Source organism: Somniosus microcephalus, chromosome 29 (genome assembly GCF_052327205.1).
Source record: "Somniosus microcephalus isolate GS21.2 chromosome 29, FLI_Smic_1.0, whole genome shotgun sequence".
Classification (NCBI taxonomy): domain Eukaryota; kingdom Metazoa; phylum Chordata; class Chondrichthyes; order Squaliformes; family Somniosidae; genus Somniosus; species Somniosus microcephalus.
Genome location: NC_141015.1, coordinates 33,882,376 through 33,954,067, shown reverse-complemented (window position 1 = coordinate 33,954,067; position 71,692 = coordinate 33,882,376). Strand labels below are relative to the sequence as shown.

The 71,692-nt window shown below is 47.9% G+C and overlaps 2 protein-coding genes and 1 long non-coding RNA gene across 3 annotated transcripts in view; all 3 read right to left on the bottom strand.

Moving 5' to 3' along the window:
• The window catches only part of LOC147098626 (uncharacterized), a 20,203-nt gene extending 4,641 nt beyond the window's left edge, over positions 1-15,562 (bottom strand). Inside the window, exon 1 of the long non-coding RNA XR_015074207.1 lies at positions 15,377-15,562. This is a non-coding gene — a long non-coding RNA (uncharacterized LOC147098626). The remainder of the gene's footprint in view (positions 1-15,376) is intronic.
• A 5,186-nt stretch (positions 15,563-20,748) lies between these two features.
• On the bottom strand, positions 20,749-42,147 carry LOC147098625 (peptidyl-prolyl cis-trans isomerase-like). The gene is made up of 6 exons (XM_085970565.1): positions 41,945-42,147; positions 27,748-27,778; positions 27,573-27,661; positions 27,382-27,478; positions 21,020-21,095; positions 20,749-20,933 (listed from the first exon to the last, which is right to left on the bottom strand). The coding sequence occupies exons 1-6, from the start codon at positions 42,017-42,019 to the stop codon at positions 20,798-20,800; spliced, it is 504 nt and encodes a 167-aa protein (XP_085826691.1). The 5' UTR covers positions 42,020-42,147; the 3' UTR covers positions 20,749-20,797.
• A 4,582-nt stretch (positions 42,148-46,729) lies between these two features.
• Positions 46,730-54,325, bottom strand: LOC147098624 (peptidyl-prolyl cis-trans isomerase-like). The gene is made up of 6 exons (XM_085970564.1): positions 54,135-54,325; positions 49,434-49,464; positions 49,259-49,347; positions 49,068-49,164; positions 47,011-47,086; positions 46,730-46,925 (listed from the first exon to the last, which is right to left on the bottom strand). Exons 1-6 carry the CDS (start codon positions 54,207-54,209, stop codon positions 46,790-46,792), a joined length of 504 nt encoding a protein of 167 aa, XP_085826690.1. The 5' UTR covers positions 54,210-54,325; the 3' UTR covers positions 46,730-46,789.
• Between the last annotated feature and the right edge of the window lie 17,367 nt (positions 54,326-71,692).

Here is a 71,692-nt window from a genome sequence, read left to right as displayed (position 1 = left end):
TGTTTGTCTTGCCTGTATTCGTTCTTGCCTGTATTCGTTCTTGCCTGTATTCGTTTTGCACTCATGTATATTACCCTCCCCCACACGGTGTATAGTTTCACTTCCTCTTTCCTGACTAACCTGGAAGGTTCCAGGTCTTGGCTCTTGGCTCCGCCCCTGACTTCTCTTACATAAAGATCCCAGGATCTGTATGACTCATTCCTGCGAGCCAGTCAGTGTGTTGAGATGTTAGCTCTGATCTTAGTGATTAAAAGCCAACTTGTTAAAGTCTATAACTACTAGTTTTGTGGTTATTGAAGGCACATCAAACTTAAAACAAACCTGCTCGACTCACTCCAAAATTGGCAGCTCTCCAGTTTACAGAAGTGCTCCTTTTAAAATTGAAAACCATTCTCCAAAAGAACACCAATACTTCAAGGCCTGCTTGGAATTTTAGACATAATCTCTCAGTACTGCAGTTACAGAATTAAGGCTCTTTATTCTTAGCTTAGCACACGCACGTACCTGACCCTGGGGCATTCTAGGTTCTCTGTGCACAGTACGGTTATTATCAGGTGCAGCGAGCTAACTCCACTGGCTCATGGGTATCGGAACCTTGATCAACACCTGGCCTGCTGGGGGCTTAGACCATGTGACTTGCCAAGGTGCTGCTAATTCAAATAAAATTGCAGTGCCGTGATCTGAAACCATTGGGCCCGACTGGCCCGTGCCGGTGTTTATGCTCCACATGAGCCTCCTCCCACCCTACTTCATCTCACCCTATCAACATATCCTTCAATCCATTTCTCCCTCATGTGTTTAACTAGCTTCCCCTTAAATGGAACAGGCCCCTCGAGCCTGTTCCGCCATTCAGTTCGATCTTGGCTGATCTGTATCTTATCTCCATTTACCTGCCTCGATCCCTTAATGCCCTTGCCGAACAAAACTCAGTTTTGAAATTTTTAATTGACCTCCCTGTAGTGTATGTAACCTGAAGAAGGAACTATATTCTGCAGCCCCTGTATACTGCAGTACCAGTAGTGACCACCCCTGTATATAAGCCTGTGTAGTAACCTTGCATAGTAGTTCCAGTTTTTGTCTCCGTTCAGTAAACACCTGTTATCACCAACTCCTGCAGTCCGTGTCTCAATTACACACGGACGTTACACTGGCGACGAACAGATCCGAACTTACCTACAGTTCTGCACCACCTCACGGGGATCCATCCCTGAAGCTAAGTTATTGGAGGTCGAGGCCAGAAGGAAGAAATCCAAAAAGAAAAAAAAAACAAACAGCAGAAACGGGCGTCGACCGTGGGCAACCGCCCTCTGATTCATCGAATTAGAAGATTTGCAGGAGAGGCTGTCGAGAGCGGGGCTTGGTTATCCAGTCTATGGTGTTCCAGCTAATCGGGCTGGTGGCAGGTAGTACACTGATCCTTCCTGGGCTGCGGCGGGCTAGAGCTCGATCGGGTGGCTTTTCAACGGGGCCGAGCAGCGTTGTCAGGAAGAGGAGAGAGAGAGAGAGAGGGTGGAGCACACAGGGCGCGGCCGGTGCTACGAAGCCGGGCAGCGTACAGACCCGAGAAGAGGGAGGGAAGTGTCCCATAGGGTCTGCTCTGACAACGGGAACAGTAATTAAAATTAAAGAAATTAGAAGCGCAGAAAGCCGCGAGGAGCTGCCGTTTGCCACGGGGACCGCGGAGAGCGGCGTTGGCAGCAGCGCGGGGGAAAGCGCGCGAAGACCATAGGGCATCGCCATCAAGGCATAAAAACACCAGCAACAGCGCTAGCAGCAGCGGGAAGGCAGAAAGCGCGGGAGGCGCCATCTTAATCCGGCGAGGAAGAAGGCAAAGCGCGGGAGGCGCCATTTTGTTCAATCGGGGAAGAAGGCAAAGCGTGGGAGGCGCCATATTAGATCTCCAAGATGTCAAAGACTGGCAACATCACTGCCTTCGATAATGCAATAGAAGACTGGACCACGTATGTGGAAAGAGTCGAAGTATATTGCGAGGCAAATGAAGTAGCCGATGAGAAAAAGGCATCGGTACTACTAAACTTAATGGGCGCAAGAACGTACGGCCTATTGCGGAACCTGATCACTCCAGTCAAACCGATGGCGAAGAGTTTTAACGAAATTGTTGATATCCTACAGGAACACCTAAATCCTACACCGCTGCTGATAGCAGAAAGATTTAAATTCCACAAGAGAAATCAGCATAAAGATGAGAGCAATGCTGATTACCTTACGGAACTACGCGGGCTATCGAAGCACTGCCAGTTCGGAGCAGGACTGGCAGATACCCTACGGGACAAATTTGTCTGTGGACTCCTGAGTGAAGGAACCCAGAAGAGGTTACTCTCAGAGAAAGAGCTGACGCTAGATAAGGCTTTCAGCGTGGCAGTATCGTACGATGCAGCAGCAAGGGGAGCTACGGAAATACAGCAAAAGCCACAGGAATACGGCACCCATGAAATGACACGGGGATTTGAAAAATGTTATCGCTGCGGGAGAACAACCCATGACCAGAAGGACTGCTGGTCCAAGGATAAAACATGCAGGCAATGCGGAAAGATGGGACACATTGCACGAGTTTGCAGGTCCGGGAAGAAGACTAACGACAACAAAAATGCTACTAAGGAACAGTACAGGAAAGTACAAAAGATGACGGACAGTAGTTCCGAAGACCAGAAGAGCGATAGTGAGTCTGGGAACAAGAGACTAAGCTGTCTCAAACTACACAACGTAATCGCAAAAGTGGATCACCGAACCATTTGGGTCACCCTCACGATAGCAGGGTCCCAAGTCAAAATGGAATTGGATACAGGATCAGCCCTGACCGTCATGAATCGACGAGACTACGAGCGGCTATTCTCACACATACCCTTGAAAGACACATCCATTGTCTTGAAGACGTATACGGGGCAGAAAGTATACCCCAGAGGGAAAATAAGGGTGCCTGTCGAATACAACGGCAAGGAAATACAGAAATTGTATCTGTACATACTGCAAGATGGTGGACCACCGTTATTGGGACGTGAATGGATCAGAAAGATAAGTTTAGACTGGCACTCCATTCAGGCACTGACTGTGGCTGGTAAAAAGGATGACGACGTCACACCTGGACGATTGTCAAAAATCTTAGCTAACGCTAAAGAGGTATTTCAACAAGGACTGGGAACTCTTAAAGGCGTAACCGCCTTGATAAAAATAGAAGAGAATGCAATTCCCAAGTTTTTCAAAGCAAGACCGGTACCGTATGCAATTCGCCCAGCCGTCGAAGCAGAGCTGGAGAATCTGGAGAATGCAGGCGTGTTATCTAAGGTTGACTGGAGCGAGTGGGCGACACCCATCGTTCCTGTCATGAAGAAAACGTTAAACAATAAGTCTGAGGAGCCAAGGAAGGTTCGCATCTGTGGGGACTTCAAGGTGACTGTGAACCCAGTCCTTCACAGTACAGTATCCTCTTCCGAGGATAGAAGATATTTTCGCCTCACTATCTGGAGGGAAGCGTTTTACAAAAATTGACCTAGCACAAGCATATTTGCAGATGGAGGTTGAAGAATCCTCCAGGAAATATCTCACGATAAACACTCACAAAGGTCTTTACCAGTATAATCGACTGGTATTCGGAGTAGCATCAGCTCCAGCGATATGGCAAAGAGCGATGGAACAAGTCCTGCAAGGGATTCCGAGGACTCAGTGTTACTTGGACGACATCCTAGTGACAGGTCAAAATGACAGTGAACACCTTGCCAACCTAGAGCAGGTGCTCACTAGACTAAGAGAACATGGGCTACGAGCCAATCACCCCAAGTGCGAGTTTTTTAAGAAACAGATATCGTATTGTGGCCACGTGATTGATGAAGAGGGGTTACATAAGTCCCCTGACAAAATTGAAGCGGTAGTTAAGGCTCCAGCGCCTGAAAATGTGTCGCAACTGAGGTCATTCCTCGGATTGGTGAATTACTACCATAAGTTTTTGCCGAATTTGTCCACAATTCTGCATCCACTGAACGCCCTACTACAAACTGGAGTAGCATGGAAATGGAGCGATGAATGTAAGCGGGCCTTTCAGAAGTGTAAAGACCTGATCACTTCAAGAGAAGTATTGGCTCACTACCACCCATCACTACCGATAAGACTGGCGTGTGATGCGTCTCCCTACGGCATTGGAGCGGTACTGTCACATAAATTCCTTGATGGTTCAGAGAGGCCGATAGCTTTTGCGTCACACTCGTTAACTTTAGCCGAGCGTAACTACGCCCAGATTGACAGAGAGGCCCTCAGCCTGGTGTGGGGGGTGAAGAAGTTCAATCACTACCTGCACGGACAGAAATTTACTATACTAACTGATCATCAACCTCTTGTCTCCATTTTCAACCCTCAGAAGGGCGTCCCGATAATGACAGCACAACGGCTATAGAGGTGGTCCCTTTTCCTAGGGGCACACCAATATGACATCGAGTACAAAGGAACTAAACAGCATGGGAATGCTGATGGATTGTCGCACCTACCGTTGCCGACGGTGGACGAAGCACCTGCAGTGGATCCTGTGGAGATATTCCACTCGACCATAGTCGAATGTCTACCTGTGACGAATGCAAACATAGAAAAGGAAACACGAAATGACCCGACACTCTCCAGGGTCTATGAATTAACGGTGAAGGGATGGCCAGCACATGGCGAACCACTGTTGCCAGCATTCTCGGCGAGAAGAGAACAGCTGTCAGTGTGCCGAGGAACATTGATGTGTGGATCCAGAGTAGTAATTCCACCCAAATTGAAGGATAGAGTGCTCAATGAGCTTCATGAGGGTCATCTGGGAGGGGTAAAAATGAAGAACTTAGCCAGAGCGTTTGTGTGGTGGCCGGGAATCGATAGAGAAATCGAAGAGATGACCAAGAGCTGTACAGGATGCCAGAAGGTCCAAAACGCCCCACCACAAGCCCCTCTACATCCATGGGAGTGGCCCTCATCTCCATGGCAAAGGGTGCACATTGATTTTGCTGGTCCATTTATGGACTCGATGTTTTTAATTGCGGTGGATGCACATTCAAAGTGGCCAGAGGTAATAAAAATGTCCTCAACCACCACAGAAAAAACTATCACAGTCTTACGAACCATATTCGCCAGAAATGGGCTGCCTGAACAGATTTGCTCCGACAATGGGCCACAGTTTGTGTCTGAAGAGTTCCAGAGGTTCTTAAAGAACAATGGTGTTAAGCATTACACATCCGCCCCATATCATCCAGCCACCAATGGATCGGCTGAGAGGTTCGTTCAAACATTCAAGAAGGCTATCAAGGCAATGTGTAATGAAGACATACCCCTACAACACAAGGTGGATAACTTCTTGTTTGACACATGCGGTTACCAACCAAACTCCAGCCATGATGTTCTTCAATCGAAGACTAAGATGTCACTTGGGTTTGGTTAAGCCAAGCATCAGAAGAGATGTGGAGAATAGGCCGTTTCAGAATATGAATGAAAGGCCAACCAGGAGTTTCAAGATAGGTCAACCAGTTTTGGCCCGGGACTACCGCACAGAGAAATGGCAGCCAGGAACGATCTGCACACGGCAAGGACCTCTAATGTATACCGTGGACGTTGGAGAGAGCATTGTAAGACGCCATGCTGACCAGATTCTAGAGTCACTGGAAAACGTCAAATCTACACCGCGATCCTATACACCTGGTGATGAAACCAAAGTACCAATTGCATCTACCTCAGAATTGGTGATATTGGAAGCAGACGAACCAAACAACGACGTTGATCCCGAATCAACTTTGCCAGAAGAACCTGATACCCCAAAGAGGCGTTATCCGGACAGAATCAGGAAGCCTCCTCAAAGACTGAATTTATAATTGATTACCTTCAGCTAATGTATATGGCAACTGTAATTGTAAATATGTTATTTAATTATTAATCGAATGTTATGTACTGTTTAGCTAAAAGGGGAGGAATTGTAGTGTATGTAACCTGAAGAAGGAACTATATTCTGCAGCCCCTGTACACTGCAGTACCAGTAGTGACCACCCCTGTATATAAGCCTGTGTAGTAACCTTGCATAGTAGTTCCAGTTTTTGTCTCCGTTCAGTAAACACCTGTTATCACCAACTCCTGCAGTCCGTGTCTCAATTACACACGGACGTTACACTCCCCAGTCTTAACAGCTTTTTTTGGGGGGGGCGGAGGAAGTTCCACAGGTGAGCACGATGAATAAAGCCCACTCACCCAAGGGAAATCTGCCAGCACGATCAACCCTTAGGGAAGAAGAGAACCAGACAGTGCTGCCAGCTATCTCAGTGGACACCTGCCTTTGCTTCCAGTAGCAGTGTACAGAAGCAGGCTTTTCTGAGAGGGGCATTTGTCATAGTAACACTCGCCTCCCAACGATTCCGACCCCCCCCCAATCAATCAGGAGGTCCTGCGCAGGCCAGTCATCAGCTGTTGCCGCATGCTGCAAATTTAAAGGGGCCGTGCATGCTCGCCTGCTGCAAATTTAAAGGGACTGTGCATGGAAAAAAAATAATGAGAGGGAACATTGCTCACCTCTCTCATATGTCGCTCCGTCCTTGTGTGATCTGGCAGCACCACCCCCCTCCCCCCCTCCCCCCGTCTGCTTGTTTTTCTGAGGTTCAAACATTTTATTTATTTTCTTAAAGTAGCATCCAAAACTGAAAAACGCTGTGGAACATCTGTCTTGAATAATTACGGTTTGTGTGCCCAGGTGAGCAATTTGGGCTACTCAGCATTCAGACTGTGCGTAATCTGAACAAGTTAAATTGAAGGAGGTGATAATTAATTTTCAATTTAATATGAACTAAGAAAAGATTTAATTTGGAACATTACATAGAATTTACAGCACAGAAACAGGCCATTCAGCCCAACTGGTCCATGCTGCTGTTTATGCTCCACACGAGCCTCCTCCCACCCCTCTTCATCTCACCCCATCAACACAACCCTCTGTTCCTTTCTCCCTCATGCGCTTATCTAGCTTCCCCTTAAATGCATCTATGCTACTTGCCTCAGCTAAAAAGAAAAGACGTACATTTCTACAGCGCCTTTCACGACCACCGGACGTCTCAAAGCGCTTGACAGCCAATGAAGTACTATTTTGGAGTGTAGTCACGGTTGTAATGTGGGAAACCACTCCTTGTGGTAGTGGGTTCCGCATTCTCACCACTCTCTGGCTTTTCCTGAATTCCCTATCTACTTGTTAGTGACAATCTTATAGCATAGTGGTTAGCACTGTTGCCTCACAGCGCCAGGGACCTGGGTTCGAATCCAGCCTCGGGTGACTGTCTGTGTGGAGTTTGCACATTCTCCCCGTGTTTGCGTGGGTTTCCTCCGGGTGCTCCGGTTTCCTCCCACAGTCCAAAGATGTGCGGGTTAGGTTGATTGGCTATGATAAATTGACCCTTAGTGTTAGGGGGATTAAATACGTGGGGTTACCGGGATAGGGTGGGATATGTGTCGGTGCAGGCTCGATGGGCCGAAATGGCCTCTATCTGCACTGTGGGGTATCTGTGATTTATGGCCCCTAGTTTTCGACTTCCCCACAAGTGGAAACATCTTCTCTACGTTTACCCTATCAAACCATTTCATGACCTTAAAGCCCTCTATCGGGTCACCCCACGGCCTTCTCTTTCCTAGAGAAAGGAGCCCCAGCCTGTTCAGTCTTTCCTGATACTAACTGATCGACAATGGCATTGCTCACAATAGGGCACTGGATTTGCTGTTAGATAAGGATAGATAAGATATAACTCACAATGTGTTATTCTGTTGCTAAAATGCAGCTGTGTGTGACTGGGGGTGATTTTAACCTCAGTCACCGATAGAATTTAGGCAGGTGGGCAGTCAAAATGCCCCGGATTCCCGTCAGGCAATTCTTAGTTAGGCTTCTGGACAGGCGGCTCTCTTAAATACAACTGTACAGGGCGCTGGTGAGACCACACCTAGAGGACTGCGAGCAGGTTTGGTCTCCTTATTTAAGGAGGGATATACCTGCATTGGAGGCAGTTCAGAGAAGGTTCACTGGGTTGATTCCGGAGATGAAGGGGTTGTCTTATGAAGAAAGGTTGAGCAAGTTGGGCCTATACTCATTGGAGTTTAGAAGAATGAGAGGTGATCTTATTGAAATATAAGATTCTGAGGGGGCTTGACAGGGATGTTTCCCCTCGTGGGGGAATCTAGAACTAGGGGGCACAGTTTCAGAATAAGAGGGCACCCATTTAAGACGGAGATGAGGAGGAATTTCTTCTCTCAGAGGGTCGTGAATCTTTGGAATTCTCTACCCCAGAGAGCTGTGGAGGCTGGGTCAGTGAATATATTCAAGGCTGAGATAGACAGACATTTGAGCTACAGGGGAGTCGAGGGTTATGGGGAGCGGGCGAGAAAGTGGAGTTGAGGCTAAGATCAGATCAGCCATGATCTTATTGAATGGCGGAGCAGACTCAAGGGGCCCAATGGCCTACTCCTGCTCCTAATTCTTATGTTCTTATAGTCATCTCATGGTTAAATTTACTTGATTCAGCCTGTGACACAAGATGTAAACATTCATCTGCAGGACTATCACAAAGGTAAGACTTGGCCTGTGTTCACAGAATCTTACAGCACAGAAGGAGACCATTTGGTCCATCTGTGCCATCTGGAGCTATCCAATTAGTCCCACTCACCTGCGCTTTCCCCATAGCCCTTGACATGAATCAGTCATTCATGAAAGACTTATGAAATAATACTGAGCGGCCTACAGGTGGCGCTGTCCAGGGAGAGTATAAATACTCGGGCATGGGCCCAGCTTGCACAGGACATTCTTAACAGGAACTAGTGAAGGACACAACTAGACCTCCATGTTGTAAAACAGTTGATTAAAGCTTTGTTTAACGCTTAGACCAAGTGTCTAGTAGTTTTCTTACGTCAGCCCTGTAGATTTTTCTCTTTTCAAGTATATATCCAATTCCCTTTTGATATTGTGGTCACTGTTTCCCAAATGCGCTTCCACTGCACTTGCCCCACTTCATTGCCCAGAACTAGATCTAGCTGATGAGGATATCGACTGTAAGTTTATGAAATACTAAACTACATTATTGCACAAGGGTTGCCGGGAGTAAGATGTCAAGTCTTTTGAAGCAAACTTGTCCTAAATGCTCTCTTCTGAATAAGGCAGAACCATTTCAAAGTAAAGAGTTGCTCTGAGTTAAATATCCACGTGTAAGAGAGCTGTCCCCTCAGCAACACTGGCCAGATCGGCTCCTATATTAAGCTGAAAAATCATAGACTTTAAGCTTGCTCTTGTTTGCATTTACAACCGCAAGTCACGGAGACATTGTTTACACGATTGCAGCCGGATCAGAGTGCAGGAACGGGAGGCCTCCAAGGAGGAAAAGGGGCTCTCAATTCAGGCCTCGTGTAATTTTAACTCAAAAAACCCCTTGATTCGTCCCTCAGTTAAATAACAGCGTGTCTGCATTTTAATGAATTTAGAATTGCGTTTCAGTCTCCAACATCTCTTACTGAAACCCCACCATGTCAGATTGAGAATCTGAAGTCAGCGTAAACAAAATCTGGAAATAAAAAGCTGGTTATCAGTAAAAGGGACCAGTTAAAAAAAAAAGGCAGCGTCCTTTGACATTGCAGCAACCTCAGTGCCACACTGAAACATCAGCTTGGATTATGTGCTCAAGTCTGTAGTTAGGCTTGTGCCTTCAACCATCTGGATCAGAGGCGCTACCAGCTAAAATGATTTTTCTTGGAGGAGGGGTGGTGAAAAGGTTCTGTGCAAAGGCAGGGACTGGATTTTCGAAGTGCTATCAATTTAACGATCAGTGTTTCTAACTGTAACACAAGCAGTAATTGCAAGGGCCAGAAACAAAAGCCCTTCTAAATTTCCCAACCATTTGTGCATATGATCAGACAGCACTTGAGAGACACCTAGGGGGTGAATTTTAAACATCCAAAAAACGGGTGGGTTGGGGTCGGATCAGAAGTTAAAATTTAAAAAAATCTCAAGCCCGACTCCAACCCGCCCACTTTTGGGTTTAACGGAGGCGGGACAAGGGGCAGGCAGCGAATCCGGTCCCAGGAGGCGGGTTGGCAATTTAAATATTTTAATGAGGCTGGCAGCCTCTGATTTAACCTGTTTTGCAGTTTTAACTGTGGCCAGCCGGGTTTCCCAAGCCTCGGGAAACCCGGCAGCTGAAGGGAGGCGAGGACAACTTCGGGGAGAAGGTAAATGCCTTTACAGCACGGCTTGTGGGTCAGGAGGAGCTGGAGTGTCCCCCCCCCCACTGGCCCCCAAGCTCCCCCCATCAGGCCCACCCCGCATATAAAGACCCCCGGAGTTGGGGACCAGAACCCCACCACCACCATCGGCCACACCCCAGGGTCAGGGATTGGACCCCCACCTGGAATCATCCCGCCCCCCTTCCCCCCCGGGGTCGGGGACAGGACTCCCCCCTCCCCCACCCCCCACTAGCAGCTGCAGGCTCTCTACCAAGTTCTGCGGTCCACTCGAGAGTCCTCCCCGCCCAACTGGAAGCCAAGCCTGTCAATCAGGCTGACTCCCGGGCGGGGAACCTGTCAAGGAGAAAAGTCAGACGTTGGGGAGTTAAAACTCCACTGCACGCGGGTAAACCCGGACTTCTGGGTTCCCCGTCCGAAAATCCGCCCCCCCACTGCCTACGCAATCCGCCCCTGGCAATATCGGGGCCATAATGTTCTAATGTAAGGCAAGGCAATACTACCCCGTATCTCTGTGATTCTGCCCCTCCTCTTTAATCTGAGGTTTGCCCTTGAGGCGGGGGTGGGGGGGGGGGTAAAGCACAGAGGCTGTAAATCGAAGGCTGTTCCATTGTATTGTAACTATAGCAGGAATATACCGCAACGGCTAGAAACGAGTCCAGGATCCGGATACCTACCCGAGTGCCAAAGGATCCGGGGTGATTTTGTCAGGGAGGGGCCCCCATGTGCTCTTACAAGCGCACCATCATAATGAAGTTGGGAAGGGGCCAGGAGATTTACTATTCCCTGCACCGTAGGCATTCAATGGGACCGAGCGAATGGTCAGTGCACGTCCGTCTGGTGATACCAACCAACCAAGGGGGGACTATGGGAACCATGTGGTAGTCCAACATGTATCAGTCCTGGAACCCAAAGGGGAACTTAATATCGTTGGGGAAAAAAATATTTTTCATACGGCCAAGAGGGTTGGGGTGGGGGGCGTGCAGCTAAATCATCTTTCTGGGAGGGGGTGGGGGGCGACGAAGGCTCTGCCCAGGGTGGCTCACCTCTGCCAGAGTTTCTGCCTTGGATACAATGGTGGGCACCCTAGATGCATCCCCAGCGTCATGGGAGTCCACTAATGCCAAGCAGATGAAGGGACCCCCCCACCCCCTCCGCCAGTGGCATGGGTCGCTACTGAGCACGCCCATGTACATTAAGAACAGGGACCACCGCCACCCCCCCCCCCCCACCCCCGCCTGACTTTCCTTAACTCAAGAACGCTGAGGCAAAATGTGTGGCCTTCCGCTGGTGCCCCGGTTAAGCTCAATATGAAGCATGAGTTTGCAAATTCAGGATCGCTCTCAGAGCAATGCGATCTGGGCTAACTCTGTTCAAATTCACAAGACGTCCCAAACTAAAACCGTTTTTATATTGCTCCAGTTCTGACGCTCCCCCCCCTGACATGCGAGTCTCGCACTGCACGCGGCAACACCAAGTACTGTAACCTTGGTTAAGGCTTACCGGGAAACCTGCTTTTCAACTTAGAGAACCACACAACGCCGGAGGAGGCCATTCGGCCCATCGTGCCTGTGCCGGCTCTTTGAAAAAGCGATCCAATTAGTCCCACTCCCCCTGCCCTTTCCCCGTAGCCCTGCAAATTTTTTCCCCTTATATATAGTAGAGAAATTATATATGATCAATTTATAAACTGATACATTGCACATAGGTACAGTTTCTGTTTGCCTAATATGGAGTGCACCCTCTCTCCCTGTGCTTACCCAAGACTAGGGAGCTTTGGTCCAAGGTTGGCATGAGCCAAGGTTTAAAGACCTCTAGCTGTGCCCAGGGGTACTGCTGGAGTTTAGCCTGCTAAAACCTCATGCACTGCAGTCTGATGCACGCTGAAATCCAAATTCTACCATTCCTTGTAGTATAGCAACACCTACTGAGGAATACAGCTCCCAGCAAGCAGATACGTCTTTCAAAATATATACACAGAAATTAGACTGCACGTGCTTAGTAAAAATTTCCCTCAATCAATTAACAGGAATTTCTTAAAAAGACTTGCACCTTTCATGAACTCAGGATGTCCCAAAGCACTTTACAGCCAATGAAGTACTTTTGAAGTGTAGTCACTGTTGTAAATGTAGGAACCGCGGCAGTCAATTTGCGCACAGCAAGGTCCCACAAACAACAACTTGATAATCTGTTTTTTTGTGATGCTGATGGACAGATAAATATTGGCCAGGACACCAGGGACAATGCCGCTGTTATTCTTCAAAATAGTGGCCAGGGGATCTTTTACGTCCACCTGAGAGAGCAGACGGGGCCTCGGTTTAACGTCTCACCCGAAGGACGGCCCCTCCAGCAGTGCAGCACTCCCTCAGCTCTGCACTGGAGCGTCAGCCTAGATTTTTGTGCTCAAGTCCCTGATTGAACCCACAAACCTTCTGACTCAAGGCGAGAGCGCTACCCACTGAACCACAGCTGAATACCACATGGATGTAACTCGAAGCTCTTTGGGTAGCGTACTAGCTGCAAGTCCTGAGTCGGGAGGGGAAAGGGGGAGGAAGCGCAATCTAACTTTCTCCTCAAGCCAACGTTACTTGAGTCCGGTCTCAGGCCAAATAAATCATTTCTGCAGTGATTACATGGGGCTGTTTTATGGCTAACCTTTGTGCCATTTAAAGGAGATGCAACGAACGGTTTGTTTATACTTCCCTCCCTCAGCTTCAGGCAGCATGTCTGTGTGAAAGGGAGAAAATGTCAATAATTACAGGCTTGCGCTGCAATTCTCCTCAACACAAAGCAGAAACGAAAGCTAAACGCAATCCTTTCCATTTCTCGTGCCAAAAGGCACAGCTATTACAAAGTCCGTCAACCTTCACGTCCCATTGATACCCATTCGTTACAGCAAAGGGTACATCCACCGATCATGCACTCTCAGTAGGGAGCCATGCTTCAAGGGATCGTTAGTTGGAGAATTAGTGCTGCTGTAGCCCTATCTCTGGCCAGTGGTCCCTTTAAGCTTGGTTCCCTGTTGGGGATGCAGAGTCAGTGAATATTTAATACCATTGTAGCTTTTAACTACTGATTTAGCAGGCAGGGTATTAATTCCCTAGCTCTCCTACTTGCCTTGAAAACTACTTATACTCTTTAACCATTTTGAGTGCCAACAAATGTAGTAAGTTAAGCAGCAACTACTAAAAGCCATTTAAATAGCTATGTCCATGTCCAGGGTCCTCTTAGCATTTTCACTTCCCTCCCTCCTCCCTTGTGGTCAAGACCATTACTAAAATCCTCAATAACAACAGAAAATGCTGGAAAAACTCAGCAGGCCAGGCAGCATCCGTGGGAAAAGAAATAGAGTCAACGCTTCAGGTCGAAACCCTTCGTCAGGACTGAGAAAACACAGGAAATGAAACCGATTAAAAGGCCAGTTTGGGGGCTGGGAAATGGGGATGAGAGAACAAAAGAGAAGTGAAGAGACATTAAGAGGTATTCAAAACCAGACTAAAATCCTCATCCTTGTTTTCAAATCTCTTCATGGCCTCGCCCCTCCCAATCTCTGTAACCTCCTCCAGCCCTCCGAGATCTCGGCGCTCCTCCAATTCTGGCCTCTTGCATATCCACAATTTTAATCGCTCCACCATTGGCAGCCGTGCTTTCAGCTGCCAAGGCCCCAAGCTCTGGAATTCCCTCCTTAAACCTCTCCGCCTCTCTTTCCTCCTTGAAGATGCTCCTTAAAACCTACCTCTTTGACCAAGCTTTTGGCCACCTGTCCTAATATCTCCTTATGTGGCTCGGTGTCAAATTTTGTTGGATAATCGCTCTTGTGAAGCGCCTTGGGATGTCTTGCTACATTAAAGGTGCTATATAAATGCAAGTTGTTGTTGTTGAATGTATCAATATATTCGTATATACAGTTTCATCCGTTTGTTCATTGCTATTTCCAACGCCATGCCACCAAATCAAAGCAGGACTCAAGTTAAAAAAGAACCTGTGATATCAATCACTCATTGGGAAAATCTCCAAATACTACCAGTATCTCCAGCTCTTTAGCGCCCTTTCCAAAGCACCTATTTACAAGCCCAATTGTGTAATTAGCTTAAAGGCAGAGCGATTATTGTTTGCTGTTTGAGTGAAGTATTTCTGGGCATTGCATATTGGAAATTCAGACTGTGTGTGATTTTCTGATCATATAAATTAACGGTTGGGAATCACATGCAATGTGCTCCCAACTTTCTGATGCGCACGCTTGGTGGGTGAAATTCCCACTGGCTGTGCAAAGTTGGAGAATTATCCCCCATAACAACGTTTTGGTTCTGCTCTCGACATTCCACTGGTTTCAGCATCATTGGTTTCTCCAGTAAGCAGATCCCACAATGCTCGAGGAACAGCACCTCATCTTCCGATTAGGCACTTTACAGCCTTCCGGACTTAATATCGAGTTCAACAATTTCAGATCATAACCTCGGCCCCTATCATTATATTTATATATTTTTTATCCACACTTTTGGTCTGTGCCTTTTCCTTTTTCTCTCTCCCACATGGCAGCTGTCTCTCACTCTGCCAGCGCATTTCACACTTCATCTAGAGCCGTCTTTTGTTTCTTAATCTGTCCTATTACCATCTCATCTCGCCTTGAATATCTCTTAATGTCTCTTCACTTCTCACAAACCTTCCCTTTTGTTCTTTCATCCCCTCCCCCATTTCCCAGCCCCCAAACTTGCTTTTTCTTCTGTTTCATTTCCTGCTTTTTTCTCAGTCCTGACGAAGGGTTTCGACCCGAAACGTTAACTCTGTTTCTCTCTCCACGGATATTGCCTGGCCTGCTGAGTTTTTCCAGCGTTTTCTGTTGTTATCCCACAATCCCTATGATCAGTTCACCTTTACTCTCCAATGTTCAGGCATACTGTAGGGTGAAATAAAAGTAGAAAATGCTGAAAAATACTGAGCAGGTCAGGCAGCATCTGTGTCAAATGAAGGATCATCAACCTGAAACGTTAACTCTGTTTCTCTCTCCACAGGTGCTGCCTGACCTGTTGAGTATTCCCAGCATTTTCTGTTTTTATTTCAGTATTTCCAGCATCCGCAATATCTTGCTTTTATACTATAAGGTGACTTGGGTTGTCATTGTGTGAACTGGACGCTGTAATCTCACACTTACCCTTGATTCCCCATGTGCCCTTCTCTATCTTGTGGAAGGTGGCCTGATACACACTCTAGTGAGTTGAAGCCAAATGTGGACCAATAAATTGATTTATATTAAACAAAACCTATGAACAAAGAGAATAAAGTTTACAGTGAATTTCATAATGCTCATAACTTAGAAAATAACAAAGCATGCCACTCTATAAATTAGCAACTCATCTAATTTTACTGACTAACAAATCAGAACATAAGAATTCGGAGCAGGAGTAGGCCATACGGCCCCCCCCAAGCCTGCTCCACCATTCAATATGATCATGGCTGATCTTCGACCTCAACTCCACTTTCCCTTGATTCCCCTAGAGTCCAAAAATCTATCTATCTCAGCCTTGAATATACTCAACGACTCAGCATCCACAGCCCTCTGGGGCAGAGAATTCCAAAAATTCACACCCCTCAGTGAAGAAATTCCTCCTCATCTCAGTCTTAAATGGCCGACCCCTTATCCTAAGACTGTGACCCCTGGTTCTAGACTCTCCAAGCCAGTGGGAAACAACCTCTCAGCATCTACCCTGTCAATCCCCCTCAGAATCTTATATGTTTCAATGAGATCACCTCTCATTCTTCTAAACTCCAGCGAGTATCAGCCCAATCTACTCAATCTCTCCTCACAGGACAATCCCCTCACCCCAGGGATCAATCTAGTCTCCAAATCTCCAAAATTAATCAGCATTAAACCACAAAAAGGGAGTTCTCACCCCTTGTGCCAGAGGTCTGTAGACTTCACTTCCAACTGGACACCGGGAGCTGTGGGTTTGACCTCCGACTTTCCCTCCCCCTCGCAGGCAAACCAGCTGATGTCTCAGTAACAGGCAGGAGAATCAGCCACAGCCAGCACTAGGTGAGCATCACCCGGTGTTCCTGCACCTGATCGTCATCCAGCAAACCGCTGCTGAAAGGTCATAAGTTATAGGTGACAGAGGAGGGCGAGATCAGGTTTGGTTGCGATGGACCCTATAGGTGAATAGCCAGCTGGCATTCATGGCCAAAATCCCAAACATGGAGAACGAGCACTTTTATGAGGTACCAGAGGGTGAGCTGCTCCAGAGGAACCATAACAACCCCCCCACCCACTCCAAGGAGTTAAAACCACAGAAGAAAAATATTATTTTAACTAGTGGTGTTTCTTGTTTCTGTACCATATTTTGCCGCTGGTCACAAATCATTGCTGGTCCTCTTCACCCTCTGTGCGTTATTAAAATTTTTCGGCCCTGTTATACGATACCCGAGGCATCTCAGCTGGATGATAAAGATCCCATGGCACTATTTTGAAGAAGAGCAGGGGAGTTCTCCCCGGTGTCCTGCTTTTGGGGGGGGGCGAAGAAAGAGCATCTGGTGTACTGTATTTTGCTGCCACCTAGTGGCAATCTATTCATCACAGTGCAGTCACCCAAAGTGGGGTCCGAATAGTCGTTTCCCATCCACGGTGGTTCATTCACAGCAGGGACGCATACTGTCAACTTGTCAGCTAACTTCGGCAATTTGTTAGGACTGAATTAAAATGTCACTGCCCCTTCACAGCTGCTGATTTTCTCCAAGTGTAAATACACTTCCGGGGAGCGATTCAGAACAGGTACCTGATAAATTATATTATTCCAGCCAAGGTGCAGGGGATGCATCACAACTGATCTTAGCATTGCTGGGCGAGCACGAGGGAAATGAACAACCACTGAGGCTTTCTGCGCCTCGCTGCTATCCAGCAACTCAGTTTGAAAGTGCCCGTGTAGACGACGGGCGAGGACGGTACATGCAGAAATATTTGTTCCTATGAGGATTACAGGAATGACGTATGAGGAGAGATTGAGTCGATTAGGCTTATATTCGCTGGAGTTTAGAAGAATGAGAGGGAATCTCATTGAAACTTATAAAATTCTAACAGGACCAGACAGACTAGATGCAGGAAGGATGTTCCCGATGGCAGGGGAGTCCAGAACCAGGGGTGTCCAGAACCAGGGGTCACAGTCTAAAGATAAGGGGGAAGCCATTTAGGACTGAGATGAGGTGGAATTCTCTACTTATTAAATATATTCAAGAAGGAGTTGGATATATTTCTTAAGGCTAAAGGGATCAAGGGATATGGGGAGAAGGCAGGGACAGGGTACTGAGTTTGGATGATCAGCCATGATCTCATTAAATGGCGAAACACGCTCGAGGGGCCAAATGGCCTACTCCTGCTCCTATCTTCTATGTTTCTACGAGGATTACAGGTGGTTAAGTTTCCAATACTGTCCTTGCAGCAACAGACATTAGTCTGAAATGATCAAACCCATCCATTATCTGGATAAACCACGTCTCAAGTTTTTCCATTACTGAGGAACTCAACCACTCGCATCGGTTTTTTTCCGATGTTTTTTTTTTAGAACCAGCATTAATCAGGGGAAACTATTTACAGAATCCCAATTGGAAAATCCACATAAAGGAGTTACTTGTTACCCTATCTCCACCACCTCAACGCCCCAGACAGAAGTAGCACCTAAGCTAATAAGCAGGATGTTGTGCTTCGATGATCACAAGTCCCACACTATCTGTTGATAGTTCTCCAATTTGTTTGGAGACACCCAGACTCTGCCCTAGAGACAATCCCAAAAGCTTCTTCCCTCCTCAAGTGCCCACCGGTCATGTTTAAACCTAGACAGTAACGGTCAAGAACCTATTGAACCTGGATTCCCCAGAACTGAGTGTTGGCCAGTCCTCGACTGACAGCTGCAAGAAACCTGGTTGATTTCATTTGGCCTCTGTAGACAAGATTGAAAAAACCCCACCACCGGAGATCAATTGAGCAGAACAACTTGTATTTATATAGCGCCTTTAACGTAGTAAAACATCCCAAGGCGCTTCACAGGAGTATTAAAGGACAAAAAAATTTGACATCGAGCCACATAAAGGACAAATTAGGGCAGGTAACCAAAAGCTTGGTCAAAGAGGTAGGTTTTAAAGGAGGAAAGAGAGGTAGAGAGGCGGAGGGGTTTAGGCAGGGAATTCCAGAGCTTAGGGCCCAGGCAACAGAAGGCACGGCCACCAATGGTTGAGTGATTATAATCGGGGATGCTCAAGAGGGCAGAATTAGAGGAGCGCAGATATCTTGGGGGTTTGTGGGGCTGAAGGAGATTACAGAGATAGGGAGGGGGCGAGGCCATGAAGGGTATTGAAAACAAGGGAGCCAATGTAGGTCAGCGGGCACAGGGGTGATGGGTGAACGGCCAAGTTTTGGATGACCTCAAATTTACATAGGGTAGAATTTGGGAGGCCAGCCAGGAGTGGGGATCAAACCTGAGCATTTCTCATCGGCATGACATTGTACGATGCCAAGTAGCACACCTAACCATGGAGACAGTGAAGCTCCCAGACTAATGGGTCAAACACCGCTTGATCCACCCGACAGACCACATGGACCCTGGTGGTGAATAGAGGGCATGCACCGTAATGTAGGTCGAGGATGTCTAACTTTGGAGTAGGGTCCACATTCATGTGCCACGATCAGTAAATGGACGACATAATTACATAAAATTGGGATTCCCAGTAACCAAATGAAAAGACCCCCGCCCCCCCCACTGAAACACAAATAATTGAACCTGTAGGTACCAGAAAACCCATCTCTCCCCATACACAAATACCTCCTGCAGAAATGGACTTGCTGCCTCCACTGCCTATCCCTCCAATTCCATTATTGCCTCTATGACCATCTGCGACTGCCTCGGTGTTCGTACCCACCACTATACCTGCTGCTGGTCCAATTAAAGACAGTACAGGAAACTCTTTTTTTTATCCGGCACCAACGGGACCGGCGTGGTGCCGGTTTATCAAAAAGTCCGGATTACAGAGAGTTATAGTTAAAAGGTACGAGAGCTCCGTACACAGCAACAAATCCAGGCTTCCCTGTTGCTTAGCAACAGCTGCAGGAACCCCGGCCACAGACCAAGCGTCCCTGTTGCTTAGCAACAAATGCAAGAACCCCAGTTACACAGCCACAGATCCAGAAACGGCCACTAATATGAAGTAAAACTTAACTGAACCTACTCCTGAATTTTGCCGGTTAACCGAGATTTTGGATGCCGGTAAATCGAGTTTCCTGTATTTGGTTCTAGGTTCTACCACACGTCTAGGGTCTGTCTACCCAAACTGATCATGGCATTGGGGAGTGAAGGATCAACTCCAACTATCAGACTTGCATCCAGGAACTAAAATGTTGGTTCCATTGTCAAAACAGAAACAGTTAGACAGTGTTGAGGAGAACAGATGCCGTCAGGGAGGCGGATGATGTTGAACATTACTCTCGACCCTGGGCTTGAATCCAGCCTAGGCTTACGATGCACCATACAGTCAACAGCCTTTGATTATTTTTTGTTCCTGACATTTTAATGATCCACGTACATGGACCCCAAGTCTCTTTGGAGCCCCACTGTTCCCAGCTTTTCACCATTCTGAAAGCACTGATCTATCCTTTTTAGGTCCAATGTAATGACCTCACACTTGCCTACATTGAAATCCATTTTCCAGTTTTGCCCATTCATTTAATCTACTATCTTTGTAATTTTATGCTTCCATCTACACTGCTTACAAAGCCGCCCATCTTTGTGTCATCGGCAAACTTAGATATGTGGCTCTCTATCCCATTATTTAATAAATACGATTAATAGTTGAGGCCCCAACACAGATCCCTGTGGGACGCCACTAGTCACATCCTGCCCATTATCCCTACTCTGTCTCCTGCCAGTCAGCCAATTTCCTACCACTGAAAGCTCTCCCCTGGATAGGTGCAGCTGCAACAATACTAAAGGAGATCGATGGAAACCAGGATAAAGCAGTCCTCTTGATTGGCTGCCCAGCACCTTAAATATCCACTACCAGCACACCGTGGCTAGTGTGTATTATCCACAGGATGCACTGCAATGCACCAAGGCTTCGTCAACAGCACCTCCCAAACCCACATCTCCATCACCTGAAAAAGACATGGGCAGCAGGAGTCTGGGAACACCATCACCTCCAGCTTTCCCTGCAAGTCACATCATCCTCACCTGGACATAGATCACCGTTCCTGCATAATAGCGGAGTCAAAATCCCAGAACTCCCTACCCAACAAGCACTGTGTACCTTCACCACGACTGCAGCAGTTCAAGGTGGCAGCTTCACCACCACCTTCTGCCCTTGCTAGCGACGCCCCATATCCAGAGAGTAAATTTAAAATACCCGGAGAAACCTTCTCTCAAGAGAAGGTCCCAGAGTGATTTGCCTGTTTGGGGCACTTTAGTCGAACGCGGCTGAGAGAACAGTGGTCTAAAGCAATGAGTCGTTAAAAAATGTAATGCTACAGTGCAAAGTAAAACTGGAATGGCAAGTGATCAAGTTTTATTTAGATTGTAAAATTTCATTCACAAACAAATTAGGACAGCTGTCCACAATCAGTGATGGTAACGGGTTTTTTGGTTTTGCCACTTGAGCTGCCCAACGCTTCCATCTTTGTTACAACGTCCAGCCCCCCAATCACAGAACCAAATACAACGTGCTTTCCATTCAACCTGCAAGATTGAACAACAGACATTAGTGACTACTGAATCCTGCAGTGAATACTTGGAGAGAGAATACTAATTCACCATACACTTACCACTCAGTTTTCGCAGTGCATAAAAAAAACTGGGATCCATTGGTATTTGGCCCAGCATTGGCCATAGACAGGATACCTGCAATAGTAAGATGGCAAAAAGTAAACATTCCAGAAATGTGTTCAGCTTCCTCTCCTGTGCAATTTACATTTATATATGGTGCCTTCGAGGTAATGAAATGTTAAAACGCATTTCTGGGCCTGGGAGAAAAAACAGGGTGAGACACAGAGCAGGAGTTGGGGGGAATAGATGACCGAAGGTCAGCGAGGTAGGTTTGTAGACAGTTTTGAAAGTGGGTAGAGATAGAACAGAAGGATTTTGAAATCAATAACCCCAAGCAACAAACTCCTCCACAGCCACCTTATATTCTTCTCCCTTATTGATAGCATAAAGACCCAGGTTTGTTATAGGTAAAAGATTAAGTTTAACAAGGGAGGCTAGAGTGCAGTTTGTCACGGAGTGCAGCTCGGAACAGAGTGTTAAGCTGCGAGTTTGGTGAGTTCGGGGAGGGAGGCGTTCCTTTCTTTTTCTAATATTTGTCAGCTTCCAGGAGAGCAGGAGCTAAAAAGCTGCACAAGAGGGGACAGAGAACCAGCGGGGGTTCGGCTCTGTGACACCCCCCCAACCGCATCTGGAGAAAAATAAAAGTGCGGTTTAAACAGAGTGTTGCAAGTTGGGAATTGTTTCTTACTTTACACCAAGGAAAGAGTCCAAGAGCGGGAGCAGTCAAACAACAACTGCGAAACCGCTAAAGTGACGTCATAATCAGGGAAGGAGCTGATTGGCAAGTAGGACCTGGTGAGTATTTCTACAGTCCAGTCGCAAGTAAAAGTAAGGTCTCCAGTTTGGAGTAAGTAGTGTTTAAAGGGAAGTAAGGTCACTAGTGTATTTAATATTCTTTTTAATTTAAAAGGAAGTAAAAAAGAGTAAATTAAGGGTAGGACATGGCAGGGCAGCTCGGCAGCATGGAGTGCCCCTCCTGTGCTATGTGGGAAGTCAGGGACACTTTCGGTGTCCAGGGCGAACAGATGTGCAGGAAGTGTCTCCAGCTGCAGCTACTCGAAATCCGCATTTCGGAGCTGGAGCTGCGGCTGGAGTCACTGTGGAGCATCCGCGAAGCTGAGATCTTTGTGGATAGCACGTTTAACGAGGTGGTCACACCGCAGGTAAAGAGTGCACAGGCAGACAGGGAATGGGTGACCGCCAGGCAGAGTAAAAGAACTAGGAAAGTAGTGCAGGAGTCCCCTGGGTCGATCTCCCTCTCCAACAGATTTTCCGTTTGGATACTGATGGGGGAGATGGTTTCTCAGGGGAATGCAGCAAGAGCCAAGTCTGTGGCACTACGAGTGGCTCAGCTGCACAGGAGGGGAGGAAAAAGAGTGGCAGAGCAATAGTGATAGGGGATTCTATCGTAAGGGGAACAGATAGACGTTTCTGTGGCTGCAGACGTGACTCAAGGATGGTATGTTGCCTCCCTGGTGCCAGGGTCAAGGATGTCACTGAACGGCTGCAGGACATTCTGAAGGGGGAGGGCGAACAGTCAGAGATCGTGGTTCACATTGGTACCAACGACATGGGTAGAAAGAGGGATGAGGTCCTGCAACAAGAATTTAGGGAGCTAGGTAGCAGATTAAAAAGCAGGACCTCAAATGTTGTAATCTCTGGATTACTCCCGGTGCCACGTGCTAGTGAGTATAGGAATAGGAGGATAGAGCAGATGAATGCGTGGCTAAAGAATTGGTGCAGGAGGGAGGGCTTTAGTTTCCTGGATCACTGGGTCTGCTTCTGGGGAAGGTGGGACCTGCACAAGTTGGACGGGTTGCATCTGAACCGGAACGGGACCAACATCCTTGCAGGGAGGTTTGCTAGTACTGTTGGGGGGGGGGGGGGTTTAAACTAACTTGGCAGGGGGATGGGATACGGAGTGGAGCTATAGTAGGGGGTGATGCACAGCCAAATATAGAGGAAAAAACAAGTCAGCCTGGAAGGCAGAGCAAATATGTAACGGCACAAGGGAGTATGGCAAGGCTGGATGGCATTTATTTTAATGCCAGGAGTCTTGCGAGTAAGGCAGATGAATTGAAGGTATTGATGAACACATGGGAGTATGATATTGTTGCTATCACAGAGGCATGGTTGAGGGAGGGGGCAGGACTGGCAGCTCAATATTCCGGGGTATAGAATCTTCAGGCAAGACAGAGGGGGGTGTAAAAGAGGAGGGGGTGTCGCAATATTAATCAAGGAGTCAATTACTGCTGTAAGGAGGGATGATGTCTTAGCAGGTTCCTCTAATGAGGCCATATGGGTACAACTTAAAAACAAAAAGGGGGCAAGCACTTTGCTGGGAGTGTACTATAGGCCCCCAAACAGTCAGGGGGAGATAGAAGAACAGATATGTAGGCAAATCTCAGAGAAGTGTAGAAAAAATAGGGTAGTAATACAGTAGTAGGGGATTTCAACTTCCCCAATATTAACTGGGATAGTCAAGAGTGTGAAAGGCTTAGAGAGTGCGGAATTCTTAAAGTGCATCCAGGAGGGCTTTTTGAGCCAGCATGTAGAACGTCCTACAAGAGGGGGCAGTACTGGACCTAATTCTAGGGAATGTAGCCAAGCAAGTGGTAGAAGTGTCAGTAGGAGAGCATTTTGGTGACAGTGACCATAATTTGGTGAGATTTAAGGTAGTCATGGAAAAGGACAAAGATGGACTGGAAATAAAGATTCTAAATTGGGGGAAAGACGATTTTAATATGATACGGCAGGATCTGGCCAAAGTAGACTGGGATCAGCTATTTGTAGGAAAATCCACATCAGAGCAGTGGGAGTCTTTCAGAAAGGAAATAGAGAGATTACAACACCAACATGTTCCCGTAAAGGGTGGGACCAACAACCCCAGGGAACCCTGGATGTCAAGGAATATACAAGAATGGATTAGGAAAAAAGGGAGGCTTTTGGCAGATACAAAGGACTAAAAACAGTGGAAGCCCTAGGAGTATAGAAAGTGCAGGGTGGTACTTAAAAAATAAATTAGGAGAGCGAAGAGGGGGCATGAAAAAACACTGGCGGGCAAAATAAAGGAAAATCCCAAGGTGTTTTATAAGTATATTAAGCGCAAGAGGATAACCAGGGAAAGAGTAGGGCCCATTAGGGACCAAGTGGCAATCTGTGTTTAGAGCCGGAAGATGTAGGTGAGGTTTTTAAATGAATATTTTGCATCTGTGTTCACTATGGAGAAGGACGATGTAGGCATAGATCAGGCAGGGGGATTCTGATATACAGGAAACTTTCGATTAACCGGCCCCTAAATAACCGGAACGCTCTATCCATCGGCAAAATTCAGGAGTCGGTTCAGGTAACTTTTATTACTTTTTTTACTCCATTTGTTGCTGTGCAAGGGTGTAGCTGAAGCTGTTGCTAAGCTACAGAGACACTTGCAACTTGTGCCGATTGTTTTGAAGCTGTTGGGTTTGTTGCTTTATACGGAGCTCCGAGCTCCGTATCTTTTACTATAGCGTTCGGTTATCCGGAATTGATGATGAACCGGCACCACGTCGGTCCCGTCCGTGCCGGATACCAGAAAGTTTCCTGTACTTGAACAAATTAGTATTGAGAGGGAGGAGGTACTAGCGGGTTTAGCAGGCTTAAAAGTGGATAAATCCTCAGGCCCAGACGAGATGTATCCCAGGCTGCTGTGTGAGGCAAGGGAGGAGATTGCAGGGGCTCTGACACAAATTTTCAGAACCTCTTTGACCACAGGAGAGATGCCAGAGGACAGGAGAACAGCTAACGTAGTACCATTATTCAAGAAGGGTAGTAGGGATAAACCAGGGAATTACAGGCCAGTGAGCCTAACATCAGTGGTAGGGAAATTATTGGAAAATATTCTGAGGGACAGAACTAGTCTCCACTTGGAGAGGCAAGGATTAATCAAGGATAGTCAGCATGGCTTTGTCACGGGAGATCATGTCTAACCAATTTGATTGAATTTTTCGAGGGGATGACTAGGTGTGTGGATGAGGGTAGTGCAGTTGATGTAGTCTACATGGGCTTCAGTAAGGCTTTTGACAAAGTCCAGCATGGGAGACTGGTCAAGAAGGTAAGAGCCTATGGGATCCAGGGCAATTTGGCACATTGGATCCAAAATTGGCTTAGTGGCAGGAGGCAGAGGGTGATGGTCGAAGGTTGTTTTTGTGACTGGAAGCCTGTGTCCAGTGGTATACCGCAGGGATCGGTGCTGGGTCCTTTGCTGTTTGTAGTGTACATTAATGATTTAGATATGAATGTAGGAGGTATGATCAGTAAGTTCGCAGATGACATGAAAATTGGTGGAGTGGTAAATAGTGAGGAGGGAAGCCTCAGGCTACAGGACGATAAAGACGGGTTGGTTAGATGGGCAGAACAGTGGCAAATGGAATTTAACCCTGAAAAGTGTGAGGTGATGCATTTTGGGAGGACTAACAAGGCAAGGGAATACACAATGAATGGTAAGACCCTAGGAAGGACAGAGGATCAGAGGGACCTTGGTGTGCATGTACATAGACCCCTGAAGGCAGCAGGACAAGTAGATAAGGTGGTTAAAAAGGCATATGGGATACTTGCCTTCATTAGACGAGGCATAGCATATAAGAGCAGGGAGGTTATGATGGAGCTGTACAAAACGCTAGTTAGGTCACAGCTGGAATACTGTGTGCAGTTCTGGTCGCCACACTATAGGAAGCATGTGATTGCATTGGAGAGGGTGCAGAGGAGATTCACCAGGATGTTACCTGGGCTGGAGCGCTTCAGCTATGAAGAGAGACTGGACAGGCTGGGGTTGTTTTCCTTAGAGCAGAGAAGGCTGAGGGGGGACCCGATTGAGGTGTACAAAATTATGAGGGGCATAGATAGGGTAGATAGAAAGGAACTTTTCCCCTTAGTAGAGGGGTCAATAACAAGGGGGCATAGATTCAAGGTAAGGGGCAGGAGGTTTAGGGGGGATTTGAGGAAAAACTTTTTCACCCAGAGGGTGGTTGGAATCTGGAACTCACTGCCTGAAAGGGTGGTAGAGGCAGGAACCCTCACAACATTCAAGAATCATTTAGATGAGCACCTGAAACGCCATAGCATACAAGGCTACGGACCAAGTGCTGGAAAATGGGATTGGAATAGACAAGGCTTGATGGCCGGCGCGGACACGATGGGCTGAAGGGCCTCTTTCTGTGCTGTATAACTCTATGACTCTAATTGCTTTTGTTTGCTGATCAAACATCAGGTTGATGAATATTTTCACTATTATCATACCCGCACTTCTCATGTCCACTAACTGATCCCCAATAGTGGTTCTCACAGGCAAGGCTGAGCTCTGCAGCACTGCTGTGATGTTTAGCCAAGATGGAGTTGTGTTTAAAAAACAACAGACCCATTTAAGGCCACTACTCAGGTACTTGTAAACAGTCAGATTATGAAGTCAAATGGTATCTACTCATGAATGCCTGGCTCACACCCTGGGGACAGGCCAGGTAATGACAGTGATAGAAACCAGCTGTCCTTTTCCCCCCCTCCCCCTTTATAAAAAAAAGACAGTTCAGTTGAAGTGTGGTACCTCAAGTACGCCAGATGCACTTCATTCAAAACTTAGGCAAACATGAAAGGTCCTAAGACATGGATATATTCTACACCTTAGAAACATTAGCCCAGCTAAGACTTGCCATATTTTCAATAAGTGTAATGAACGGATGGTGCCGTTCAAAAATGTAGCGAATGTAGCCATGACTCAAAATTTAAAAGTAACAATGTGATTAGCAGAACTATTCATATTCATAGAAACAAACAGTTGCACATACACACCTCGTCAGAAATGTCTCAAAAGCTGACTTTTACTTCAATATTATTTACTTGGGATTCTCCAAAGATACTTGATAATATTCCACAGAAAGCAAATTTTATTTCAGCTTTCATGCTTTTAGTTTAAAAAAAGTAATGCACATCTGATATACATTAAGTCAGTGGTGTCAGAATTTACTGCTCTTGTACATACTGTTGTGAACGTAACATTAGATGACTCTTTGAGGACGTGCAGCCTTTAATATTGTGTGACAGCCCCAAACTACACCTTCAGTAATCCCCAGGTACTCTTCCCCCGACAAGACACGCTCATTGTGGGAGGACTGCTCTGGGTGACTGCAATTGCATCACTTGGCCAATTGAAGCCATCTCCCTGCCCTCATATCCCCCACCTCTTCCATCTGGTCCCCCCCTCTCTCTCCACATCCACCTTCACCCCAACAAACCCAACTCCCTTCTCAACATTCCCTTCCTCCTATCTCCCCCACTCTTGCCACCCCACCGCTGAAAGTCATCATACAAATATGCCAAGCAGCCTATTTACCAGACTGTGTGTGCTTCAGGGTGAAGTTCTCATCCTGAAACTCGGTCCCGTAGATGGACTTTCCACCAGTGCCATTGTGCGCTGTGAAGTCACCACCCTGTACAATTGGAAGTTGAACAAGTCATTAGCCATTTACTGAAACCAAGCACAGAGATATTCCCAACCATTCCCCAAATAAAGTTGCTCCTCACCTGGCACATGAACTGGGGAATGATCCTGTGGAACGTGGAGCCCTTGTAACCAAAACCCTTCTCACCTGTGCACAATGCGCGGAAGTTTTCTGCAACAAAACATTTCCGAGTAAGACCACAGATCGATACAACTGAGACCTTCTTCAACTCAACATAGTCTGTTCCTGGGACTTACCTGCAGTCTTTGGGACCACATCAGCCCTGAGCTGAAAGAGACAAGCAGTGCACAGCTTCAGTATATCGATCATGTACAATAATAAAACACTGCAGCTTTACAGCTGCAATCACTATTCAAACATTGTAGAGAAGGCTTTTAAAACTAATCATATATACACATGAACAAGTTTCATAGACCAACCCTAAAAATTGTAGCTATACTGCTGCTGGACATGGGATGCAATTATTTTACCACATACCTGATCGGTAAGCATTTAACAGTGATTCTTAAACTTGTGTGGGGAAATTGCTGTAAATCCCAACATACTCTCGGGGTCTCTTGCCAATATTGTCCGGGGAACCCCAATTTCAGAAAGACAGTACCAACTACTAACCAAATTAGTAACAATACTGTGGAGGAAGAATTCCTGGAGCGTATACTGGATGGTTTCCTGGACTAATATGTCGAGGAACCAACTAGAGATCAGGCCATCTTAGGCTGGGTATTATGTAATGAGAAAGGATTAATTAGCAACCTTGTTGTGCGAGGCCCCTTGGATCAGAACGATCATAATATGATAGAATTCTTCATTAAGATGGAGAGTGAAATAGCTGACTCAGAGACTAGGGTCCTGAATTTAAGTAAAGGAGACTACGATAGTATGAGGCGCGAGTTGGGTAGGATTGATTGGGGAATGTCACTCAAAGGGTTGACGGTGGATGGGCAATGGCAAACATTCAAAGATCGCATGGATGAACTACAGAATTTGTTCATCCCAGTTTGGCATAAAAATAAAACAAAAAAGGTGACTCAACCGTGGCTAACAAGGGAAATTAGGGATAGCATTAGATACAAGGAGAGGACATATAAATTGGCCAGAAGAAGCAGTAAACCTGAGGATTGGGAGCAAAGGAGGACAAAGGGATTAATTAAGAGGGGGAAAATAGAGTATGAGAGTAAGCTTGCAGGGAACATAAAAACTGACTGTAAAAGCGTTTATAGATATGTGAAGAGAAAAAGATTGGTGAAGTCAAGCGTACATCCCTTGCAGTCAGAATCAGGGTAATTTATAATGGGGAACAAAGAAATGGCAGACCAATTAAATACATATTTTGGTTCTGTCTTCACAAAGGAGGACACAAATAACCTCCCAGAGATGTCGGGGAACATAGGGTCTGATGAAAGGGTGGAACTGAAATAAATCAGTATTTGTAGGGAAATGGTGTTAGGGAAATTGATGTGATTGAGGGCCGATAAATCCCCAGGGCCTGATAATCTACATCCTAGGGTACTTAAGAAAGTGGCCCTAGAAATAGTAGATGCATTGCTGGTCATCTGCCAAAATTCGATAGACTCTGGAACAGTTCCCATGGATTAGAGGGTAGCTAATGTTACCCCACTGTTCAAAAAGGGTGGTAAGAGAGAAAACGGGGAATTATAGACCGGTAAGCCTGACATTGGTAGTGGGGAAAATGCTAGAGTCCATTATAAAGGATGTAATAGCAGAGCACTTGGAAAAAAGTGACAGGATCGGACAAAGTCAACATGGATTTACAAAAAGTAAATCGTGCTTGACTAATCTACTGGAATTTTTTGAGGATGTAACTGGTAAAATAGATAAGGGAGAACCAGTGGATGTGGTGTATTTGGATTTACAAAAGGCTTTCGATAAGGTCCCACATAAGAGATTAACGTGTAAAGTTAAGGCACATGGGATTGGAGACAAGGTATTGACTTGGATAGAGAACTGGTTGGCAGACAGAAAGCAAAGAGTTGGAATAAACGGCTCTTTTTCCGAGTGGCAGGCAGTGACTAGTGGGGTACCGCAGGGATCGGTCCTTGGACCCCAGCTATTTACAATATATATTAATGATCCGGACGAGGGAACTAGATGTAATATCTCCAAGTTTGCAGAACACTCAAAGCTGGGTGGGCATGTGTGCTGTGAGGGATTTGGACAGGTTGGGTGATTGGGCAGAAGCATGGCAGATGCAATATAACGTGGAGAAATGCGAGGTTATTTACTTTGGTGTCAAAAACAGGAAGGCAGAGTATTATCTGAATGGCAATAGATTGGGAGAAGGGGAAGTGCAACGAGACCTGGGTGTCCTTGTGCACCAGTCGCAGAAAGTAAGCATGCAGGTGCAGCAGGCGGTTAAGAAGGCAAATGGTGTGTTGGCCTTCGGAGCGAGAGGGTTTGAGTACAGGAACAAGGATGTCTTGCTGCAGTTGTACAGGGCCTTGGTGAGACCACATCTTGAGTATTGTGTGCAGTTTTGGTCGCCTTATCTGAAAAGGATGTTCTTGCCATGGAAGAAGTGCAGTGAAGATTCACCAGACTGATACCTGGGATGGCAGGAATGACATACGAGGAGAGATTGGGTCGATTGGGCCTGTACTCGCTAGAGTTTAGAAGAATGAGAGGGGATCTCATCGAAACTTATAAAATTCTAACAGGACTAGGCAGACTAGATGCAGGAAGGATGTTCCCGATGGCGGGGGGAGTCCAGAACCAGGGGTCACAGTCTAAGGATAAGGGGTAAGCAATTCCGGACTGAGATGAGGAGGAATTTCTTCACCCAGAGAGTGGTGAACCTGTGGAATTCTCTACCAAAGGCGGCAGTAGAGGCCAATTCATTAAATATATTCAAGAAGGAGTTGGATATATTTCTGAAGGCTAAAGGGATCAAGGGATATGGGGAGAAGGCAGGAACAGGGTACTGAATTTGGATGATCAGCCATGATCTCATTGAATGGCGGAGCAGGCTCGAGGGGCCGAATGGCCTACTCCTGCTCCTATCTTCTATGTTTCTATGTATCTGCTGCTAACGCATGAGTAGCAAACCCAACAGCCTCATCAGATGCTCTCACCAACTGTCTATTCCTGGTCCCTATGCCAGCTGACATTATAAGTGGTCCCCTCTCTTCAGGGTCTGTTCCCCTTTTCTTTCATAGCTGCCGTCACTCCCCCTCCTCAAAAATCTGCACTGGACCCCGACCATCCCATCTCCAAGCAACCTTGGACATGGTCTCAAATTTCTGACCATCTTATGGAAACTTAAGTTTTCATTTCTCCAAACAGGTTTCTGCAACTGCCACAGCACTGAAATAGCCTGAACTCAGTTGAAAATTAATTCTGTGCTGCATTATCCCTCCTTGCTCTTGATGCCACTACACTAGACAATCACACCACATTCCTCCAATGTCTCGCCTCCATTACTCAGCTCAGTGCGAATGACCACAGCTGGGTCCAGTCATCTCTAGTTGACCATCTCCAATAATAGCTTCATTTCCCAACACCCACACTTCATTCTGAAATCTCGACTCAGTCACCTCTCCCTCACCGACATCATTTGCAAACATAGGGTCAACTCTCAAATGTATGCTGATGATACCCATTTTAGCTTAAGAACATAAGAAATAGGAGCAGGAGATTTGGACCTTCGAGCCTGCTCCGCCATTCATTAAGATCATGGCTGATCTTCTACCTGTTCCTGGGACTAGGGACAGGGTCACTGGCAAGGCTTGGAAGCTAAGCAGAGCCAGGCCTGGTTAGTACCTGGAAGGGTGACCATCAGGGAAGACCAGGTGCAGAAGGTTACGGAAGGAGCCCCGAGGAGGGGCGGTTGGTGAGACGGTCACGGAAGGAGCCCCAGGAGGGGCGGCTGGTGAGCAGGCCCGGGTGTTGGGCTGAAGATTGTCGGACAGGAGGAATGGTGGAAATGGAATGGCGGCGCGCACAGACGCAGCGGCTTTGCTTCTCCCAGGACGGTGCTATTTACGTTTAATGTTAATGTTATTTGTACTGGACTCATGGGAGCTTGCAAGATCACATTTTGTTGTTCATGTACTTGTGCATTGTACAATGACAATAAAGTTGAATTATTATTATCTCCACTTTCCTGCACTATCCCCATATCCCTTGATTCCTTAATATCCAAAAATCTATCGATCTCTGTCTTGAATATACTCAACGACTGAGCCTCCACAGCCCTCTGGGGTAGAGAATTCCAAAGATTCACCACCCTCTGAGTGAAGAGATTTCTCCTCATCTCAGTCCTAAATGGCCGACCCCTTATTCTGAGACTGTGACCCCCTGGTTCTAGACTCCCCAGCCAGGGGAAACATCCTCCCAGTCAAGCCCTGTAAAGATTTTCTATGTTTCAATGAGCTCACCTCTCATTCTTCTAAACTCTAGAGAATATAGGCCTAGTCTACTCAATCTCTGCTCATAGGACAATCCCCCCCAATCCCAGGAACCATCCCCCCCAATCCCAGGAACCAATCTGGTGAACCTTCGTTACACTCCCTCTATGGCAAGTATATCCTTCCTTAGGCAAGGAGACCAAAACTGTACACAATATCCAGGTGTGGTCTCACCAGGGCCCTATATAATTGCAGTAAGACGTCTTTACTCATACTCTAATCCTCCTGTAATAAAGGCCGAGCTTAGTGGTTTTTAAAAAAAAATTTGATTATGGGATGTGAACGTCGCTGGCAAGGCCAGCATTTATTGCCCATCCCTAATTGCCCTTGAGGAGGTGGTGGTGAGCCGCCTTCTTGAACCGCTGCAGTCCGTGTGGTGAAGTTACTCCCACAGTGCTGTTAGGGAGGGTGTTCCAGGATTTTGACCCCGCGACGATGAAGGATCGGCGATATACTTCTAAGTCAGGATGGTGTGCGACTTGGAGGGGAACTTGGAGGTGGTGGTGTTCCCGTGCGTCTGCTGCCCTTGTCCTTCTAGGAAGAGGTCGCGGGTTTGGAAGGTGCTGCCGAAGAAGCCTTGGCGAATCGCTGCAGTGCATCTTGTAGATGGTACACACTGCAGCCGCGGTGCGCCGGTGGTGGAGGGAGTGAATGTTTAAGGTGGCGGATGGGTTGCCAATCAAGCGGGCTGCTTTGTCCTGGATGGTGTCGAGCTTTTTGAGTGTTGTTGGAGCTGCACTTATCCAGGCAAGTGGAGATTATTCCATCACATTCCTTACTTGTGCCTTGTAGATGGTGGAAAGGCTTTGGGGAGTCAGGAGGTGAGACACTCGCCGTAGAATACCTAGCCTCTGACCTGCTCTTGTTGCCACAGTATTTATGTGGCTGGTCCAGTTAAATTTATGGTCAATGGTGACCCCAGGATGTTGATGGTGGGGGATTCGGCGATGGTAATGCCGTTGAATGTCAAGGGGGCGGTGGTTAGGCTCTCGCTTGTTGGAGATAGTCATTGCCTGGCACTTGTGTGGCGCGAATGTTACCTGCTGTGGTAAACCACTTTTATCGTTCACTATCGTTACACTATAGTTATCACTGTTTATATCGTTACACTATGGTTATCACTGTTTACACTGTTGTATCACTACACAAGGTCACCTCTTGTCACGCTGTTATACCTGGGCTGACCACAGCTGACTCCGCCCCATGGCTCCGCCTGCTTGCCCAGGTATAAAGGTGGTCGACTGGCTGGTATTCCTCCTTGTTGGATCCGATCACCCACGAGGGTGGGCTCTGTTATTTAGCCAATAAAAACCTATAGTTACTAACTTAACTCGTCGCTTTTCATGAACTGAATTGATAGGTATATCAATTTTATTGGCTAAATTTTGAAATGTCTTCAACGGAGCAGCCAAACGACCAGTCAGACGTACAGCCTCAGCCAAACGGCCATCTGCAACAGCCACAGCAGCCGGCCTGGCTGCGAGCCCTCCGACCGCCGTACCTGGATCTAAACCCACAGGCAGCGAACTCAGCCCTCGACTTCGAACACTGGCTGAGCTGTTTCGAATCCATCTGGGAGAATCCGGCGTGCCTCTGGGATCCAAACTAAGAGTTCTGACCGCCCAGGTGAGCCCTAAAGTATTTGCATTCATCCGGGACCTTGCTACATACGAGGACGCCCTCAACCTGCTGAAAGAGCAGTACCGGAGCCCTGTAAATTCTATGTATGCCAGACATCTCCTAAGATCCCGCTCGCAACAGCCAGGAGAGTCTGTAGATGAATTTTTACGGGCGCTACAAACACTCGGCAGGGACTGTGACTTTAAAGCTGTAACGGCTGCAGAAAATACTGAAGGGAATATCCGCGATGCCTTCGTGAAAGGCCTTCGGTCCGACTACTCACGGCAAAGACTGCTCGAATCAAAGGACCTCGACCTGAATACAACTGCAGCCCTCGCTCGCTCTCTGGAAGTGGCCCATCAGGACCTCGAGGCGTACTCCAGGTACTGTGCTGCGCGACCCTGGGACTCGGGCCCGACCCCGGCCGCAATACCCCTCGCACCGCCGCCTCTGGGACCTACCTCAGCGTCGGCGTCCCGGAACCGATCGGGACCGCCACCCCCGGTGCCGGCTGCGACATCGGAGCCCCGCGATCGGGCCACCGGCTGCTTCTTCTGTGGCCAGGCGAAACACCCGAGGGCGCGCTGCCCTGCAAGAAACGCGACCTGCTCCGGCTGCCACAAGAAAGGCCACTTCGCGAAGGCCTGCAGGGGGAGAGCCACAGACGCCAGCAGTGCCTCATGCAAGTTGTGGGGGCGGCCATCTTTCATCAAGGCCACAGATGCCAGTATCCCCTCGTGTGAGTCGTGGGGGCGGCCATCTTTGATCAAGGCCACCGACGCCAGCAGTGCCTCATGTGAGTTGTGGGGACAGCCATCTTCTCCGCCATTTTATTCAACGTCGTGGGCACCGCCATTTTGTTCACCACACTCGACCGCCACCATGTCTCCAGACCCGACCACCGCCTCACCCGCAGACTACAGCAGCTCGCTCAGCCATACACTAGCCTCCGTCACACTTGACCAAGCTCGCCCGCATCACCTGTCCAAGTCCATGATGGACATCAAAGTAAACGGCCACGCCACGACCTGCCTGTTCGACAGCGGAAGCACGGAGAGTTTCATCCATCCAGACACGGTGAGCCACTACTCCCTCACTGTCCGGCCAACGCGCAACCGGATCTCGATGGCGTCGAGGTCCCATTCTACAGACATCAGCGGCTACTGTGTTGTGACCCTGTCGGTTAGGGGCACGGAGTATAAAAATTTTAAACTTCTCGTCCTGCCCCAGCTCTGCGCTGCCGTCCTACTAGGGCTGGACTTCCAATCCCACCTTCAAAGTGTCACTTTGGCATACGGTGGACCCCTCCCCCCACTCACAGTCGACAACCAGCAGCTTTTAAACCACCCACCGCGTACCACCTGCGGCCTATCCACCTTCAAGGTCCCACCCCCCTCCCTGTTCGCCAACCTCACCCGCGACTGTAAACCCGTCGCTACCAAGAGCAGGCGGTACAGCGCCGGGGACAGAGCTTTTATTAGCTCTGAGGTGCAGCGTCTCCTGAAGGAGGGCATCATCGAGAGGAGCAACAGCCCCTGGCGTGCCCAGGTCGTAGTCGTTAAGACCGGCGATAAAAACCGCTTGGTCATCGACTACAGCCAAACCATAAACCGGTACACCCAGCTGGACGCATACCCCCTTCCCCGCATATCTGATATGGTCGATCAGATTGCACAGTACCGGGTATTCTCTACCATCGACCTTAAGTCGGCCTACCACCAACTCCCTATCCGCCCTGAGGACCGCCAGTATACCGCCTTCGAGGCGAATGGCCGCCTCTACCACTTCCTTAGGGTTCCCTTCGGCGTCACCAACGGGGTTTCGGTCTTCCAAAGGGAGATGGACCGGATGGTTGACCAGAACGGGCTGCAGGCCACGTTCCCTTATCTAGATAACGTCACCATCTGCGGCCGCGACCGGCAGGACCATGATGTTAATCTGGAGAGATTCCTCCGTACGGCCCAACGGCTGAACCTCACCTACAATAAGGAGAAATGTGTGTTTAACACCTCGCGTCTTGCCATCCTCGGCTGCGTAGTAGAGAACGGAGTCATCGGCCCCGACCCCGAAAGAATGCGGCCCCTCATGGAGCTTCCCCTCCCCCACTGTCCAAAGGTGCTGAAGAGAACCCTGGGGCTCTTCGCCTACTATGCCCAATGGGTGCCCAATTATGCCGTCAAAGCCAGACCCCTCATGAAGTCCACCTCCTTCCCCCTGACGGCAGAAGCATGCGCAGCCTTCTCCCTCATAAAGGGAGACATTGCTAAGGCCACAATGCACGCGGTGGATGAGTCTATCCCTTTCCAAGTGGAGGGCGATGCATCCGACTTCACCCTAGCTGCAACCCTTAACCAGGAGGGGAGACCTGTGGCCTTCTTCTCAAGGACCCTCCAGGGCCCTGAGATCCGACACTCTTCGGTCGAGAAGGAGGCCCAGGCGATCGTGGAGGCAGTACGACGCTGGAGGCATTACCTGGCAGGCAAACGATTTACCCTCCTCACCGACCAGCGTTCGGTCGCTTTTATGTTTAATAACAAGCTGAGGGGCAAAATCAAGAACGACAAGATCTTGAGGTGGAGAATCGAGCTCTCCACCTATGATTATGATATCTTGTACCGGCCTGGTAAACTGAACGAACCCCCAGATGCTCTATCACAGGCATCCCTGAGACACCACCGTTACCCCCCACCACCCCCCCAAATCCAGCCCAGGTAGACGGCATGCTGGAACCCCACGAGCCTTCGCCGACCACGCAGACACTAGCATTAACATTGGATACTGCATCACCGCCGCCGCGCCGATCAGAAAGGCTTACGAGGCCTCCGGACAGACTGACATACCCGAACTGGTAGTACACTTCACCCCGCCGGACTCAAATTTAAACAAGGGGTGAATGTGGTAAACCACTTTTATCGTTCACTATCGTTACACTATAGTTATCACTGTTTATATCGTTACAACAGTGTAAACAGTGATAACCATAGTGTATCACTACACAAGGTCACCTCTTGTCACGCTGTTATACCTGGGCTGACCACAGCTGACTCCGCCCCATGGCTCCGCCTGCTTGCCCAGGTATAAAGGTGGTCGACTGGCTGGTATTCCTCCTTGTTGGATCCGATCACCCACGAGGGTGGGCTCTGTTATTTAGCCAATAAAAACCTATAGTTACTAACTTAACTCGTCGCTTTTCACGAACTGAATTGATAGGTATATCACCTGCCACTTATCAGCCCAAGCCTGAACGTTGTCCAGGTCTTGTTGCATGTGGGCATGGACTGCTTCATTATCTGAGTTGTGAATGGCGCGGAACACTGTGCAGTCATCAGCGAACATCCCTATTTCTGACCTTATGTTGGAGGGAAGATCATCGATGAAGCAGCTGAAGATGGTTGGGCCTTGGACACTGCCCCGAGGAACTCGTGCAGCGATGTCCTGGGGCCGTGATGATTGACCTTCAACCACCACAACCATCTTCCTTTGTGCTAGATATGACTCCAGCCAGTGGAGAGCCCCCCCCCCCCAACCGGTTCCCATTGACTTCAGTTTTACTAGGGCTCCTTCATGCCACGCTCAGTCAAATGCTGCCATGATGTCAAGGGCAGTCACTCTCACCTCACCTCTGGAATTCAGCTCCTTTGTCCATATTTGGACCAAGGCTGTAATGAGGTCGGGAGCAGAGTGGTCTTGGCGGAATCCAAACTGGGCATCAGTGAGCAGGTTATTGATGAGTAAGTGCCGCTAGATAGCACCTTCCATCACTTTGCTGATGATTGAGAGTAGACTGATGGGGCAGTAATTGGCCAGATTGGATTTGTCCTGCTTTGTGGATAGGACATACCTGGGCAGTTTTCCACATTGTCGGATAGATGCCAGTGTGGTAGATGTACTGGAACAGCTTGGCTAGAGGCGCGGCTGGTTCTGGAGCACATGTCTTCAGCACAATAGTCGGGATGTTGTCAGGGCCCATAGCCTTTGCTGCATCCAGTGCGCTCAGCCGTTCCTTGATATTACGTGGAGTGAATCGAATTGGCTGAAGACTGGCTTCTGTGATGGTGGGGACCTCAGGAGTAGGCCGATATGGATCATCCTCTCGGCACTTCTGGCGGAAGATGGTTGCAAACGCTTCAGCCTTGTCTTTTGCGCTCAACCATCATTGAGGATGGGGATATTCATGGAGCCTCCTCTTCCCGTTAGTTGTTTAATGGTCCACCACCATTCACGACTAGGTGTGGCAGGACTGCAGAGTTTTGATCTGATCCGTTGATTGTGGGATCGCTTAGCCCTGTCAATAGCATGCTGCTTCCACTGTTTAGCATGCATGTAGTCCTGTGTTGCAGCTTCCCCAGTTGGCACCTCATTTTTAGGTACGCCTGGTGCTGCTCCTGGCATGCTCTTCTACACTTCTTATTGAACCAGGGTTGGTCCCCTGGCTTGATGGTAATGGTAGAGTGAGGGACATGCCGGGCCATTGAGCTGCTAGATCTGTTCTGAATCTATCCCATTTTGTATGGTGGCCGTACCACACAACACGATGAGGGTGTCCTCAGTGTGAAGACGTAACTTCGTCTCCACAATGACTGTGTGGTGGTCACTGGTATCAATGCTGTCATGGACAGATGCATCTGCGACAGGTAGATTGGTGAGGACGAGGTCAAGTAGGTTTTTCCCCTCGTGTTGGTTCTCTCACCTATCACAGGCCCAATCTGGCAGCTGTGTCCTTCAAGACTCAGCCAGCTCGGTCAGTAGTGGTGCTACCGAGCCACTCTTGGTGATGGACATTGAAGTCCCCCCACCCAGAGTACATACTGTGCCTTTGCTTCCCTCAGTGCTTCTTCCAAGTGGTGTTCAACATGGAGGAGTTCTGATTCATCAGCTGAGGGAGGGCGGTAGGTGGTAATTGCCGATTTCCTTGCCCATGCGTGACCTGAAGCCATGAGACTTCATGGGGCCCAGAGTCAATGTTGAGGACTCCCAGGGCCACTCCTTCCCGACTGTACACCACTGTGCCGCCACCAGTGTGGCAGGACATACCCAGGGATGGTGATGGACGAGTTTGGCATGATTCTGTGAGTAGGATTATGTCAGGCTGTTGCTTGACTAGTCTGTGGAACAGCTCTCCCAATTTTGGCACAAGTCCCCAGATGTTGGTGAGGAGGACTTTGCAGCGTTCACTGGGTTGGGTGTGCCGTTGCCGTAGCCAAGGTTGATGCCGGGTGGTCCGTCCGGTTTCATTCTTATTATTGTGTTTCGTAGCGGTTTGCACAACTGAGCGGCTCGCGCGGCCATTTCAGAGGGCAGTTAAAGAGTCAACCACATTGCTGTGGGTCTGGAGTCACATATAGGCCAGACCGAGTAAAGACGGCAGATTTCCTTCCCTAAAAAGGGCATTAGTGAACCAGATGGGTTTTTATGACAATCTGATAGTTTTATGGTTACCGACACTAGCTTTTTATTCCAGATTAATTTAATTAACTGAATTTAAATTCCCCAGCTGCCATGGTGGGATTTGAACTCAGTAGTGCAACAACATAACCAGCAAAGGCCTGAGCTTCATCCCCTTACGCCCCCCACCTCAATGAATTTCGAGCTCTGCACGATGCTGAGCTCTTTTTCCGCCGTCTTCGTCCCCGTGCCCACTTCTCTGGCCAGGAGTCTTCCCCCCGCACGGCTGACCCTTTCTCCTGCTTTCAGTATTCCCGTTCTACTTGGACCCCTCCCCCTGGCCTCTTACCCTCTCTAGATCTTTTCATTGCTAACTGCCGCCATGACATCAGCTGTCTCCATTTCTCTGCTCCCCTCACTCACTCCAACCTACCTCCCTCTGAACTTGCAGCACTCCATTCTCTCAGATCCAACCCCGACATTGTCATTAAACCTGCTGACAAGGGTGGTGCTGTTGTTGTTTGGTGAACCGACCTCTACCTAGCGGAAGCTGAACTCTCCGACACCTCCTCCTACCTCCACCTGGACCATGAACCCACTACCGAACATCAAACCACCGTTTCCAAGACTGTCACTGACCTCATCTCCTCTGGAGATCTTCCCCCCGCAGCCACCAACCTCATAGTTCCCTAACCCCGCACAGCCCGCTTCTACCTCCTTCCCAAGATCCACAAACAGGACTGCCCTGGTAGACCCATCATTTCAGCCTGTTCTTGCCCCACGGAACTTATCTCTTCCTATCTCGACTCTATCTTTTCTCCCCTTGTCCAGTCTCTTCCCACCTACATCCGTGACTCTTCGGACGCCCTCCACCACTTTAACAGTTTCCTGGCCCCAACCGCCTCCTTTTCACCATGGACGTACAATCCCGCTACACCTCCATCCCCCCACCAGGATAGCCTGAGGGCGCTCCGCTTCTTCCTTGAACAGAAGCCCTACTAGTCCCCATTCACCACCACCCTCCTCCGCCTGGCTGAACTGGTTCTCACATTGAACAACTTCTCCTTTGACTCTACTCATTTCCTCCAAATCAAAGGTGTTGCTATGGGTACCTACATGGGTCCTAGTTATGCCTGACTTTTCGTGGGCTATGTGGAACACTCTTTGTTCCAGTTCTACTCAGGTCCCCTCCCTCACCTCTTTTTCCGATACATTGATGACTGTATCGGTGCCATTTCCTGCTCTCGCCCTGAACTAGACAATTTCATTCACTTTGCCTCCAATTTCCACCCTTCCCTCACCTTCACATGGTCCATCTCCGACTCTTCCCTTCCCTTCCTCAACTTCTCTGTCTCCATCTCTGGGGATAGGTTATTGACCAACATTCACTAAAAGCCCACCGACTCCCACAGCTACCTGGACTACACTTCCTCCCACCCCGCCTCCTGTAAGGACTCTATTCCATTCTCCCAGTTTCTCCGTCTCCGCCGCATCTGCTCTGACGATGCCACCTTCCACACCAGTGCTTCCGACATGTCTTCCTTTTCCCTCAACCAAGGATTCCCCTCTACCGTGGTTGACACGGCCCTCGACCGTGTCCGTTCTATCTCCCGCACTTCTGCCCTCACCCCTGCCCCTCCCTCCCGGAACCACGATAGGGTTCCCCTTGTCCTCAGCTTTCACCCCACCAGCCTCCACATTCAACGGATCATCCTCCGCCATTTCCGCCACCTCCAACGTGATCCCACCACGAAACGCATCTTCCCTTCCCCTCCCCTCCCAGCATTCTGTAGGGACCGCTCCCTCCGAGACACCCTAGTCCACTCCTCTATCACCCCCCAGCACCCCTTCCCCTGGCAGCTTCCCCTGCAAGCGCAGGAGATGCAACACCTGCCCTTATACCTCCCCCCTTCCCACTGTCCAGGGCCCCAAACACCCCTTCCAGGTGAAACAGCGATTTACTTGTACTTCTTGCAATCTAGTATACTGTATTCGCTGCTCACGATGCGGTCTCCTCTACATTGGGGAGACCAAACGCAGATTGGGTGACCGCTTTGCGGAACACCTCCGTTCAGTCCGTAAGGGTGACCCTGAGCTTCCGGTCGCCTGTCATTTTAATTCACCGCCCCATTCCCACTCAGACCTCACCGTCCTCGGGCTCTTGCATTGTTCCACGGAAACCCAGCGTAAGCTCGAGGAACAGCACCTCATCTTCCGATTAGGCACTTTACAGCCTTCCGGACTCAATATCGAGTTCAACAATTTCAGATCATAACCTCGGCCCCTTTTACATTTTTACTTATACTTTTTATCCACGCCTTTGTTTTGTGCCCTTCCCCCCCCTTTTTTTTTCCTCTCTCCCACATGGCAGCTGTCTCTCATTCTGCCAGCGCATTTCACACCTAATCTAGAGCCGTCTTTTGTCTCCACTAGTCCTATCACCATCTCGTCTGGTTTTGAATACCTCTTAATGTCTCTTCACTTCTCTTTTGTTCTCTCATTCCCAGCCCCCAAACTGGCCTTTTAATCTGTTTAATTTCCTGTGTTTTCTCAGTCCTGACGAAGGGTTTCGACCTGAAACATTAACTGTTTTCTCTCCACGGATGTTGCCTGGCCTGCTGAGTTTTTCCAGCATTTTCTGTTGTTATTTTTTAACATAACCACTATGCTGCCTAAGAACAAGGCTACCGCTCCCTACAGTGTTGCATTAGAGAGCTCAGTGTTGCATCCCCCCTGTTAGATTTGAACCCAGCTGCTTCACACATTGCAGAGGCTGCAGACCCAGGTGCTGTTGTACCCGCGCAGGCGCGCTCTTCAGCCCCCCGCGCAGGCGCAATATCCCCTTCTCGCACATGCGCGCTCATCAGCCCCGCGCAGGCGCGCTGGGGTCCGGTCCCGGGATTCGCTCCCCCAGCGGCCGGCCCGCCTCAACTCACCCCCGCCCGCCCGCGCTCGGTTCGGGGTTTCCTCACACGCGGCCTGGGCTCCGGGCTGCTCAACTCACCTCCATCACGATCCGGCCCAGTTTTTCGCCAGCCGCAGCGATGTCCATGTAAACCTGGGGATTCTTGTCAGCCATCGCGCTGAAGGGTTTTCCCGGAGCGGCCGAGGTGAATGTGTGAGATCAGCGGCGAGGAAAAGCGCAACAGCTCCGAACTCCACTCGCTCGTGGGCCGAGAGGAAGCGGGGTCTAAAGGATAATCCCCTGTCAATCAGGCAGAGGGCGGGGTCACGCTCACCATTGGCTGTCAATCAGGCAGAGGGCGGGGCCTAAAGGATCGTCGCCTGTCAATCGGGCAGAGCCTAAAGGATCGTCACCTGTCAATCAGACAGAGGGCGGGGCCTAAAGGATCGTCACCTGTCAATCAGGCAGAGGGCGGGGCCTAAAGGATCGTCACCTGTCAATCAGGCAGAGGGCGGGGCAACGCTCACCATTGGCTGTCAATCAGGCAGAGGGCGGGGCCACGCTCATCATTGGCTGGCAAACAGGCAGAAGGCAGGGCCACACTCATCAGTGGCTGTCAATCAGGCAGAGGGCGGGGCCGCGCTCATCATTGGCTGGCAAACAGGCAGAGGGCAGGGCCACACTCATCAGTGGCTGTCAGTCAGGCAGAGGGCGGGGCCGCGCTCACCATTGGCTGCCAATCAGGCAGAGGGCGGGGCCACGCTCACCATTGGCTGTCAATCAGGCAGAGGGCAGGGCCACGCTCACCATTGGCTGTCAATCAGAGGGCGGGGCCATGCTCACCATTGGCTGTCAATCAGAGGGCGGGGCCATGCTCACCATTGGCTGCCAATCAGGCAGAGGGCGGGGCCACACTCACCATTGACTGTCAATCAGGCAGAGGGCGGGCCCACTCACCATTGGCTGTCAGAGGGCTGGGCCACACTCACCATTGGCTGTCAATTAGAGGGCGGGGCCACACACCATTGGCTGTCAGAGGGCGGGGCCACACTCACCATTGGCTGTCAATCAGAGGGCAGGGCCACTCACCATTGGCTGTCAATCAGGCAGAGGGCAGGGCCGCACTCACCATTGGCTGTCAGAGGGCGAGGCCGCGCTCACCATTGGCTGTCAATCAGGCAAAGGGTGGGGCCACACTCACCACTGGCTGTCAATCAGGCAGAGGGCGGGGCCACGCTCACCATTGGCTGTCAATCAGGCAGAGGGCGGGGCCACACTCACCATTGGCTGTCAATCAGAGGGCGGGGCCAATCACCATTGGCTGTCAATCAGGCAGAGGGCAGGGCCGCACTCACCATTGGCTGTCAGAGGGCGAGGGCGAGGCCGCGCTCACCATTGGCTGTCAATCAGGCAAAGGGTGGGGCCACACTCACCACTGGCTGTCAATCAGGCAGAGGGCGGGGCCACGCTCACCATTGGCTGTCAATCAGGCAGAGGGCGGGGCCACACTCACCACTGGCTGTCAATCAGGCAGAGGGCGGGGCCACGCTCACCATTGGCTGTCAATCAGGCAGAGGGCGGGCCCACGCTCACCATTGGCTGTCAATCAGGCAGAGGGCGGGGCCACACTCACCACTGGCTGTCAATCAGGCAGAGGACGGGGCCACGCTCACCATTGGCTGTCAATCAGGCAGAGGGCGGGGCCACACTCACCACTGGCTGTCAATCAGGCAGAGGGCGGGGCCACGCTCACCATTGGCTGTCAATCAGGCAGAGGGCGGGGCCACACTCACTATTGGCTGTCAATCAGAGGGCGGGGCCACGCTCACCATTGGCTGCCAATCAGGCAGAGGGCGGGCCCACGCTCACCATTGGCTGTCAATCAGAGGGCGGGGCCACTCACCATTGGTTGTCAATCAGAGGGCGGGGCCACACGCACCATTGGCTGTCAATCAGAGGGCGGGGCCACACACCATTGGCTGTCAATCAGAGGGTAGGGCCACTCACCATTGGCTGTCAATCAGGCAGTGGGCAGGGCCACACTCACCACTGGCTGTCAATCAGGCAGAGGGCTGCGCTATACCCATGGACTGATCCAGCATGTGGCCCGTCACTGTTGCATATTCCCAGGTGGCGACTTGTGCCTGCAGCTCACCAACCTTGTTTACCACGGCAGGTGCATTTATATACATGCACTCCAAACACTTGCCTTTATTAAGGGATAGTGTGCAAAAGCAAGGAAGTTGACGCAAAACTTGGAAGTATAGTGAGGAGGAGAGCGATAGACTTCAAGAGGGCATAGACAGGCTGGTGGAATGGGCGGACATGTGGCAGATGAAGTTTAACGCAGAAAAGTGCAAAGTGATACATTTTGGTAGGAAGAACGAGGAGAGGCAATATAAACTAAAGGGTACAATCCTAAAGCAGGTGCATGAACTGAGAGACCTGGGGGTGTGTGTGCACAAATCGTTGAAGGTGGTAGGGCAGGTTGAGAAAGTGATTAAAAAGGTATACGGGATCCTGGGGTTCAAAAATAGAAGCACAAAGTACAAAAGCAAGGAAGTTATGACGAACCTTGTGTCCAATTTTGGACGGATGGATGTGAAGGCCTTAGAGAGGGTGCAGAAAAGGTTTACGAGAATGATTCCAGGGATGAGGGACTTCAGTTTACGTGGATAGACTAGAGAAGCTGGGGTTGTTCTCCTTACAACTGTTCCCATTGCGGGAAGGGTCGAGAGCCAGAGGACATCGATTTAAGGTGATTGGCGACATGAGGAAAAACTTTTTTACGCAGCAAGTAGTTAGGATCTGGAAGGCACTGCCTGAAAGGGTGGTGGAGGCAGATCCAATCGTGGCTTTCAAAAGGGAATTGGATAAGTACCTGAAGGAAAACATTTTGCAGGGCTACGGGGAAAGGGCGGGGGAGTGGGACGAGCTGAAGTGCTCTTGCAGAGCAGGCAGGGGCTCGACGGGCAGAATGACCTCCTTCTGTGCTGTAACCATTCTATGATTCTATAAGTTCTGCTAAACCTATGGCTTTAAGCAAGGGGGCAGAGATTTACGACTTCAGTTATGTGGAGAGACTGGAGAGGTTGGGATTGTTCTTCTTACAGCAGAGAAGGTTAAGTCACCCCCCTAGTGGAACAGCACATTAAGTAGCCCCACCAGCGATCCTTAAAGGGACCACTGCACAAATATCTTCCCACCTGCTGCCTTCCTATCAGTGGCTCCCCTCCCCGCTTAATAGCTGACTTTCGGCTTGGCTCGATGAAATCCCCGAGGGATATTAGAAAGTACAAACCTGCTTGTTTTAAATGGGTTAGTGCCTTCATTATAACAGCTGCCAGAGAAATTTCATAGGAATGGCTTCTCTTCCAACTCCCGCACCGTTACGGGAGGTAAGGTACTGTCTTGGATAGAGAACTGGTTGGCATTCAGGAAGCAAAGAGTTGGAATAAATGGGTCTTTTTCCAAGTGGAAGGCAGTGACTAGTGGGGGTATCGCAGGGATCGGTGTTAGGACCCCAGCTATTCACAATATATATAAATTATCTAGATGAGGGGACTAGATGTAATATCTCCAAGTTTGCAGACAAAGCTGGGTGGGCGTGTGTGCTGTGAGGAGGATGCCGAGAAACTCCAGTATGATTTGGACAGGTTGCGAGATTGGGCAGATGCATGGCAAATGCAGTATAATGTGGATAAATGCGGTTATCCACTTCGGTGGCAAAAACAGGAAGACAGGTTATTATCTGAACGGCAATAGATTGGGAGAAGGGGAAGTGCAAAGAGACCTGGGTGTCCTTGTGCACCAGTCGCTGAAGGTAAGCATGCAGGTGCAGCAGGCAGTTAAGAAGGCAAATGGAATGTTGGCCTTCATAGCGAGAGGATTTGAGTACAGGAGCAAGGATGTCTTGCTGCAGTTGTACAGGGCCTTGGTGAGACCACATCTTGAGTATTGTGTGCAGTTTTGGTCACCTTATCTGAGGAAGGATGTTCTTGCCATGGAGGGAGTGCAGCAAAGATTCACCAGACTGATACCTGGGATGGCAAGAATGACGTATGAGGAGAGATTGGGTCGATTAGGCTTATATTCGCTAGAGTTTAGAAGAATAAGAGGGAATCGCATTGAAACTTATAAAATTCTTACAGGACTAGACAGACTAGATGCAGGAAGGATGTTCCCGATGGCAGGGGAGTCCAGAACCAGGGGTCACAGTCTAAGGATAAGGGGTAAGCCATTTAGGACTGAGATGAGGAGGAATTTCTTCACCCAGAGTGGTAAACCTGTGGAATTCTCTACCACAGAAGGCAGTTGAGGCCAATTCATTAAATATATTCAAGAAGGAGTTAGATATATTTCTTAAGGCTAAAGGGATCAAGGGATATGGGGAGAAAGCAGGGACAGGGTACTGAATTTGGATGATCAGCCATGATCTCATTGAATGGCGGAACAGGCTCGGGGGGCCGAATGGCCTACTCCTGCTCCTTATCCACCACCTGAAAGAGACACGGACAGCAGGAGTCTGGGACCACCATCACCTCCAGCTTTCCCTGCAAATCACATCATCCTCACCTGGACATAGATCACCGTTCCTGCATAATAGCGGAGTCAAAATCCCAGAACTCCCTACCCAACAAGCACTGTGTACCTTCACCACGACTGCAGCAGTTCAAGGTGGCAGCTTCACCACCAGCTTCTGCCCTTGCTAGTGACGCCCCATATCCCGAGAGTAAATTTGAAATACCTGGAGAAACCTTCTCTCAAGAGAAGGTCCCAGAGTGATTTGCCTGTTTGAGGCACTTTAGTCGAACTCGGCTGAGAGAACAGTGGTCTAAAGCAATGAGTCGTTAAAAAATGTAATGCTGCAGTGCAAAGTAAAACTGGAATTGCAAGTGATCAAGTTTTATTTATATTGTATGTATAATTTCATTCACAAACAAATTAAGACAGTTGTCCACAATCAGTGATGGTAACGGGTTTTTTGGTTTTGCCACTTGAGCTGCCCAACGTTTCCATCTTTGTTACAACGTCCAGCCCCTCAATCACAGAACCAAATACAACGTGCTTTCCATTCAACCTGCAAGATTGAACAAACATTAGTGACTACTGAATCCTGCAGTGAATACTTGCAGAGAGAGAATACTAATTCACCATACACTTACCACTCAGTTTTCGCAGTGCATAAAAAAAACTGAGATCCATTGGTATTTGGCCCAGCATTGGCCATAGACAGGATACCTGCAATAGTAAGATGGCAAAAAGTAAACATTCCAGAAATGTGTTCAGCTTCCCCTCCTGTGCAATTTACACTTATATATGGTGCCTTCGAGGTAATGAAATGTTAAAACGCATTTCTGGGCCTGGGAGAAAGAACAGGGGGAGACACAGAGCAGGAGTTGGGGGGACAGATGACCGAAGGTCAGCGAGGTAGGTTTGTAGACAGTTTTGAAAGTGGGTAGAGATAGAACAGAAGGATTTTGAAATCAATAACCCCAAGCAACAAACTCCTCCACAGCCACCTTATATTCTTCTCCCTTATTGACAGCACAAAGACCCAGGTTTGTTATAGGTAAAGATTAAGTTTAACAATTGCTTTTGTTTGCTAATCAAAAATCAGGTTGATGAATATTTTCACTATTATCATACCCGCGCTTCTCATGTCCACTAACTGATCCCCAATAGTGGTTCTCACAGGCAAGGCTGAGCTCTGCAGCACTGTTGTGATGTTTAGCCAAGATGGAGTTGTGTTTAAAAACAGACCCATTTAAGGCCACTACTCAGGTACTTGTAAACAGTCAGATTATGAAGTCAAATGGTATCTACAGGAAACTCTCGATTTACCGGCACCTAAATAACCAGAAATCTCGGTTAACCAGCAAAATTCAGGAGTAGGTTCAGGTAAGTTTTACTTCATATTACTTGCCTTCCTCGATCTGTTGCTGTGCAATCGGGTGTGGCTGCAGCTGTTGCTAAGCTACAGAGACGCTTGGAACTTGTGGCCACTGTTCTGCAGCTGTTGCTAAACAACAGGGTTTCTTGCTTTATACGGAGCTCGCGGCTCTCCGTATCTTTTACTATAGCTCTCGGTTATACGGAATTTTTGATGAACCGGCACCACGTCGGTGCCGGATAAAAAAGAGTTTCCTGTACTCATGAATGCCTGGCTCACGCCCTGGGGAAGAGGCCAGGTAATGACAGTGATAGAAACCAGCTGTCCTTTTTTCCCCTCCCCCTTTATAAAAAAAGAGACAGTTCAGTTGAAGTGTGGTACCTCAAGTACGACAGATGCACGCCATTCAAGACTTAGGCAAACATGAAAGGTCCCAAGACATGGATATATTCTACACCTTAGAAACATTAGCCCAGCTAAGACTTGCCATATTTTCAATAAGTGTAATGAACGGATGGTGCCGTTCAAAAATGTAGCGAATGTAGCCATGACTCAAAATTTAAAAGTAACAATGTGATTAGCAGAACTATTCATAGAAAAAGAGTTGCATATATATATATACACACCTCGTCAGAAATGTCTCAAAAGCTGACTTTTATTTCAATATTATTTACTTCGGATTATTTGATACTATTCCACAAGAAGCAAATTTGATTTCGGCTTTCAGTTAAAAAAAAGTAATGCACATCTGATATACATTAGGTCAGTGGTGTCAGAATTTACTGCTCTTGTACATACTGTTGTGAACGTAACATTAGATGACTATTTGAGGACGTGCAGCATTTAACATTGTGTGACAGCCCCAAACTACACCTTCAGTAATCCCCAGGTACTCTTTCCCCAACAAGACACGCAATTGCAGTCACCCAGAGCAGTCCTCCCACAATGAGCATCACTTGGCCAATTGAAGCCCATCTCCCTACCCTCATATCCCCCACCTCTTCCATCTGGTCCCCCCTCTCTCTCCACATCCTCCTCCACCTACACCCCAACAAACCCAACTCCCTTCTCAACATGATAGCAAAATACTGCAGATGTTGGAAATCCGAAATAACAACAGAAAATGCTGGAAAAACTCAGGTCAGGCAACATCCGTGGAGAGAAATTCGAGTTGACGTCTCTCTCCACGGATGTTGCCTGACCTGCTGAGTTTTCCCAGCATTTTCTGTTGTTATGTCCCTTCTCAACATTCCCTTCCTCCTACCTCCCCCACTCTTGCCACCCCACCGCTGAAAGTCATCATACAAATATGCCAAGCAGCCTATTTACCAGACTGTGTGTGCTTCAGGGTGAAGTTCTCATCCTGAAACTTGTTCCCGTAGATGGACTTTCCACCAGTGCCATTGTGCGCTGTGAAGTCACCACCCTGTACAATTGGAAGTTGAACAAGTCATTAGCCATTTACTGAAACCAAGCACAGAGATATTCCCAACCATTCCCCAAATAAAGTTGCTCCTCACCTGGCACATGAACTGGGGAATGATCCTGTGGAATGTGGAGCCCTTGTAACCAAAACCCTTCTCACCTGTGCACAATGCGCGGAAGTTTTCTGCAACAAAACATTTCCGAGTAAGACCACAGATCGATACAACTGAGACTTTCTTCAACTCAACACCGTCTGTTCCTGGAACTTACCTGCAGTCTTTGGGACCACATCAGCCCTGAGCTGAAAGAGACAAGCAGTGCACAGCTTCAGTATATCGATCATGTACAATAATAAAACACTGCAGCTTTACAGCTGCAATCACTATTCAAACACTGTAGAGAAGGCTTTTAAAACTAATCATATATACACATGAACAAGTTTCATACAGACCAACCCTAAAAATTGTAGCTATACTGCTGCTGGACATGGGATGCAATTATTTTACCACATACCTGATCGGTAAGCATTTAACAGTGATTCTTAAACTTGTGTGGGGAAATTGCTGTAAATCCCAACATACTCTCGGGGTCTCTTGCCAATATTGTCCAACTACTAACCAAATTAGTAACAATACTGTGGAGGAGGAATTCCTGGAGCGTATACGGGATGGTTTCCTGGACCAATATGTCGAGGAACCAACTAGAGATCAGGCCATCTTAGGCTGGGTATTATGTAATGAGAAAGGATTAATTAGCAACCTTGTTGGGCGAGGCCCCTTGGATCAGAACGATCATAATATGATAGAATTCTTCATTAAGATGGAGAGTGAAGTAGCTGACTCAGAGACTAGGGTCCTGAATTTAAGTAAAGGAGACTACGATAGTATGAGGCGCGAGTTGGGTAGGATTGATTGGGGAATGTCACTCAAAGGGTTGACGGTGGATGGGCAATGGCAAACATTCAAAGATCGCATGGATGAACTACAGAATTTGTTCATCCCAGTTTGGCATAAAAATAAAACAAAAAAGGTGACTCAACCGTGGCTAACAAGGGAAATTAGGGATAGCATTAGATACAAGGAGAGCACATATAAATTGGCCAGAAGAAGCAGTAAACCTGAGGATTGGGAGCAAAGGAGGACAAAGGGATTAATTAAGAGGGGGAAAATAGAGTATGAGAGTAAGCTTGCAGGGAACATAAAAACTGACTGTAAAAGCTTTTATAGATATGTGAAGAGAAAAAGATTGGTGAAGTCAAGCGTACATCCCTTGCAGTCAGAATCAGGGTAATTTATAATGGGGAACAAAGAAATGGCAGACCAATTAAATACACATTTTGGTTCTGTCTTCACAAAGGAGGACACAAATAACCTCCCAGAGATGTCGGGGAACATAGGGTCTGATGAAAGGGTGGAACTGAAATAAATCAGTATTTGTAGGGAAATGGTGTTAGGGAAATTGATGTGATTGAGGGCCGATAAATCCCCAGGGCCTGATAATCTACATCCTAGGGTACTTAAGTGGCCCTAGAAATAGTAGATGCATTGCTGGTCATCTGCCAAAATTCGATAGACTCTGGAACAGTTCCCATGGATTAGAGGGTAGCTAATGTTACCCCACTGTTCAAAAAGGGTGGTAAGAGAGAAAACGGGGAATTATAGACCGGTAAGCCTGACATCAGTAGTGGGGAAAATGCTAGAGTCCATTATAAAGGATGTAATAGCAGAGCACTTGGAAAAAAGTGACAGGATCGGACAAAGTCAACATGGATTTACAAATGGTAAATCGTGCTTGACTAATCTACTGGAATTTTTTGAGGATGTAACTGGTAAAATAGATAAGGGAGAACCAGTGGATGTGGTGTATTTGGATTTACAAAAGGCTTTCGATAAGGTCCCACATAAGAGATTAGCGTGTAAAGTTAAGGCACATGGGATTGGAGACAAGGTATTGACTTGGATCGAGAACTGGTTGGCAGACAGAAAGCAAAGAGTTGGAATAAACGGCTCTTTTTCCGAGTGGCAGGCAGTGACTAGTGGGGTACCGCAGGGATCGGTCCTTGGACCCCAGCTATTTACAATATATATTAATGATCCGGACGAGGGAGCTAGATGTAATATCTCCAAGTTTGCAGAACACTCAAAGCTGGGTGGGCGTGTGTGCTGTGAGGAGGATGCCGAGAAACTCCAGTATGATGTGGACAGGTTGGGTGATTGGGCAGAAGCATGGCAGATGCAATATAACGTGGATAAATGCGAGGTTATTTACTTTGGTGTCAAAAACAGGAAGGCAGAGTATTATCTGAATGGCAATAGATTGGGAGAAGGGGAAGTGCAACGAGACCTGGGTGTCCTTGTGCACCAGTCGCTGAAAGTAAGCATGCAGGTGCAGCAGGCGGTTAAGAAGGCAAATGGTATGTTGGCCTTCGGAGCGAGAGGGTTTGAGTACAGGAACAAGGATGTCTTGCTGCAGTTGTACAGGGCCTTGGTGAGACCACATCTTGAGTATTGTGACCAGTTTTGGTCGCCTTATCTGAAAAGGATGTTCTTGCCATGGAAGAAGTGCAGTGAAGATTCACCAGACTGATACCTGGGATGGCAGGAATGACATACGAGGAGAGATTGGGTCGATTGGGCCTGTACTCGCTAGAGTTTAGAAGAATGAGAGGGGATCTCATCGAAACTTATAAAATTCTAACAGGACCAGACAGACTAGATGCAGGAAGGATGTTCCCGATGGCGGGGGAGTCCAGAACCAGGGGTCACAGTCTAAGGATAAGGGGTAAGCCATTTCGGACTGAGATGAGGAGGAATTTCTTCACCCAGAGAGTGGTGAACCTGTGGAATTCTCTACCAAAGGCGGCAGTAGAGGCCAATTCATTAAATATATTCAAGAAGGAGTTGGATATATTTCTGAAGGCTAAAGGGATCAAGGGATATGGGGAGAAGGCAGGAACAGGGTACTGAATTTGGATGATCAGCCATGATCTCATTGAATGGCGGAGCAGGCTCGAGGGGCCGAATGGCCTACTCCTGCTCCTATCTTCTATGTTTCTATGTATCTGCTGCTAACGCATGAGTAGCAAACCCAACAGCCTCATCAGAGGCGCTCACCAACTGTCTATTCCTGGTCCCTATGCCAGCTGACATTATAAGTGGTCCCCTCTCTTCAGGGTCTGTTCCCCTTTTCTTTCATAGCTGCCGTCACTCCCCCTCCTCAAAAATCCGCGCTGGACCCCGACCATCCCATCTCCAAGCAACCTTGGACATCGTCTCAAATTTCTGACCATCTTATGGAAACTTAAGTTTTCATTTCTCCAATCAGGTTTCTGCAACTGCCACAGCACTGAAATAGCCTGAACTCAGTTGAAAATTAATTCTGTGCTGCATTATCCCTCCTTGCTCTTGATGCCACTACACTAGACAATCACACCACATTCCTCCAATGTCTCGCCTCCATTACTCAGCTCAGTGCGAACGACCACAGCTGGTTCCAGTCATCTCTAGCCGACCATCTCCAATAATAGCTTCATTTCCCAACACCCACACTTCATTCTGAAATCTCGACTCTGTCGCCTCTCCCTCACCGACATCATTTGCAAACATAGGGTCAACTCTCAAATGTATGCTGATGATACCCATTTAGCTTAAGAACATAAGAAATAGGAGCAGGAGATTTGGCCCTTCGAGTCTGCTCCGCCATTCATTAAGATCATGGCTGATCTTCTACCTCATCTCCACTTTCCTGCACTATCCCCATATCCCTTAATATCCAAAAACCTATCGATCTTGTCTTGAATATACTCAACAACTGAGCCTCCACAGCCCTCTGGGGTAAAGAATTCCAAAGATTCACCACCCTCTGAGTGAAGAAATTTCTCCTTATCTCAGTCCTAAATGGCCGACCCCTTATTCTGAGACTGTGACCCCTGGTTCTAGACTCCCCAGCCAGGGGAAACATCCTCCCAGTCAAGCCCTGTAAAGATTTTCTATGTTTCAATGAGCTCACCTCTCATTCTTCTAAACTCTAGAGAATATAGGCCGAGTCTACTCAATCTCTGCTCATAGGACAATCCCCCCATCCCAGGAACCATCCCCCCCCAATCCCAGGAACCAATCTGGTGAACCTTCGATACACTCCCTCTATGGCAAGTATATCCGTCCTTAGGCAAGGAGACCAAAACTGTACACAGTACTCCAGGTGTGGTCTCACCAGGGCCCTATATAATTGCAGTAGAACATCTTTACTGTTATATACTCAAATCCTCTTATAATAAAGGCTGAGCTTAGTGGTTTAAAAAAAAAAATTGAATATGGGATGTGGACGTCACTGGCAAGGCCAGCATTTATTGCCCATCCCCAGTTGCCCTTGAGAAGATGGTGGAGAGCCTCCTTCTTGAACCGCTGCAGTCCGTGTGGTGAAGGTACTCCCACAGTGCTGTTAGGGAAGGAGTTCCAGGATTTTGACCCAGCGACGATGAAAGCGGCGAAATACTTCTAAGTCAGGATGGTGTGTGACTTGGAGGTGAACTTGGAGGTGGCGGTGTTCTCATGCGCCTGCTGCCTTTGTCCTTCTAGGTGGAACAGGTCGCGGGTTTGGGAGGTGCTGCCGAAGAAGCCTTGGCGAGTTGCAGCAGTGAATCTTGTAGATGGTACACACTGCAGCCGCGGTGCGCCGGTGGTGGAGGGAGTGAATGTTTAAGGTGGTGGATGGGTTGCCAATCAAGCGGGATGCTTTGTCCTGGATGGTGTCGAGCTCCTGGAGTGCTGTTGTCCCCGCGCATGCGCGTTCTTCAGCTGCCGCGCAATTCGCCCCTTCCCGCGCACTCATCAACCCCGCGCATGCGCGTTGGTGCCCGGTCGCGGGAATCGATCCCCCAGCGGCCGGCCCACCTCAACTCACCCCCGCCCGCCCACGCTCGGTTCGGGGTTTCCTTCACACGCGGGCTGGGCTCCGGGCTGCTCAACTCACCTCCATCACGATCCGGCCCAGTTTTTCGCCAGCCGCAGCGATGTCCATGTAAACCTGGGGATTCTTGCCAGCCATCGCACTGAAGGGTATTCCCGGAGCAGCCGAGGTGAATGTGTGAGATCAGCGGCGAGGAAAAGCGCAGCAACTCCGAACTCTGCTCGCTCGCGGGCCGAGAGGAAGCAGGGTGGGGCTGGGCGGGGCCTAAACGATCGTCCCCTGTCAATCAGGCAGAGGGCGGGGCCTAAAGGATCGCCACCTGTCAATCAGGCAGAGGGCGGGGCCGCGCTCACCATTAGCTGTCAATCAGTCAGAGGGCGGGGCCACACTCACCACTGGCTGTCAATCACACAGTGGGCGGGGCCACACTCACCACTGGCTGTCAATCACGCAGTGGGCGGGACTATACCCATGGACTGATCCAGCGCCTGGCCCGTCACTGTTTCCTAGTCCCAGGTGGCGACTTGTACCTGCAGCTCACCAACCTTATTTACCACGGCAGGTGCATTTACATACATGCACTCCAAACCCTTGCCTTTATTAAGGGATAGTGTGCAAAAGCAAGGAAACATAGAAGACAGGAGCGGGAGTAGGCCATTCGGCCCCTCGAGCCTGCTCTGCCATTCAATGAGATCATGGCTGATCATCCAAATTCAGTGCCCTGTCCCTGCTTTCTCCCCATATCCCATGATCCCTTTAGCCTTAAGAAATATGGTGTGGAGATGCCGGTGTTGGACTGGGGTGGACAAATGTAAGAAGTCACACAACACCAGGTTATATTTGAAATCACAAGCTTTTAGAGCGCTGCTCCTCCTTAAGAAATATATCGAACTCCTTCTTGAATATATTTAATGAATTGGCCTCAACTGCCTTCTGTGGTAGAGAATTCCACAGGTTCACCACTCTCTGGGTGAAGAAATTCCTCCTCACTCTGTCCTAAATGGCTTACCCCTTAACTTTAGTCTGTAACCCCTGGTTCTAGACTCCCCCGCCATCAAGAAAATCCTTCCTGCATCTAGTCTGTCTAGTCCTGTTAGAATTTTATACGTTTCAATGAGATCCCCTCTCATTCTTCTAAACTCCAGTGAGTATGAGCCTAATCGACCCAATCTCTCCTCATACGTCATTCCTGCCATCCCAGGTATCAGTCTGGTGAATCTTCGCTGCACTCCCTCCATGGCAAGAACATCCTCAGATAAGGTGACCAAAACTGCACACAATACTCAAGGTGTGGTCTCACCAAGGCCCTGTACAACTGCAGCAAGACATCCTTGCTCCTGTACTCGAATCCTCTCGCTATGAATGCCTTCTTAACTGCCTGCTGCACCTACATGCTTACCTACAGCGGCTGGTGCACAAGGACACCCAGGTCTTGTTGCACTTCCCCTTTTCCCAATCTATTGCCGTTCAGATAATAATCTGCCTTCCTGTTTTTGTCACCGAAGTGGATAACCTTGCATTTATCCACATTATACTGCATTTGCCATGCATCTGCCCAATCACCCAACCTGTCCAAATCATACTGGAGTTTCTCGGCATCCTCCTCACAGCACACACGCCCACCCAGCTTTGTGTCGTCTGCAAACTTGGAGATATTACATCTAGTTCCCTCGTCTAGATCATTAATATATATTGTGAATAGCTGGGGTCCTAGGACCGATCCCTGCGGTAACCCACTAGTCACTGCCTGCCACTCGGAAAAAGACTCGTTTATTCCAACTCTTTGCTTCCTGTCTGCCAACCAGTTCTCTATCCAAGTCAGTACCTTGCCCCCAATCCCATGTGCCTTAACTTTACACGCTAATCTCTTATGCGGGACCTTATCGAAAGCCTTCTGAAAGTCCAAATACACCACATCCACTGGTTCTCCCTTATCTATTCTACCAGTTACATCCTCAAAAAATTCCAGTAGATTAGTCAAGCACGATTTACCTTTTGTAAATCCATGTTGACTTTGTCCGATCCTGTCACTGTTTTCCAAGTGCGCTGCTATTACATCTTTTATAATGGACTCTAGCATTTTCCCCACTACCGATGTCAGGCTTACCAGTCTATAATTCACCGTTTTCTCTCTTACCACCCTTTTTGAACAGTGGGGTAACATTAGCTACCCTCTAATCCATGGGAACTGTTCCAGAATCTATCGAATTTTGGAAGATGACCAGCAATGCATCTACTATTTCTTGGGCCACTTCCTTAAGTACCCTAGGATGTAGATTATCAGGCCCTGGGGATTTATCGGCCTTCAATCCTGTCAATTTCCCTAACACCATTTCCCTACAAATACTGATTTCATTCAGTTCCTCCCTCTCATTAGACCCTATGTTCCCTGACATCTCTGGGAGGTTATTTGTGTCCTCCTTTGTGAAGACAGAACCAAAGTATGTATTTAATTGGTCTGCCATTTCTTTGTTCCCCATTATAAATTCCCCGATTCTGACTGCAAGGGACCTACGCTTGACTTCACCAATCTTTTTCTCTTCACATATCTATAAAAGCTTTTACAGTCAGTTTTTATGTTCCCTGCAAGCTTACTCTCATACTCTATTTTCCCCCTCTTAATTAATCCCTTTGCTGAATCCTAAACTGCTCCCAATCCTCAGGTTTACTGCTTTTTCTGGACAATTTATATGTCCTCTCCTTGGATCTTATGCTACCCCTAATTTCCCTTGTTAGCCACGGTTGAGTCACTTTTTTTGTTTTATTTTTATGCCAAACAGGGATGAACAAATTCTGTACGATAGCAAAATACTGCAGATGTTGGAAATCCGAAACAACAACAGAAAATGCTGGAAAAACTCAGCAGGTCAGGCAACATCCGTGGAGAGAAATTTGAGTTGACGTTTCGGGTTGGACCCTTCTTCAAAACTGGAAAGAAAAGAAACTAGATCGGAGGCAGGGCTGCGATCGGACAAAAGAATAAAAGAAACAAAAGAAGTAAAAGAGATTAGAAGCTAGACGAGATAGTAATAGGCTGGGATTAGGTGTAAAGTGTACTGGCAGGGCAAAAGATAGCTGCCAGGTGTGAGAGAGAAACAAAAGGAAAGGGGGGGGGGGGAAAGGAGTGGAACAATTTCAAGAGAAAATGAAATGGGGGCCGAGCTTATGATCTGAAATTGTTGAACTCGATATTGAGTCCGGAAGGCTGCAGACTGCCTAATCGGAAGATGAGGTGCTGTTCCTCGAGTTTACGTTGAGCTTCCGTGGAACAATACAAGAGGCCAAGGACGGTGAGGTCCGAGTGGGAATGGAGCGGTGAATTAAAATGACAGGCGACCGGAAGCTCGGGGTCACCCTTACGGACTGAACGGAGGTGTTCCGCAAAGCGGTCACCCAATCTGCGTTTGGTCTCCCCAATGTAGAGGAGACCGCATCGTGAGCAGCGAATACAGTATACTAGATTGCGAGAAGTACAAGTAAATCGCTGTTTCACCTGGAAGGGGTGTTTGGGGCCCTGGACAGTGGGAAGGGGGGAGGTATAGGGGCAGGTGTTACATCTCCTCCGCTTGCATGGGAAGGTGCCAGGCGAAGAGGAAGGGCTGTTTGGGGTGATAGAGGAGTGGACTAGGGTGTCTCGGAGGGAGCGGTCCCTGCGGAATGCTGAAAGGGGAGGGGAGGGGAAGATACGTTTGGTGGTGGGATCACTTTGGAGGTAGCGGAAATGCCGGAGGATGATCCGTTGAATGTGGAGGCTGGTGGGGTGAAAGGTGAGGACAAGGGGAACCCTATCGTGGTTCCGGGAGGGAGGGGCAGGGGTGAGGGCAGAAGTGCGGGAGATAGAACTGACACGGTCGAGGGCAGTGTCAACCACAGTAGAGGGGAATCCTCGGTTGCGGAAAAAGGAAGACATGTCTGAAGCACTGGTGTGGAAGGTGGCGTCGTCGGAGCAGATACGGCGGAGGCGGAGAAACTGGGAGAATGGAATAGAGTCCTTACAGGAAGCGGGGTGGGAGGAAGTGTAGTCCAGGTAGCTGTGGGAGTCAGTGGGCTTGTAGTAAATATTGGTCGATAACCTATCCCCAGAGATGGAGACGGAGAAGTCGAGGAAGGGAAGGGAAGAGTCCGAGATGGACCATGTGAAGGTCCTACAAGGAACTACAAATTCTGTAGTTCATCCATGCGATCTTTGAATGTTTGCCATTGCCTATCCACTGTCAACCCTTTGAGTAACATTCCCCAATCAATCCTACCCAATTGCGCCTCATACCATCGTAGTTTTCTTTATTTAAATTCAGGACCCTAGTCTCTGAGTCAACTACTTCACTCCCCATCTTAATGTACTCGAACCGAACCCTCTCGCTACGAAGGCCAACACCTACGAAGTTGACGCAAAACTTGGAAGTATAGTGAGGAGGAGAGCGATAGACTTCAAGAGGGCATAGACAGACTGGTGGAATGGGCGGACACGTGCCAGATGAAGTTTAACACAGAAAAGTGCAAAGTGATACATTTTGGTAGGAAGAGCGAGGAGAGGCAATAAAGGGTACAATTCTAAAGCAGGTGCATGTACTGAGAGACCTGGGGGTATGTGTGCACAAATCGTTGAAGGTGGCAGGGCAGGTTGAGAAAGCAGTTAAAGAGACATACGGGATCCTGGGCTTCATAAATAGAGGCACAAAGTACAAAAGCAAGGAAGTTATGACGAACCTTGTGTCCAATTTTGGGAGGATGGATGTGAAGGCCTTAGAGAGGGTGCAGAAAAGGTTTACAAGAATGATTCCAGGGATGAGGGACTTCAGTGTACGTGGATAGACTAGAGAAGCTGGGGTTGTTCTCCTTACAGCAGAGAAGGTTGAGAGGAGATTTCATAGAGGTGCTCGAAATCATAAGGGGTCTAGACAGAGTAGATAGAAACTGTTCCCATTGCGGGAAGGGTCGCGAACCAGAGGACACCGATTTAAGGTGATTGGCGACATGAGGAAAAACTTTTTTACGTAGCGAGTGGTTAGGATCTGGAAGGCACTGCCTGAAAGGGTGGTGGAGGCAGATTCAATCGTGGCTTTCAAAAGGGAATTGGATAAGTACCTGAAGGAAAAAATTTTGCAGGGCTACGGGGAAAGGGCGGGGGAGTGGGAAGTGCTCGTGCAGAGAGCCGGCACGGTCTGAATGGCCTCCTTCTGTGCTGTAACCATTCTATGATTCTATAAGTTCTGCTAAACCTATGGCTTTAAGCAAGGGGGCAGAGATTTACGACTTCAGTTATGTGGAGAGACTGGAGAGGTTGGGATTGTTCTTCTTACAGCAGAGAAGGTTAAGTCACCCCCCTAGTGGAACAGAGCATTAAGTAGCCCCACCAGCGATCCTTAAAGGGACCACTGCACAAATATCTTCCCACCTGCTGCCTTCCCATCAGTGGCTCCCCTCCCCGCTTAATGTCTGACTTTCGACTTGGCTCGGTGAAATCCCCGAGGGATATTAGAAAGTACAAACCTGCTTGTTTTAAATGGGTTAGTGCCTTCATTATAACGGCTGCCAGAGAAATTTCATAGGAATGGCTTCTCTTCCAACTCCCGCACCGTTACCTCTGGAGTCCCCCAAGGATTTTTCCTTGTCCTCCTCCTATTTCTCTCCTCCAGGCTACCCCTCTGCAACATCATCCGAAAATACGTCAGGTTCCACATGTACGCTGGTGACGTGCAGTTCTACCTCACCACCACCTCTCTCGACCACTCCACTGTATCCGATTTGTCACACTGCTTGTCCGGCATCCAGTACTGAATAAACAGAAATTTCCTCAAAATATTAGGAAGACTGAAGCCATTGTCTTCGCTCCCCAACACAAACTCTGATCCTTAGCCACGGACTCTATCCCTCTCCCTGGCAACTGTCTGCGGCTGAACCAGAGCGTATTTGGCTCAGAGATGAGCTTCCGACCACATATCCGCTCCATCACCAAGACCAGCTATTCCACCTCCGTAATATTGCCCGACTCCACCTCTGGTTCAGCTCATAGAAACATAGAAGATAGGAGCAGGAGTAGGCCATTCGGCCCCTCGAGCCTGCTCCGCCATTCAATGAGATCATGGCTGATCATCCAAATTCAGTACCCTGTCCCTGCCTTCTCCCCTGATCCCTTTAGCCTTCATCTGCTGCTGAAACCCTTATCCATGCCTTTGTCACCTCTAAACTTGACTGTTCCAATACTCTCCTGGCCAGCTTCCCATCTTCCACCCACCATCAACTTGAGCTCAACCAAAGCTCTGCTGCCCATATCCTAACTTGCACCAAGTCCCATTTACCCATCATCCCTCTGCTCGTTGACCTATATTGGTTCCTGGTCCAGCAATGCCCCAATTTTAATATTCTCATCCTCGTTTACAAATCCCTCATGACCCAGCGACGATGAAGGATCGGCCGATATATTTCTAAGTCAGGATGGTGTGTGACTTGGAGGGGAACTTGGAGGTGGTGGTGTTCCCATCCGCCTGCTGCCCTTGTCCTTTTAGGTGGAAGAGGTCGCGGGTTTGGGAGGTGCTGCCGAAGAAGCCTTGGCGAGTTGCTGCAGTGCATCTTGCAGATGGTACTAGGGTTGCAAAGGGGTGGAAAGTTTCCGGTAAATTTCCAGAAATTATCCACGGGAAGTTTAGCTTGGGAATTTTGCCCAAAAAAGCACATGCTAGCATAATATTGTTTTTTTTGTATTTCTTTCTTTTTTTTCCACAGGTCCTCTCTTAAAATTACTAACAGAGATGGAATCTTAATTATTAAGGAATTTCTTAATCAATATATGTTTATCTTCTTACTTGGCTTGTTTTAATAAATGTAAGAAATCACACAACACCAGGTTATAGTCCAACAGCTTTATTTGAAATCACAAGCTTTCGGAGCGCTGCTCCTTCTTCAGGTGAAGTGGAGAAATGCATAAAGACACAGCTTATATAGTCAGAGAATCATGTCAGATGTCACCCGAGCACAACGCAACACCATCCACGCTCTCAAGACCAACCGCAACATCGTCATCAAACCAGTAGACAAAGGAGGTGCCATCGTCATACAGAACAGAACGGACTATTGCAAAGAAGTATACCGACAACTGGACAACCAGGAACACTACAGACAGTTACCCGCAGATCCGACCAAAGAACACACCCGCCAACTCAACAGACTGATCAAAACCTTCGATCCAGACCTTCAAAGCATCCTACATGCTCTCATCCCACGTACTCCCCGTGTGGGAGACTTCTACTGCCTCCCAAAGATACACAAAGCCAACACACCTGGACGTCCTATCGCATCAGGCAACGGAACCCTGTGTGAGAACCTCTCTGGATATGTCGAGGGCATCCTGAAACCCATCGTACAGGGAACCCCCAGCTTCTGTCGCGACACTACAGACTTCTTACAGAAGCTCAGCACCCACGGACCAGTTGAACCAGGAACACTCCTCGCCACGATGGACGTCTCGGCACTCTACACCAGTATCCCCCACGATGACGGCATCGCTTCAACAGCCTCAGTACTCAACACCAACAACAGCCAATCTCCAGACGCCATCCTACAACTCATCCGCTTCATCCTTGACCACAATGTCTTCACCTTCGACAACCAGTTCTTTACCCAAACACACGGAACAGCCATGGGGACCAAATTCGCACCCCAATACGCAAACATCTTCATGCACAAGTTCGAGCAAGACTTCTTCGCTGCACAGGATCTCCAACCAACGCTATACACCAGATACATCGACGACATTTTCTTCCTATGGACCCACGGCAAAGAATCACTGAAAAGACGACACGATAACATCAACAAGTTCCATCCCACCATCAGACTCACCATGGACTACTCCTCAGAATCAGTCTCATTCCTGGACACATGAATCTCCATCAAAGACGGACACCTCAGCACTTCACTCTACCGCAAGCCCACGGACAACCTCACGATGCTTCACTTCTCCAGCTTCCACCCTAACCACGTTAAAGAAGCCATCCCCTATGGACAAGCCCTGCGAATACACAGGATCTGCTCAGACGAGGAGGAACGCGATGGACACCTACAGACACTGAAAGACGCCCTTGTAAGAACGGGATATGACGCTCGACTCGTCGATCGACAGTTCCGACGGGCCACAGCGAAAAACCGCATAGACCTCCTCAGAAGACAAACACGGGACACAACCAACAGAGTACCCTTCGTCGTCCAGTACTTCCCCGGAGCGGAGAAACTACGCCATGTTCTTCGCAGCCTTCAACATGTCATCGATGACGACGAACACCTCGCTAAGGCCATCCCCACGCCTCCACTACTCGCTTTCAAACAGCCGCCTAACCTCAAACAGACCATCGTTCGCAGCAAATTACCCAGCCTTCAGGAGAACAGCGACCACGACACCACACAACCCTGCCACAGCAACCTCTGCAAGACATGCCAGATCATCAACACAGATACCATCATCACACGTGAGGACACCACCCACCAGGTACATGGTACATACTCATGTGACTCGGCCAACGTTGTCTACCTCATATGTTGCAGGAAAGGATGCCCCGGAGCATGGTACATCGGCGAGACCATGCAGACACTGCGACAACGGATGAACGGACACCACGCAACAATCACCAGGCAGGAGTGTTCCCTCCCAGTCGGGGAACACTTCAGCAGTCAAGGACATTCAGCCTCCGATCTTCGGGTAAGCATTCTCCAAGGTGGCCTTCGAGACACACGACAACGCAAAATCGTCGAACAGAAACTGATAGCCAAGTTCCGCACCCATGAGGACGGCCTAAACCGAGATCTTGGGTTCATGTCACGCTACATGTAACCCCACCTGATGCAGGGTCATCCAGACTCGAGTCGACATTGGCTTGTTCTCTCTACACAGATGCGGCCAGACCTGCTGTGATTTCCAGCCTAAAAAAATGTTTTTTGTCTGTTTTTTTGTTTTTCATACAGACCCCAGCATCTGCAATATTTGACCCCTTGTGACCCCACCTCATTGTTCTTTGATGTAATGTTTCCCTGACTGACCTGTTTGGACACCATTCACACCTTTGACTGCTGTGATTATCTCTCTGCCGAGGTGTGATAAATGGCAGTTGGAAAGGTTACCTGTAAACATCTGACATGATTCTCTGACTATATAAGCTGTGTCTTTATGCATTTCTCCACTTCACCTGAAGAAGGAGCAGCGCTCCGAAAGCTTGTGATTTCAAATAAAGCTGTTGGACTATAACCTGGTGTTGTGTGACTTCTTACATTTGTCCACCCCAGTCCAACTCCGGCATCTCCACACCTTGTTTTAATAATTACAAGTTTTGTGTGTGACTGTGAACAAATGTGTCCTGATTGGTTGGATGAGTGGATGAGCGATTAGCTCCCTCTATTTGTAATATTTGCATATCGAATTGTGATTGGCCTGCAGGCATCTGTAAGACTGCTATAGTTTTTTTAAGATCCAGGTTAGGGGTCCTGAGGGAAGTCATTTTGTTTTCTGCTGATGTTGTGATGATGCAGTAAGTAAATCAGACTTTATACCAAATAAACCAGTTACTTGTTGAACTCTGTTGTCCTTCAATTTAAAATATACAAAATAATGCACTATTGGTGATGTAGCGTCGTGTGTGTACAGGTCATGCTTCCATCACATGGAGCATCAGCAAAAATGTACTCACCCTGTTGCAATCGTGCTGATCGACCGCAGTTCGACACAGAGATGAATGCCCTTTATTTCTCTGCATAGAACAATGCCACGTTTACCGTCGGATGTGTGGTAGCATTTTACCCCAGGCATTAAAGATGGAAAGACTGTGTACATGTGCAAACACTGTAGAAAGCCATATGTAAAGAATGCCACAAAGATGCAGCAGCATTTATCCAAATGCAACAACTTCACTCAAAGCTCACAGCAGTCAGCCCAGAGTTCCTCTGCTTCCATTCAAGAAGATGATGGTTCTCATTCAGCATCAGGCTCCTTATCATCAGCAACTCCTGGCCCACTTGGAAGGTTCTTTGATACAATGGATAACCATAGCCAGAAGAATGCAGATGAGTGCCTTGCTCGAGCTGTATATGCAACAGGCTCACCCCTCATGCTCACAGCCAATGTGTACTGGAAGAGATTTTTCAATGTTATTCGCCCTGCATACTGTCCTCCCACCAGACATGCTTTGTCTACTTATTTGCTGGAGGCTGAGTATAACAGAGTCCAAGGAAAGCTCAAAGAAACGATAGCGATGGCAGACTGTGTTGCAGTTATCTCAGATGGGTGGTCAAATGTACGAGGGGAGGGCATCATAAACTACATCGTCTCCACTCCTCTCCCAGTGTTCTTCAAGAGCACAGACACGAAGGACAACAGACACACAGGCACATACATTGCTGATGAGCTGAAAGCGGTCATCAACGATCTTGGATCACAAAAGGTCTTTGCAGTAGTTACTGACAATGCTGCGAATATGAAGGCTGCTTGGGCTCAAGTGGAGGAGGCCTACCCTCATATTACGTCTATTGGGTGCGCAGCTCATGGGCTTAACCTGCTCCTCAAGGACATCATGGGTTTGAGAACCATGGAAGCACTGTACAAGAGAGCCAAGCAAGTTGTTACGTATGTCAGGGGAAAACAGGTAGTTGCAGCAACCTACAACTCCAAGCAAATGACAAAGAACAAGAACACCACACTGAAGCTGCCCAACAACACTAGATAGGGTGGTGTTGTCATAATGTACAACAGCCTTCTGGAGGGTAAGGAGTCGCTGCAAGAAATGGCAATATCCCAGTCTGGGGATATGGAAACCACCATCAAGAAAATACTGCTGGATGATGTGTTTTGGGAGAGAGTGGTTAGCAGCCTTAAACTACTCTCACCAGTAGCATCTGCAATTGCTCAGATTGAAGGAGATGACGCTGTCTTGTCAGATGTTCTCAGGCTTTTTACTGATTTAAAAGAACAAATCAGCATTGCCCTACCCACATCCCTGCTGCTCAAAGCAGAGGAGAAGGCAATTGTTCAATTCATACAGACGCGTCAAGAATTTTGTGTCAAGCCGATTCATGCTGCAGCATACATGCTGGACCCAAAGCATGTTGGGAGACCAATACTTTCTGGAGAACAGATCAACAGCACTTACAGTGTGATTTCTACCCTCTCACACCATTTCAATCTGGATGTGGGCAAAGTTCTGGGAAGTCGGGCAAAGTTCTCTACCAAGCAAGGTCTTTGGAATGGGGATGGGATATGGGAATCATGCAAGCATATCAGTGCACATACCTGGTGGAAGGGACTTTGTGCATCTGAGGCCCTGTCACCTATTGCATCGGTGATACTCCAAATCCCACCTTCATCAGCAGCCTCTGAACGAAACTGGTCACTTTTGGGAATACGCATACAAAGGTGCGCAACAGGCTGACTAACAAGAGAGTGGAGAAACTGGTGGCTATCCGGGCGAACCTACAACTTATTGAGCCAGATACAGAAGTGTCCACCACACAGCTAGACAGTGACACAGAGGTGGAAATGGACACGTCAGAGCCAGAGTCAGAGAATTAGGAGGAGCAATGAGGAGTAGAAGACTCAGAAGACTCATGAGTAGAAGACTCAAAGGGACAAAATAAGGACAAATTACAGGCTAAATAAGCTGACGCTCTTTTTATTTTATTTTAGATGGGTCTTTTTTGTGGGGGTTCAATAAAGTTCAAAATTATAACCTAAATAAAGTTTTGAAAGCCTGTTTTTATTTGTATGGAACAGTATGTCTATTTTGACGACAAAGATAATATAAGGGTCAGAGACAAAAACCATCAGTGTGCAAAAAAACTCAAAATTCCCATAAATTCCCAAAATTCTCATAAATTCCCGAAAATTCCCATGGAAAGTTTCCTCTTTTAAAAATTCCCAGAATTTTGCAACCCTAGATGGTACACACTGCAGCCACGGTCTTTCATCTTTCAGCTGATTCTCTTCACCTTCTGTGATGTATTTTGATTTTTCAGCTCCGTTATGATACCTGAAGAGTCCATTTATTCTCCATTTAATCTTTGCACAACTGCACTCACTTTAAAAGTGATGGCCGGGTCTGATTTCAATGCAAACCCTCTTTCTCTCTCCCCCCACAGCCCCCCCAACCTCCCTTCAAGATCTTTACCTCCTGTTTTATTAGCAGTGGGATAGTAATAAATGTTAAAACTGGGGAAAATGGAACATTACATAAGAACATAAGAAATAGGAGCAGGAGTAGGCCAATCGGCCCCTCAAGCCTGCTCCACCATTCAGTAAGATCATGGCTGATCTGATCCTAACCTCAAATCTACTATCACTCTACATCCCACCCGAACCCATGTGATCTCCTGGGAGAGGCGAAAAACCAGATAAAAAACCCAATGGCCAATTTGGGAGAAAAAATCTGGGAAATTCCTCTCTGACCCATCTAGGCGATCGAAACTCGTCCAGGAGATCACTCTGTCCCTATATTTTCTACAGTACTTACCTTCTGTAAAGGCGATCTCCACCCCAGCCAGGAACAGGAATAGAACCATCTCCTGAAATCTAACACATAATTAGAACACAAGAAGTAGGAGCAGAACCAGGCTACACGGCCCCTGGGCCCGCTCCACTACCCACAGGGCCATGACCGTTCCGAACCTAGACTCATGTCCAATTTCCTGCCCGCTCCCCGTAACCCCTAATTCCCTTTACTTCTAAGAAACTGTCTATTTCTGTTTTTAATTTATTTAATGATGTAGCTTCCACAGCTTTCTGGGGCAGCAAATTCCACAGACCTACTACCCTCTGAGTGAAGAAGTTTCTCCTCATCTCAGTTTTGAAAGAGCAGCCCCTTATTCTAAGATTATGCCCCCTAGTTCTAGTTTCACCCATCATTGGGAACATCCTCACCGCATCCACCCGATCAAGCCCCTTCACAATCTTACATGTTTCAATAAGATCGCCTCTCATTCTTCTGAACTCCAATGAGTAGAGTCCCAGTCTACTCAACCTCTCCTCATATGTCCACTCCCTCATCCCCGGGATTAACCGAGTGAACCTTCTTTGTACTGACTCGAGAGCAAGTATGTCTTTTCTTAAGTATGGACACCAAAACTGTATGCAGTATTCCAGGTGCGGTCTCACCAATACCTTGTACAACTGCAACAATACCTCCCTGTTTTTATATTCTATCCCCCTACAAATAAAAGCCAACATTCCATTGGCCTTCTTGATCATTTGCTGCACCTGCATATTAACTTTTTGAGTTTCGTGCACCAGGACCCCCAGATCCCTTTGTACTACAGTACTTTCTAGTTTCTTGCCATTAAGATAATAACTTGCTCTATGATTTTTCCTGCCAAAGTGCATAACCTCACACTTTCCAGTATTGTATTCCATCTGCCAAATCTCTGCCCACTTACTTAGCCTGCCTATGTCCCTTTGCAGGTTTTTTATGTCCTCACTCACTACTTTCCTTCCCATCTTTGTATCATCTGCAAACTTTGATATGTTACACTCGGTCCCCTCCTCCAAATCGTTAATATAGATTGTAAAGAGTTGGGGACCCAGCACTGACCCCTGTGGAACACCACTAGTTACTGATTGCCAGTCTGAGAACAAACCATTTATCCTAACTCTCTGCTTTCTGTTAGATAGCCAATCCTCCACCCATGCCAGAATATTACCCCCAATCCCGTGATTTTTTATCTTGAGCAATAATCTTTTGTGTGGCACCTTGTCAAATGCCTTTTGGAAGTCTAAATACACTACGTCCACTGGTTCCCCTTTATCCACCCTGTATGTTACTTCCTCAAAGAACTCAAGCAAATTTGTCAAACATGACTTCCCCTTCATAAAACCATGCTGACTTTGTCCTATTAAATTATGTTTATCCAAGTGTCCCGTTACTGTCTCCTTAATAATGGACTCTAAAATTTTACCAACCACAGATGTTAGGCTAACAGGTCTATAGCTTCCAGCCTTCTGCCTACTACCCTTTTTAAATAAGGGTGTTACATTAGCAGTTTTCCAATCTGCTGGGACCTTTGCCGAGTCCAGGGAGTTTTGGAAAATTATTACCAATGCATCCACAATCCCTACCGCCACTTCCCTCAAGACCCTAGGATGTAAGCCATCAGGTCCAGGGGATTTATCCGCCTTGAGTCCCATTATTTTACCAAGTACCACTTCCTTAGTGATTTTAATCGTATTTAGCTCCTCCCCCCCCAGAGCCCCCTGTTTGTCCAGTGTTGGGATATTCTTAGTGTCCTCTACCGTAAAGACTGATACAAAATAATTGTTCAGCGTTTTTGCCATCTCCATGTTTCCCACCATTAATTTCCCGGTCTCATCCTCTAAGGGACCAACATTTACTTTAGCCACCCTTTTTCTTTTTATATAACTATAGAAACTTTTGCTGTTTTTATATTTTTTGTTAATTTACTTTCATAATCTATCTTCCCTTTCTTAATCAATCTTTTAGTTATTTTTTGCTGTCTTTTAAAGACTTCCCAATCTTCTATCCTCCCACTAGATTTGGCTACCTAATATGCCCTTGTTTTTAGTCGGATACTATCCTTAATTACTTTACTTAGCCATGGATGGCTATCTTTTCTTTTATACCCTTTTTTCCTCAGTGGAATATTTTTTTTTTGGAAGTTGTAAAATAACTCCTTAAATGTACATCACTGATCATGTGCCGTCTTACCCTTAATCTATTTTCCCAGTCCACTCTAGCTTGTTTGAGATCCAACCTTCTCACCCTCTAATTGAATATGGAATTCAACCATGTTATGGTCACTCATTCCAAGGGGATCCTTTACTAGGACATTTTTAATTAATCCTGTCTCATTACACAGGACCAAATCTAAGGTTGCTTGCCCCCTGGTCGGTTCAGTTACATACTGCTCAAGAAACCCATCCCTAATACACTCAATGAACTCATCCTCAAGGCTGCCCTGCCCAATTTGATTTGTCCAGTTAATATGATAGTTAAAATCCCCCATAATTATAGCTGTTCCCTTATTACAAGCCTCAACTATTTCCTTATTAATACTCCGTCCAACAGAGTTGCAACTGTTCAGAGGCCCATAGACTACACCCACTAGTGTTTTTTCCCCCCTTATTATTCCTTATCTCCACCCAAACTGTTTCACTATCCTGATCCTTTGACCCAATATCATTTCTCTGTATTACTGTGATTCCTTCCTTTATTAACATAGCCACCCCACCTCCTCTTCCTTCCTGCCTGTCCTTCCTGATTGTTAAATAACCTGGTATATTTAATTCTCAGTCATGGTCACCCTGCAACCATGTTTCTGTAATGGCCACAAGATCATACCCATATGTAGTTATTTGTGCCGTTAGCATTCGTAACAAAATGGACAAGTTATGTGCATTCAGATAAAGAACTTTCAAATATGTTTTGTGACATAGTTCCTGCTTTTTCCCCTTTTACTTTACCTTTTACTCCATACCTTCTGTCCCTTCCTGACACGCCGTTTTTTAATTCCCCCACTGCTACCTAGGCCTATGACCTTCTCCGTAGTCATTTTTATTATTTGCTCTCTAGAAACCTCCCCCCCACTAATTAGTTTAAAGCCCTCTCTACAGCCCTAGTTATATGATTCACCAGGATTCTAGTCTCCCCCACAATGTTTCCTCTCCTTTCCTGAAGCTGCTGACTGCCACTGAGCAACTCGGGACAGCTCCTCGCTCAAGTGCCCATTCTTCAGGAGAACAAGCAGCGAACGTTGACGGGCTATTCAACAATGGAGGTCGTCACAAAGTCGATCCTGTCCTCGGCTAACACCCAATCGCTTCAGTTTCCACGAAGGATTATTGGAGAGCGATCAGGAAAAAAAGTCATTCCAACTTTTTCTGCCCTTCCTCGGTCGTTGAGACCAGTTGTAGAACCCAAATAGCTGCCCCAACTGAGATCAACTAATTCAATTTGTACCTTGGCCTCCTGGTCTGTTTCGCTCAGTTGTGGTCAGGTGGTGACTTACCCCCAAGACCATTGGTCTTGGGAGCTCTTGCTTGTTTTAGAATTCTGAATATTGGCTCTAATTCAATATTTCGCAGCAGTTCAAACTGTTTGCCCAGTTTAATCTATGCAGCAATACACACGTGAAGCATTCAGTTCATTTAAGCTGTGTTAAAAGGTTATTTGAGACCATTTTATTCAATTAGCTCACTCCCTGACAGAAATTGGGGAGTGCTGCTTAGAAAAATTCAGATTTTTCTCAGTGATGTTTGCATCTGCCAAGACAGGACTGAAGAGAGTTGGTGCTCCAACTGTCTCTCCTGTTACTGGGAGTGGGGAGAAGCAGGAAGGATGGTAATGGAGGGATTCTACATTGTGTTCTGTACTGGAGATGTCAGAGAACACTGGGCGAAATAGCTTATTTTGAAACTGTGTTCGCAAGTGGTGGAGGGATGCTGGGGCGGGAGGGAAGGGCTGATTAAACTAAAATAAATTCTGAAGACAGTCAAATAGTTTCATCTAAATAGGAATCCCAGTGATCTGCGTCAGCCGTGGCTCAGTGGGTAGCACCCTCCGCTCTGAGGCAGAAGGTTGCGGGTTCAAGTCCCACCCCAGAGACTTGGACACAGAACGCTAGGCTGACAATGGTGAGGGAGTGCTGCAATGTCACAGGTGCTGTCTTTTGGATGAGACATTAAACCGAGGCCCCATCTGCTCTCTCAGGTGGGCATAAAAGATCCCAAGGCAGTATTTCGAAGAAGAGCAGGGGAGCTTGCTGTGTGCAATTTGGCTGCCGTATTCCCCACATTACAACAGTGACCACACTTCAAAAAGTACTTAATTGGCTGGAAAGTGCTTTGGGGTGTCCGGTGGTTGTGAAAAGCACTATATAAATGCAAGTCTTTCTTTCTATCTAAAAGAGAGGGTAAGGCAGTGCATCTGGTGTACTGCATTTTGCTGCCACCTAGTGATAATCTAGTCATCACATGCAGTCACCCAAAGCAGGGTACGAATGTATATTTCACATCCAGTGGTTCACAGCAAGGACACGAACACTAAATTTATCAGCAAACTTCGGCAATTTGGTAGGACTCAATTAAAATTCCCCAATTTCACTATATGTCAGCTATGGCTCAGTTGGTAGTACACTCGCCTGTGAGTCAGAAGGTTGTTGAGCACATAAAAGCTGGGCTGACACTCTGAGGGAGTGCTGCACTGGCAGCGGTGCCATCTTTCACGAGACGTTAAACCGAGACCCTATCTGCCCTCTCAGGTGGATGTAAAAGAGCCCATGGCACTATTTTGAAGAGCAGGGGAGTTATCCCCAGTGTCCTGGCCAGTATTTCTCCCTCAATCAAGATAACAAAGACAGATTATCTGGTCATTATCACATTGCTGTTTGAGAGAGCTTGCTGTGCACAGATTGGCTGCCGCATTTCCCACATTACAACAGTGACTCCACTTCAAAAAATACTTCATTGGCTGTAAAGCGCTTTGAGACGTCCGGTGGTTGTGAAAGGTGCTGTAGAAATCGAAGTCTTTCTTTCTTCTTACCCTTCACAGCTGCTGATTTTCTCCAAGTGTAAATACACTTCCAGGGAGCGATTCAGAACAGGTACCTGTTAAGTTAGATTATTCCAGCCAGGGTGCAGGGGA

Bases quoted from the DNA above. Each gene is read 5' to 3' on its own strand.
- LOC147098625 (XM_085970565.1), bottom strand. From the start codon at position 42,019: ATGGCTGACAAGAATCCCCAGGTTTACATGGACATCGCTGCGGCTGGC. The intron at 27,479-27,572 runs GTGAGGAGCAAC...CCAATTGTACAG, and splicing joins TTCCCCAGTTCATGTGCCAG to GGTGGTGACTTCACAGCGCA. The intron at 21,096-27,381 runs GTAAATAGGCTG...TTACTATTGCAG, and splicing joins CCTGAAGCACACACAGTCTG to GTATCCTGTCTATGGCCAAT.
- LOC147098624 (XM_085970564.1), bottom strand. From the start codon at position 54,209: ATGGCTGGCAAGAATCCCCAGGTTTACATGGACATCGCTGCGGCTGGC. The intron at 49,465-54,134 runs GTGAGTTGAGCA...TGTCTCTTTCAG, and splicing joins TGGGCCGGATCGTGATGGAG to CTCAGGGCTGATGTGGTCCC. The intron at 49,165-49,258 runs GTGAGGAGCAAC...CCAATTGTACAG, and splicing joins TTCCCCAGTTCATGTGCCAG to GGTGGTGACTTCACAGCGCA.